Source organism: Vulpes lagopus, chromosome X, assembly GCF_018345385.1.
Source record: "Vulpes lagopus strain Blue_001 chromosome X, ASM1834538v1, whole genome shotgun sequence".
Lineage (NCBI taxonomy): Eukaryota > Metazoa > Chordata > Mammalia > Carnivora > Canidae > Vulpes > Vulpes lagopus.
This window is the reverse complement of record NC_054848.1, coordinates 56,119,020-56,190,545: the sequence shown is the minus strand read 5'-3', so window position 1 is coordinate 56,190,545 and position 71,526 is coordinate 56,119,020. Positions and strand designations below refer to the sequence as shown.

The 71,526-nt window shown below is 44.4% G+C and overlaps 2 protein-coding genes across 8 annotated transcripts in view; both read right to left on the bottom strand.

Annotated features, from left to right (window-relative positions):
* Nucleotides 1-19,874: 19,874 nt before the first annotated feature.
* CITED1 (Cbp/p300 interacting transactivator with Glu/Asp rich carboxy-terminal domain 1) lies at nt 19,875-25,378 on the bottom strand. Of its 6 annotated transcripts, none has more exons than XM_041741278.1 (5): nt 25,005-25,051; nt 24,632-24,650; nt 23,435-23,555; nt 21,069-21,193; nt 19,875-20,480 (listed from the first exon to the last, which is right to left on the bottom strand). In XM_041741278.1, the coding sequence occupies exons 3-5, from the start codon at nt 23,445-23,447 to the stop codon at nt 19,953-19,955; spliced, it is 666 nt and encodes a 221-aa protein (XP_041597212.1). In that variant the 5' UTR covers nt 23,448-23,555; nt 24,632-24,650; nt 25,005-25,051; the 3' UTR covers nt 19,875-19,952. The 6 variants fall into 6 exon arrangements, with proteins under 6 accessions (XP_041597212.1, XP_041597213.1, XP_041597217.1 ...); XM_041741279.1 differs by having other exon boundaries at nt 24,999-25,046; XM_041741283.1 differs by lacking the exon at nt 23,435-23,555 and having other exon boundaries at nt 24,999-25,052.
* Nucleotides 25,379-49,107: 23,729 nt separating this feature from the next.
* The window catches only part of HDAC8 (histone deacetylase 8), a 234,292-nt gene continuing 211,873 nt past the window's right edge, over nt 49,108-71,526 (bottom strand). For both annotated transcript variants that reach the window (XM_041741096.1, XM_041741093.1), the window contains one exon: nt 49,108-49,666. In XM_041741096.1, the coding sequence (XP_041597030.1) occupies nt 49,658-49,666 (9 nt within the window). In that variant the 3' untranslated portion in view covers nt 49,108-49,657. The remainder of the gene's footprint in view (nt 49,667-71,526) is intronic.

The window sequence follows — 71,526 nt, the reverse complement described above, 5'->3', positions numbered from 1 at the left end:
CTGCCCATTTATCTTTAGGGGACGTGTTTTTCTGATTGATTTGCATGAACGCTCTATAAAACATGAAAGTTCATCTTTTGTTGTATTTGAGGCAGATATTTTTACTATTCGGTTATTTTCCTTTTGGTTATATTTTTCGATGTACAGTTTCAAATTTTTTTTAGATTTTTAAAAAGATTTTGTTTATTTATGAAAGACACACACACACAAAGGTAGAGACATAGGCAGAGGGAGAAGCAGGCTCCATGCAGGAAGCCCAACATGGGACTCGATCCCAGAGCCCCAGGATCACGCCTTGAGCCAAAGGCAGACGCTCAACCGCTGAGCCACCCAGGCGTCCCTAGATATATTTTTAAAGACTATTTATTCATGAGAGACAGAGACAGAAAGAGAGAAGCAGAGGGAGAACCAGGCTCCCCAGGGAGCCGAGATCCTGATGTGGGACTCAATCCTGGGACTTGATCCCAGTACTCCAGGATCACAAATTGAGCCAAAGGCAGACACTTAACTGACTGAGCCATACAGGAGGCCCTCAAAATTTTATATAACTAAATCTATCGATCTTTTCTCCTGCAATTTCTTCTCGTCAATTCAAAGCTTAGAAGATTACCATCAGTTCAAAGATCTGCTAAATACTCAATTCTATTTAGTAGCATATATTTAATTCTGTATCAACTTGGGGTTGATAAAGACAAATAGAATAAATAAAAAGAAAAAAATTCTATTTCTCCCCAGGTGGCTAATCAATTTTCTCATTGCAGTGTATTGAATGATCTTTCTCTTCTCTGTTGTATCCTAAGAACAGCTTTAGCATTAAATGAAATAATACAGTACATGGTTCTATTTTCTATAAGGGCTTGGGAGATGAAGTCTATGGTGAGGAAAGAACTGAAACACGAGTCCTCAGTATCCTGTTCTAGATTACCATAGGGAAGGGATGTGTATGAGTGGTTCATGGTCATAAGTGATGCTATGAGTGGAGCAGTCCAAACCCCTCCCTCCCCATCTTAAGAGTAGCCCTTCATGTCTCATATTCCCTGATCCACTAATTGTCAGCAATCAATGAGCCAGGACAGCCTACTCCTCCATTTCTCACATTGCTGGGACACAGTAAGACAGAGTGGAAAGAGCACAATTTGGGTCTGTCTCCGTGTGTGCTTGAGCAAGTGGCTTCACTTCTCTGAACTACAGGTTCCTTATCAGAAAATAAGAATAACAATCCTTCCTCTTCAGGTGGTTGTAAGGATCAGGGATGGTGTATCAAGTGCATTGGACACAGTAGTGAATCAATCAGTGGATGGATCAGTACTCCAGTTCTCCCCTGACCACTTCTGGCTACTCCCTTCTTTTTAAAAATTTTATTTATTTATTTATTCATGATAGACACACACACACACACACACACACACACACACACACACACACAGAGGCAGAGACAGGCAGAGGGAGGAGCAGGCTCCATGCAGGGAGCCCGAGGTGGGACTTGATCCAGGGTCTCCAGGATCATGCCCTGGGCTGAAGGCAGGTGCTGAACCGCTGAGCCCCCTGGGCTTCCCAGGCTACTCCCTTCTTAAACTTATTTTTTAAACAGCTTTGTTGAGGAATAATTGACATAAAATAAATGGCACATATCTAAAGTGTACAGTTTGGGGGCGCCTGGGTAGCACAGTCAGTGATCTCCACACAGGTGGTGATTTCTCAGGGTTGTGAGATGGAGGCCTGCATGGGATTCCTTGCTCAGTATAGAGTCTACTTGGGATTCTCTTTCCTTCTACTTCTGTCCCTTCTGCTAGCGCACTCTATTTATTTCAGAGAGAGTGAGAGAGAGAGAGAGAGAGAGAGAGAGCAAGCGCATAAGTAGAGGGTGCGGGGGGAAGGGCAGAGGCAGAGGGAGAAGCAGGTTTCCCATTGAGCAGAGACCTGGATGCAGGGTTTGATCCCAGGACCTCAGGATCATGACCAGAGCAGAAATCAGACACTTAACGGATTCAACCACCCGGGTGCCCCAATAAATAAGTCTTTAAAACAAAATCAAGTATACAGTTTGACAAATTTTGATGGACATATATACCCTACTCAACAGAACCATCACAACTGAGATAATGAACATGTTCATCATCCCTGAAAGTTTCCTCCCATTACTTTGTAATCCCTCACTCTAGCCCCTCCCCCTGCATTCCTAGGCAGTTCCTGATCTGCTTTCTGTCACTACAGATTAATTTGCATTTTATAGAATTTTAAAGAAGTGGAAATCTTACGGTATGTTCTATTTTTGTCTATCATCTTTCACTCTGTATAATTATTTTTAGATTCATCCATGTTGTTGCATGTATCAATAGTTTATTGTTTTATTGCTGAGTAGTGCTTCATTGTGTGGTATACACCACAATGAGCTCATCCATTCACCTATGGATAGACATTTGGATTGTTTCCAGTTTGGGGCGATTACAAAGAAAGCTGCTATGAACATTTCTTTCTTCTTCTTCTTCTTTTTTTTTAAGATTCTATTTATTCATGAGAGAGAGAGAGAGAGAGGCAGAGACACAGGCAGAGAAGCAGGCTCCATGCAGGGAGCCTGATGCGGGACTCGATCCCAGGTCTCCAGGATCAGACCCTGAGCCGAAGGCGGCGCCAAACCACTGGGCCACCGGGGCTGCCCCTGCTCTGAACATTTCTATACAAGTCTTTTTATGGACAAATATTTTCATTTCTCTTGGCAAATACCTATGAGTGGAATGGCTAAGTCATATGATAAATGCATATCTAACTTTTTAAATAGTCACCAAACTGGGACCCCTGGGTGGCTCTGTGGTTGAGCATCTGCCTTTGGCTCCAGTCCTGATCCCAGGGTCCTGGGGTTGTGTCCTGCATCAGGCTCCCTGAGCCTGTTTCTCCCTCTGCCTATGTCTCTGCCTCTCTCTGTGTCTCTCATGAATGAATAAATAAAATCTTTTTTAAAATCGCCAGTTTTCCAAAGTGGTTGTATTATTTCACATTCCTGTTAGCAGTTATGAGAGTTCCAGTTGCTCCACATGTTAAGATCTGTCTTTTTAATTTAATTTTCTTTTTCATTTTCTTTTTATTTATTTATTTATTTTAATTTTCTTTTTATTGTGGTAAAATACACACACCAAAAAATTTACCATTTTGGCCATTTTTAAGTGCAGAATTAAGTGGCATTAAGTATGTTCACAATGTTGTACAGCCATTACCACTATTCATTTCCAGAATTTTTTCATCTTTCTGAACAGAAACTCTGAGTACATTAAACAGTTGTTCTGGGACGCCCAGGTGGCTCAGTGGTTGAGGGCCTGCCTTCGGCCCACGGCGTGATCCTGGAGACCCAGGATCGAGTCCCACGTCGGGCTCCCTGTATGGGGCCTGCTTCTCCCTCTGCCTGTGTCTCTGCTTTTCTCTCTCTCTCTCTGTGTCTCTCATGAATAAATAAATAAAGTCTTAAAAAAAATAAACAGTTGTTCCCTTTTCCCTTCTGCCCCAAGCCTCTGGTAATCTCTGTTCAACTTTCTGTCTCTACGTGAATTTGCTTATTCTAGGTATCTTATGTAAGTGGAATCATATGCCACTTGTCCAGTTCCATCTGTCTTATTTTACTTAGAGTATTTTCAAGGTTCATCCATGTCGTAGCATGTCTCATATTTTGGCTCTTTTTTATTTTTAATTTTTTTATTTTATTTTTTTCCAGTATTTTGGCTCTTTTTTAAAAAAATATTTTATTTATTTATTCATGAGAGACACACAGAGAGAGGCAGAGACATAGAGAGAGGGAGAAGCAGGTTCCCTGCAGGGAGCCTGTTGTGGGATGATCCCAGGACCTCGGGATCATGACCTGAGCCACCCAGGTGCCCCTTTCCTCTTTTTAAAGTCTGAATAATATTCCATTGCAGGTGTACACCACACTTTATCTATTCATCTGTCGATGGACACTTGACTCTTCCACCTTTTGGCTATTGTGAATTTTGCTACAATGAACATGGGTATATAAGTATCTGTTTAAGTCCTTTCTTTCATTTCTTTTGGGTCTATACCTAGAAGGGAAATTGTTGGATAATATGGTAATTCTCCACTTAACTTTCGAAGAATTGCCAAATTGTTCTCCACAGTGGCTGCACCATTGTACACTCCCAGCAGCAATGGACAAGGATTCCAAATCTCCTCTGTCTTCACCACCACCTATTAGTTTCCATTAAAAAAAATAGCCATCCTAATAGATGAGAAGTGGTATCTCCTGGTGGTTTTGATTTGCATTTCCCTAATGATTAGTGATGTTGAGCATCTTTTCATGTGCTTATTGGCCATTTGTATACCTTCTCTGCGGAAATGTCTATGCAAATCCTTTGTCTAGTTTTGGATTGTGTTGTTTTGTTGCTGTGGAGCTGTAAAAATCCTTTATGTATTTTGAATACTTAGAGGTCTATGATTTGCAAATGTATTGCCCCATTCTGTGGGTCATCTCTTCACAGTCTTGAGTCCTTTGGTACACAAATATTTTTAATTTTGGTGAAGTACAATTTATCTGTTTTTTGTTGCCTGTGAATGTCAGCCTTATTAATTTGGGCCATTCTGGGACCCCTGGGTGGCTCAGTGGTTGAGCGTCTGCCTTCAGCTCAGGGCATCCTGGGATCAGTCCGACATCAGGCTCCCCGCAGGGAGCCTACTTCTCCCTCTACCTATGTCTCTGCCTCTTTCTCTGTGACTCTCATGAATAAATGAATAAAATCTTAAAAAAATAATAATTTGGGCCATTCTAATACATGTGTGGTGGTATATCATTGTGGTCTTATTTTGCATTTCCCTAAGAGCTAAGAATGCTCAACATCTTTCCATGTGCTTTTTTTTTTTGCCCATGTATCTTCTTTGGTGAAATATCTGCTCAAATACTATGCCTATTTCTTCAACTTGAGCTGTTCATTTTCTTATTATTGCATTTAAGAGTTCTTTATATATTCTGGATGAAAATCCTTTATCAGCTATGTGATTTGCAAATATTTTAAATCTGTAGTTTATCTTTTTTTAATAAATTTATTTTTTATTGGTGTTCAATTTACCAACATACAGAATAACATCCAGTGCTCATCCTGTCAAGTGCCCCCCTCAGTGCCAGTCACCCATTCACCCCCCCCTCCTCCCCTTCCACCACCCCTAGTTCGTTTCCCAGAGTTAGGAGTCTTTTTATGTTCTGTCTCCCTTTCTGATATTTCCCACACATTTCTTCTCCCTTCCCTTATATTCCCTTTCACTATTATTCATATTCCCCAAATGAATGAGAAAATACACTGTTTGTCCTTCTCCGATTGACTTACTGCACTCAGCATAATACCCTCCAGTTCTATCCACGTTGAAGCAAATGGTGGGTATTTGTCGTTTCAAATGGCTGAGTAATATTCCATTGTATACATAGACCACATCTTCTTTATCCATTCATCTTTCGATGGACACCGAGGCTCCTCCACAGTTTGGCTATTGTTGTAGTTTATCTTTTATTTTTTTATTTTAAAAAAAATTTTTTTTATTATTTATTTATGATAGGCACACAGTGAGAGAGAGAGAGGCAGAGACACAGGCAGAGGGAGAAGCAGGCTCCACGCACCGGGAGCCCGACGTGGGATTCGATCCCGGGTCTCCAGGATCGCGCCCTGGGCCAAAGGCAGGCGCCAAACCGCTGCACCACCCAGGGATCCCTGTAGTTTATCTTTTAATTTAAAAAAATATCTATTTATTTATTTGGCAGAGAGAGAGCTTGTGTGCGCATGGGGGAGGGGCAAAGGGAGAGGGAGGGAATCCTCAAGCCGACTCCCTCCTGAGCACTGAGCCTGCTTTGAGGACTCAATCCCAGTACTCTATTATTATGACCTGAGCTGAAATCAAGAGCCTGACACTCAACAAACTGAGTCACCCAGGCACCCCTGTCTTTTCCTTTTTTTTTAGACAGTGTCTTTTAAAAAGCAAAATTCCGGGGGCACCTAGGTGGCTCAGTGGATGAACATCTGCCTTTTGCTCAGGGCATGATCCCGGGATCCTGGGATTGAGTCCCACATTTGGCTCCCCATGGGGAGCCTGCCTTCTCCCTCTGTCTCTCTCTGTGTGTCTCTCATGAATAAATAAATAAAATCTTTGGGAAAAAAAGCAAAAGTACTTAATTATGATGAAGTACAATTTATCAATTGTTTTTTCTAGTATGGATTGTACTTTTGGTGTTGTATCTAAGAAATCTTCGTCTAACTTAAAATCATACAGATTTTCTTCTAGGATTTTCTTTTAGAAACTTAATAGTTGGGATCCCTGGGTGGCGCAGTGGTTTAGCGCCTGCCTTTGGCCCAGGGCACGATCCTGGAGACCCGGGATCAAATCCCACGTCGGGCTCCCGGTGCATGGAGCCTGCTCCTCCCTCTGCCTATGTCTCTGCCTCTCTCTCTCTCTGTGTGTGACTATCATAAATAAATAAAAATTGAAAAAGAAAAAAATCCTGTTTAAAAAAGAAACTTAATAGTTTTAGATTTTACATTTTATGATCCATTTTGTGTTAATTATTGCTTATGGATAGCCAGCTGTTTTAGAACTTGTTGAAAAGATAATTCCCTTTGGCCACTTCTGGCTACTTCCTAATCAAAAAATTTCCTATAATCACATAAGTCACAGATGAATATATTTTCCTTGTAAAATATAAAATCATTTTTGACCACTTTTATCTTCCATCTTGCTTCCCCCAACACTCCCCACCAGATAGCAACTCTAACAATATGGATTTGAAATGTATCCTTCCAGGTTTTTTTTACATACGGATACAACATTGTACATTTTGTTTTGTTTGGATAGGCTTGTCATGTATCATTCTGAATCCAGCTTTTTGGTACATAATACCACCTCTCAAAAATCTTTCCATGCTAGAACATAGAGATCTATTTCATTTTCTTTAGCTGCTTCATAGTGTTACATAGTACCACTGTAACTTTGTTTCATCATTGCTTTTATTTTTTAGGGTGGAGGTGGGGCAGTGGGAGAGGGAAAGAGAGAATCCCAAGCAGGCTTCATGCCCAGCACATGACCCTGATTCTGGGCTTGATCTCACATCCCTGAGATTATGACCTGAGCCGAAATCAAGGGCTTAACTGACTGAGACACCCAGGTGCCCCATATCATTGCTTTATTGATAGATATCCAGGTAGTCTTTCTTTAATTTCTTAAAAATTAAATTAAATTAAACTACATTTAAATTTTTATTTTTTAACTTTTAAAAAAATATTTTATTTATTCATAGAGATGCAGAGAGAGAGAGAGAGAGGCAGAGAGAGAAGCAGGCTCCACGCAGAGAGCCCGACGTGGGACTCGATCCAGGATATCCAGATCACGCCCTAGGCTGCAGGCGGCGCTAAACCGCTGTACCACCGGGGCTGCCCATTTTTTTTTTTTAACTTTTAAAAAGATTTTATTTATTTATTCATGAGAGATACAGACAGAGGCAGAGACATAGGCAGAGGGAAAAGCAGGTTCCCTGTGCGGAGCCTGATGTGGGACTCAATCCCAGGACTCCTAAAGGATTTGAACTCAGATTGTTTGGACCCAGAATTCAGTTTGCTAGGTCACAGGGCATGGGTATTTTTAATTTTAAAAGACTTGCCAAAAAAAAATAAAAGAGACTTGCCAATCGGCCTTCAAAGGGATTGTATGATTTGCACTCCTACCAGCAGTATACCACCCATACTAACACTTAAAACTTTAAAAATAGCATTTTTCTCTTTACTAATAACAATATGTAACAACAATTAATATTTTTGAACACTACGTTCTAGTACTGTGCTAAACACTCTATGCTTTTTCTTCTTTGTCCTCACCTTGCTTTACTTTTACATAGGGTACAATCTCTGCTGATATACATTAATTGGTGTGTTTGTTTCCCGCCTTCCTGCCTCCCAGAATGTCAGCTCTACCAGGGCAAAGATTTTGACTGTTTTCCTCACTGTTATCTTCAACACCTGGCACTAAATGTTTGTTGACCGACTGACTGAATACATGAGTGAAAACTGTTTTATGCCAGAGGAAATCAAGGCTTTAGTGAGATTAAGCAATTTACCCAAACTCCCCCTAGCACACGGTAGAGCTGGGTTTATTTTTATTTTTTAAGATTTTATTTATTTATTCATGAGAGACACACAGAGAGAGAGGCAGAGACATAGGCAGAGGGAGAAGCAGGCTTCCTATGGGGAGCCCAATGTGGGACTTGATCCCAGGATCCCAGGATCATGCCCTGAGCCAAAGGCAGATGCTCAACCACTGAGCCGCCCAGGCGCCCTGGAGCTGGGTTTAGATGCCAATCTAATTCCACTGTCAGTGCTCATAACAGTTTAGCATCCTGTGATCTGTTTTCCATTTCTATAATTACGTTATTTCACAGGCATTATAGGCATGGAATCATGCAGTACATATCTTTTATTCATTGGCTGTTTCTCACTCAACAGAATTTCCTTAATGCTCATCCAAGTTGTTCATTTCTTTTTATTGCTGAATAGTATTTCATGGTCAGGATATACCACTGTTTGTTTAACCCATGGAAGCATATCTTAGTGGTTTCCAGTTTCGAGCTTTTAGGAATCAAGCTGCTAGAAATGCTTGTGTACAGGTTTTTTTTTTTTTAAATAAATTAATTCTTATTGGTGTTCAATTTACCAACATACAGAATAACACCCAGTGCTCATCCCGTCAAGTGTCCCCCTCAGTGCCCGTCACCCATTCACCCCCACCCCCCCGCCCTCCTCCCCTTCCACCACCCTTAGTTCATTTCCCAGAGTTAGGAGTCTTTATGTTCTGTCTCCCTTCCTGGTACAGGTTTTTATATGAACATAAGTTTTCGTTTCTCTGTGGCAAATAAACACCTAAGAACACAATTGCTGGCTTGTATGGTAAGTGCATGTTTACTTTGATTTAAACTGCCATATTCTAGGCCACAGTGGCTGTCCTATTTTACATTCTCACCAGCAATATGTGAGTGATCCAGTTTCTCTGCATCCTTGTTGGCATCGAGTGTTGTCACTGTTTTTTATTTTAGATATTCTGATACACACCTGATACAGGTGTGTATTTCCTTATAGTTTTAATTTACCTTTCCCTAAAGCTAAGTGATGTTGACCATCTTTTCTTGTGCTTATATGCCATCTGATTGTCCTCTTTAGTGAAATACCTGTCCTGTCCATGTCTTTTGCCTATTTTCTAATTGGATCAGTTGTCATTTTACTGTTGAGTTTGGAGAATTCTTTACATACATTGGTTTTGACAATGCTTAATGTGTTCTAGGTACCTGACAAAGGACTAGTACCTAGGTATGTGGTTTGGAAGCATTTCCTTCCAGTCTATAATTTGTATTTTCATCCTCTTTACACAGGCTTTCAGAGAGCACAAGGATTTAAATGTCACAAAATTGAATGTATCAATTTTTCCTTTTGTGGGTAATGCCTTTTGTGTTAAGTCTGAGAATTCTGCACCTAGACCCAGGTTTTAAGGATTTTCTTCTAGAAGCTTTGTAGTTTGTTTTACAATTAAATCAGTTATCATATTGAGTTAATTTTTGTATATATGAGGTTTAGAAGGGTTTTTTGTTTTAAAGATTTTATTATTTATTTGAGAGAGAGAGAGAAAATGAGTGGGGGGAGGGGCAGAGGGAGAGGGAGAAGCAGACTCCCCACTGAGCAGAGAGCCCAACTGGGGGCTCAGTCCCAGGACTCTGAGATCATGATCTGAGCCTAAGACGCTTAACAGACTGAGTCACCCAGGTGCCCCAGGGGGTTTTGTTTTGTTTTGTTTTGTCTATGGATGTCCAATTGGTCCAGCAGCATTCTTTGAGAAGGCTATCCCTCCTCCTTTAAATTGCTTTTGAAACTTTGCCAAAAATAATTTGGTCAGATTTGTGTGAGTCCATTTCTGGAGTCTCTTTTCTGTTCCATTGACCTATTCCCCTTCCACCAGTATCATACTATCTTAATTGCCATGGGTATATAGTAAGCTTTAACATAGATTAGAGTGATTCTTCCCACTTTATTCTTTTTAAGCAAAATTGTTTTAGCCACTCCAGCTCCTTTGCCCTTCCACATAAACTTTGGAAGAAGCACAAATATGCCTACAAAAAACTTGCTGAGATTTTGGTAGAAATTGCATTACATTTATAGATTCATTTAAGTGCTCTGTAATTTCTTTCATCAGCATTTTGTAATTTTCAGATCCTGATCAGGTTTTATAGTAAGTGTGTGTATATTGATTTATGTATATTTGTGTATAAATATACATAATATACACCAATATACATATTTATATGCAAATATAAATATATATGCATATATATATTTAGTGATTATTATACAAAAATGTGATTGCTTTTTGTGTGTTGATCTTATTTCCTTTGGACTTCTTGAACTCACTCATTAGTTCTAGGAGTAGCTTTATAGATTCCTTGGGATTTGCTATTGGACAATCATGCCATCTGCAAATAGGAAAATTTTTCTTTTTTGGATAATTTTTCTTTCTTTCTTTCTGATCTGTATTTCTTTTTCTTGCCTTACTGTAGGGAGTAGGACTCTCAGTGCTATATTGAATAAGAATGATGAATGTATATCCTTGTCCTGTTTCCAATCCTAGAGAGAAAGCATTAGTTTTTCTCCAGTAAATCTGATGCTAGCTGTAGAGATTTTTGGAGACGCTTTTTATTTTTTTATTAAAAAAATTTTTTTAAAAAGATTTTATTTATTTATTAATGAGAGACACACAGAAAGAGGCAGAGACATAGGCAGAGGGAGAAGCAGGCTCCCTGTGGGGAGCATGATGAACTAGATCTAGGACCCTGGGATCACCACCTGAGCCAGAGGCAGATGCTCAACCACTGAACCACCCAGGCATCCCTGAAGATGCTTTTTATAAGGTTGAGGAAATTCTGCTCTATTCCTAGTGTACTGAGGTGTTATTGTTGTTTTAACCATGATTTGGTGTTGGATTTTTGTCAAATGCTTTTTCTGCATTAACTGGTATGATCATATATTTTTTCTTCTTTACTCTGTTGACATGGTAAATTATGTTGATTGAGGTTAATTCTTGTTTAGAAAATCAGAGATCCTGGTCTATAATTTTCCTCTTTTGTGTATTGCCTTTGTCTGTTTTTGATATCAGAGCAATACTTGGAAAGTGTTTCCTCCTCTTATTTTCTGGAAAACACTGTGTAAAATTGGTGTTGATTCTTCTTTGGACATGTCATAAAATTATCCAGTGGAAAAAATCATGACTTAAAGATTTCTCTTTAGCTCTTTAATTATACAAATTCAATTTCTTTAATGGCAGTCGGACTATTCAGATGACCTATTTCATCTTGGTAGAGCTTTGTTAGCTTGTGGGTTTTGAGGAATCAGTCCATTTCTTCTACATTGAATTTAAGAGCCTGTAGTTATTTGCACTATTCTCTTCTTACCCTTTTAATAGCTGCAGAACCAGTAGTGCCATCCTCCACTTCATTCCTGATATTGGTAATTTGTGTTTTCTCTTTTTATTTGTGTCAGTCTTGCTAGAGTTTTGTCAATTTTATTGACTTCTTTCCCTGAAGAACCAGCTTTTTGTTTCATTGATTTTTCTCCATTGTTTTTCTGTTTTCAATTCCATTGATTGGTGCTTCCATCTTTATTTCCTTCTGTCTTCTTGGTTCAGGTTTATTTTGCTCTTCTTTGTATTGGTTCTTGGGGTAGGAATTTAGACTATTGGTTTGAGACTTCTCTTTTTCTAATGTAAGCATTTTGATAATGTCATATTCTCATTTTCATTCACTTCTGTACATTTTTTAAAAATGTCCTGTTTTGGGGGCTCCCGGGTGGCTCAGTTGGTTGAGTGTCTGACTCTTGGTTTGGGCTCAGGTTGTGATCTTGGGGTCATGATATTGAGCCCCATATCAGGCCTGCACTCAGCAGGGAGTCTGCTTGAAATTCTGTCTCCCTTTGCCCCTCCCACTCTATTCTTTCTTTCTCTAAAATAAGTCAGTAAATCAGGGAAGCCCCGGTGGTGCAGCGGTTTAGCGCTGCCTGCAGCCTGGGGTGTGATCCTGGAGACCTGGGATCAAGTCCCACATCAGGCTCCCTGCATGGAGCCTGCTTCTCCCTTTGCCTGTGTCTCTGCCTCTCTGCCTGCCTCTCTCTCTCTCTCTGCCTCTGAATAAATATAAAATTAGAAAATTAAAAAAATAAATCAATAAATCTTAAAATAAAATTAAAAAATAAAAATTTCCTTTTGGAGCCAAGGATTGTTTAAAAGTATGCTATTTAGTTTCCAAGTGTTTGGAGATTCTCCTGTTATCTTTAGGTTATTGACTTCTGATTTGATTCCATTATTGCCAGATAACGTCATCTGTATGACTTCAGTTCTTTTACATTTCTTAATGTTTGTTTTATGACTCAGAATATGGCCTGGATTTGTCAATGTTATCTGAGTATTTGAAAATAATATGTATTCTTCTGTCGTTGGGTAAAGTGTTTTATAAATGTCAATTAGATCCTCTCAGTTGATGGTACTGTTGAGTTTTTCTATATCTTTGCTGAATTTGTCTAAATGTTCTATCAATCACAGAGAGATGTTGAATTCTGCAACTATAACTGCAGATCTGTTTTTGCCTTACAGCACTCTCAGTTTTTGCTTCGTACAACACTTACCACAGGTTACTGGTGTTCAAGTGAGTTCAGATTGACTAAATTCTATTGATCTGTCTTCAAGTTCACTGATTCTATCCTGTCACCCCACTCAATTATTAAGTCTATCCAGTGAGGTTTTTTTTTTTTTTAAAGATTTTATTTATTCATGAGAGACACACACACAGAGAGAGAGAGAGAGAGAGAGAGAGAGACAGACAGACAGACAGACAGAGACAGAGACACAGGCAGAGGGAGAAGCAGGCTCAATGCAGGGAGCCCGACGTGGGACTCAATCCCCGGTCCCCAGGATGACACCCTGGGCCGAAGGCGGTGCTAAACCGCTGAGCCACCCAGGCTGCCCTCCAGTGAGGTTTTTACTTCAATTATTTTTCTTTCATTCTATAATTTCCACTTAGCTTCTTTTATAACTTCTATTTCTTTGTTGAGATTAAAAATTTTGTATTTATTGCAAATGAATCTGTAACGGGTTGTTGAAGTATTTTTAATGACGGCTGCTTTAAAACCCTTGTCAGGTAATTCTAATATCTGATTCACCTTGGTATTGGTGTCAGTTGATTGTCTTTTCTCATTCATGTTGTGGTGTTCCTGTCTTTTGTTATGAGTGATTTTATATTGCCTCCTGGACATTTTGGTTATGTTAGGAGACTCTTGTTCCTGTTTCAATCTTCTACTTTAGCTGGCAGTCACCCTTGGGTTTGGGTTTGGGTTTGGGTTTGGGTTTGGGTTTAGCATGTATCTTCTGGTCTACTTCTATGGGTTGCAGTTCCAGTGACAGTTTAGTTTGCCAACCCCTTACAATGCTGTTTTGGTCTGCTTCATTTTTCTGTTGTCCCTGGGGCTCCCGCTCAATCCTTGCTGGGGGTGGGGGGTGGGGAGGGAGTGGGGGGGCTGTCTGCAGGGCAGAAGGTGCTTCCCTGAATTGCCTGTTTTTGCTGGGTGATCTTCTGGGGGAGGGAAAGGTTGTAGAAGCCACTGTGCCTGGGTTTCCTTGTGTCCCTGGGTGGAGGGCAGGGAGATATGGGGCGTTGTTACTGCTATTGCTGCAGGCAAATCAGGCTGCCTGGTTCTGGAGTGGGGACTGAGAGAGCCCAGGGCTTTGTTGCTGCAAGCAGATAGGACCACCCTCTGGGACTTTGGTTGTGGAGTAGGGCTCGATCCTCCCAGTAGGTCTCCAGCCCATGAGTGTGTGTGTGTGTAACTGTTGGTTTGGTGGTTTTGGCTTTGGCTTCTTTGGCGCCCAGTCTAGGAGTATATAGGAGATAAAAGGTAAATGGAGGAGGCAGATGGTAACTCGACTTATCATGGTCAACATTTTATAATGTATATAAATGTCAAATGACTATGTTGTATATCTGAAACTATTATTTTTGCCTGCCAACCATACTTCAATAAAAAAACATTTTCTCACACCGCAAGAGGAAAAAAGAAGAAAGAAAACCAAGGAAATTCACCACTTTCAGAATCCTTTCATCATTGTCTGTTGAACAATTTCTAGGGTATGTTGTTCTATGAGAAGGTGAGGAACAGGGAAAAGTGAGTCAACATCATCTTATTCTGGAACCAGAGTTCCCTAATATAGTTTTGAAATAGATTTCTTTTAGTATGAGTTCACTTAAGCATCTTTTTTTTTTAAGATTTTATTTATTTATTTATTCATGAAAGACACAGAGAGAGAGAGAGAGGCAGAGAGAGAAGCAGGCTCCGTGCAGGGAGCCCGATGTGGGACTTGATCCCGGGTCTCCAGGATCACACCCTGGGCCGAAGGCAGTGCTAAACCGCTGAGCCACCCGGGCTGCCCAGCATCTTTTTTTTTTAAAGATTTTATTTATTTATTCATGAGAGACGCAGAGAGAGAGAGAGGCAGAGACATAGGCAGAGGGAGAAGCAGACTCCCTGCAAGGAGCCCAATGTGGACTCGATCCTGGATCCTGGGATCAAGACCTGAGCTGAAGGCAGACACTCAACCACTGAGCCACCCAGGCATCCCAGCATTTGAGTATTCTGATCAGTTTTGAAGCCATTTTAATTTCTTTCTGTATATTTCATTTTGATATCTTTTGTTTGACATTATTTGCTTATTTTTATATTGGCTGGTGGTGTTTGAGGCATTTATTTGTAAGAGTTGTTTTCATATTCACTGTGAGTGGCAGACGTTTTCCCCAGCTTTTTGTTTATCTTTGGATTTTGCCATTTCAATAGTGGTTTGTGCCACAAAGTTTTTTAAAAATGTGGTTGAATATATCAATTTTTTTCCATAGCTTCTAGGTTTTGTGTCATTCTTGGAAAGGCCTCCTGGTTTCAATATTTTCATTTGAAATCCCCTCATATTTTCTTCTAGTACATTTACAATTTCCTTTTTGAATTTTTATTTATTTATTTATTTATTTATTTATTTTTTAGATTTTACTTATGTATTCATGAGAGACATACATAGAGAGATAGAGGCACAGGCAGAGGGAGGAGAAGGAGGCTCCACACAAGGAGCCCAATGTGGGACCTGATCTGGGGACTCTGGGATCACGCCTGGAGTTGAAGGCAGACACTCAACTGCTGAGCCACCCAGGTATCCCTCCTTTTTGAATTTTTAAATCTTCTGTCCATCTGGAATTCATCTTGGTGTATATTGTGAGGTAGCATATCCAGTTGTCCCTAAGCATTTATTGAATAGTCCAGCACTTCCTGTCTACTTTGAAATGCTATCTTTAAAAAAACTGGCAAAACACACAAGACATAAAATTTACCATTTTAACCATTTTGAAGTATACAGTTCAGTAGTGTTAAGTTATTCACATTGTTGTGCAATGGATTTCTAGAACTTTTTTTTAGAACTTTCTTATCTTGCAAAAGTGAAACTCTCATTGAACAACAACTGCCCATTGAAATGCTACCTTTTCATCATAATTTCCTGTCTTTGTCACTCCTTGCCTCGACCACTGTAACAGCTTTCTAACATTATCATAATTCCAATAGGTCATGCACACTATGCCTGATACATTTTCCTCATGCAAGCTCTGACCACAACACTCTCTTATTCAAAACCTTCAAAAGCCCTTCCCAATCCCTCAGTTGAAATTAAGCCCCCATTCCACTCTTTTTTGGTGCCTATACCTTTTTCTTCCTGTCATGTCTCATGATTTGTGATTTTGATGATCTGTGTGATTTTTTAAAAGATTTTATTGATTTATTAATGAGCAACACAGAGAGAGGCAGAGACATAGGCAGAGGGAGAAGTATGCTCCCTGTGAGGAGCCTGATGTGGGACTCGATCCCAGGGTCTTGGGATTATACTCTGAGCCAAAGGCAGATGCTCAACCACTGAGCCACCCAAGCGTTCCATGATCTGTGTGATTATGTGATTGTTGTCTATCTCCTTGCTAAACTTCAAGTTTCATTAAGAGCTAGGGCAATATGCTCACCACATATTCCTCGTGTTTCACATGCTCCTGGTCCACAGGAGGCAGTCAGTTCGTGTTTGTGGAAGAAAAGCTCCCCCTTTGCTTCTGGAATAAAGTACAAACCTCTGCAAGATTCGATTCTGACTTACCTTCTCTTGGCCCTCTGTCCTTCAAGGAAGTCACACTGCTGGACCTGCTGCTCTTCCTGAAAGAGCTGAAGGGTTTCTAACGCTTGGTTCTGGTTTATACCATGCCTTGATTTTATATTTTTATTCGTGCTTCAAATTCTCCCTGTGCCTGAAGGCCATGCCTTCCCCTTTGATCCCCCACCAGCATTACTGCCTTGCAGAAATCCAATTCATCCTTCAAGATGAGGGCTGTCTCTGTCACTGGACTGTGAGTTCCTTGACAGCAGAGACAGGGTCTCCCTCATTTGTCCTTAGGGAGCAACACAGCTCCTGGTCTCTAGGAGGCACTCAGAGTGCCCACACTTTCATCTGCTCCCAGGTTAGGGGTTCCTTGCCGGGAGGTAGTGTGCATCTGGAAACCTTGCCTCCTGGCCCCCCAGAGCAAGACTTAGAGCTGGCTTCAGGAAAATTCTGGTAGCCTAATGCATGTGTCTAGCTGTGTTGTATGAGAGGCAGGAACATGAAGTGGTGGAACAGGGGCAGAGCATTCCCTGCCTTTCCCCAGCTGTGCCCTTGACATTCCCTCACTCCTGCGCTTTCTCTGGCAATAAACTGCACCCATTCCCTCCTCACCTAAGCAGAGCCCTGGCTCTCCCTAGAGGATGCTCCCTGCCTCTACCTCCCTGCAAGCCCTCTGGAGAGGAGACTGCCCAGTTGGCCACAGTTCTGGCACCCTGGCACTGGGAAACAAGATTGTCACCTCCAAATTCCTGTTCTCCCTCCTCCACTGTGCCCTCTTGAGGGATGCCCAGTCCATTCCCTGCTACTACCTGCTTATCCTAGTGGCACTCCTGTCACCTCCACAATTCCGAGGAAGTCCCTCCCTCTCACAGAGGCACTGGCCCCAAGGGTGGCTGGCTCCTGGGGGCCCCAGAGCTCACAGAATTCAGGGGTAGCAAGCTGGGACCATGTGCTAGATCCAGCTTGCTAATTTATTTTGTTTGGCTGGAATCGTGTTTTGTAAAGGCCCAGCAGGGGCAGGACCTTGAACCCCCCAGACTTTTAGGGGCTAGGTTCTTGCCATCCTGCTGTTCTGCTTTAGATAAAAGTCCATTCCTAAGACCACCTCAGCTGCCCCTAGAACTGTCCAGATTCTGAAAGCCTACTGCTAATTACAGCTTCCTTCCTTCCCCCTTCACTTCATGCCTCCTCCAATCCTGTTCTGTTCCCCACACACAGAGCTGCAGGCCCTCAATGCCGCCCCATTATCCCAGGCTTCTGTTCTTCTCTTTGTTTTCCTACCCTTGCCATACCGATCCTCTGAGTACCCCCACATCTTCCTGTTGGAAGCCTTAGATGAATCTAACCAGCCATCTTCAGTGGGATCATCCTAAAAACAAAAGTGGGTTAATTTTTTGCTCTTCTACAAACTTCAAGGTTATTCCTCAGCCACTGGGCCAGTGGTACTAAGGATAAAGACACACTCCTCACCTGGTGTGGAAGGCCTCGTGTGCTCTGCCTCTTGCAAACTTCCCCTGCATGTCTCCTCACAAACTCCTCTCAGCCCTGTGACACTGCACGTCGAAATTCTTAGCCATCACAGCCCCTTTTGGGAACCTGTACCTGCACAAGAGCTTTTCCCCTCACTCATTCTTTTGCTGGCTGAACTTAGTCTTATTTTTATTTTTATTTATTTTTATTTTTTTAAGGATCTTGTTTATTTATTCATGAGACACACACACACACACACACACACACAGAGAGAGAGAGAGAGAGAGAGAGAGAGAGAGAGAGAGAGAGAGAGAGAGGCACAGACACAGGCAGAGGGAGAAGCAGGCTCCATGCAGGGAACCCGACATGGGACTTGATCCCGGATCTCCAGGATCACACCCTGGGCTGAAGGCGGCACTAAACCGCTGAGCCACCTGGGCTGCCCAGTCTTATTTTTAAAACCCAATTGTTTCTAGGGGTAGATAGCTCTTTGTGTAAAGGCACAGAGTAAGGCCAGTGAAGATATACCACAAACAGATAAACAGCTGCTGCCTCTCCGGAGGGCCAGAGGTGATCAGGATTGAGGGAGAGTTGGTCAAAGCGTACTTTGGCCTTATCTGTCAAGTTTCTACTTTTCACAAGGAGATCATATCATGTATTTATTACTTGTGAGATATAAAAACAAACAAATGAAGTAGTTCAAGAACAGGAAGCCTTCCCCAGATTTCCCAGGCAGATGGAGCTGTTTCCTTTTCTGGGATCAAACAGCACGTTCCCTGTGTTATGGGAAATGCTGTGTTTTATGGTAATTTGTTGGTGCCTTTTTCTTTCTAGAGGGGGAGCATCCTCAAAGGTAGAAACTTTATCTATGGGGATCCCTGGGTGGCTCAGCGGTTTGGTACCTGCCTTCGGCCCAGGGCGTGATCCTGGAGTTCTGGGATTGAGTCCCATATCGGGCTCCCTACATGGAGCCTGCTTCTCCCTCTGCCTGTGTCTCTGCCTCTCTCTGTGTATCTCTCATGAATAAATAAATAAAATCTTTAAAAAAGAGTCTTTTATAGTTAAAAAAAGAAACTTTATCTAATTCATGCTCCCAGTGCCTAGCAGAGTGCCTGGTCCAGAGCAGGTGTTCAGGGAGTGTGGAACCCAATGTATTGCCTCCGCCAGTGGGAAACATTTTGAAAACACTTGCTATGGGACAGGCATGACACTAGTCCTGAGAAATTGTTTAGTTTTACCATAGCCAAGTGAGAATGTCTCTAGGAGTCTGAAATATAGGTAGAGGGGCCTCCTGGCTCTTGGGGTGTGTCAACATGGGGATGGGGCCGGCACCCCCAAGGTCGGGATCCAATTCAATGCTACTGTCTTGTCACATGGCGTGCTTCTGAAGCCACTGCCTCCTCTGCAGTTAATCTAAGAGCAAAGGCTATATTCATAAATGCTGAAATCATCTCTAAGATGAAGAGGCCAGCCTAAAGGAACAGGTTGTCCCCATACAGCGTGGGCCAGGAGGCCCAGAGTTAGGAGGACACTCACACCAGCTGAGTGTCCCATGCTTGGAGGGAAGGGTTGAACAACTGTTGGAGGGAACTGAAGAAGGCACCCAGGATCCTACAGTGTCATCATGAGAGTCTGCTATGTTTGAATTTTCCAGCGAGATTGGAGCTCCTATGGAGTGGGATGTTTAGTAGGTCCCATCTATTGCCAATAGGCAACAGGGCAAAGGAGTGGCCTTAAGGGGTCAATTAGATTGGGGCCTAGAGAGTGGGTAGGGTGACCTTTAGAGTTGTAAAGTGGGTATCATGTGGTCAGGGCAACACTTTAGGCTTGCATGTGTAAGTGGCAAAGAGGCTGAAGAGGGTCTAAATGAGTCTCTCATCTGAGCCTTCCTCTGACTGGCCCCTGTATTCAACCTTGAAGAGGACAGTGTACATTCCTGAGGTCTCAGGGCAGTGAGGCTGGGTACTCAGGCTTCTGGAGAGATAAGGGCAGTGGCAGTGGCAGGAGGAATTCGGTGAGCAGCCCCCTCTGTGCCTCCCCCCTTCCTCCCACACTGTCCAGCTTACTCCCAACTATCTACCCAGCCCTACCATGGGCCTCAGAATTGCTCAAAGTAATGCCAGACCATGCTACATACCTTTAGACCTCAAGGAAGAACACCTCCAGCTGGCCCATTACTTTGTCAGTAACTTTTATTTTTATTTACAACAGAATTGGTGGCTTTCTTCCTCCATCTTTAGTGGCAGTTAGCATCAGCAGCCAGATGGAAAGTCCGCAGTGAAGTCAAACTCATTCTGTCCCAGCCACAGCTCCGGAAGCTCATTGGCTCGGTCCAGTCCCAGTTCCACTACCAGGGACATCAGCACCTCTTCATCCACTGGGTCGGAGTCAATGATAGCAGGGCTCTGGGCACCAGTAGAAGGAGAGAGTGATCCCGCCCCTCCCACCTGAGCCCCAAAGCCCCAGTTTTGTAGGGGCCCTGCCTCCCCAGCTTGTCCCGGAGTGGCGGCAGCCATCCCATGATACTGGCTATTAAGTTTCTGCAGCTGCATACTGGCCAGCAGATGAGGGGCAGGGTGCAGGTTGAAGGGTGGGGGTTTAGTGGGAGGGGTGACAGTAGGAGAGCTTATTGGAGATGGAGATCCCGAGGAACTAGTGGGAGCCCCACTGGCCTTGGTTCCGTTTGTGGCTACCCCGGGGTAGTGAAGGATGGCCACTGCTTTGCGATCTTTCATACCCATATTAGAGTAGGCCAAAGAGCTCATCTCTTGGTTGGCATCCTACAAGAAAGAGAAAAGGCATAGCTTCATACCCCTGGCCCTGGTTTGTCCATCACCAGCCTCATCGGGTTCAGTGAGCCACTACACGCACTTCATTAGGGGGCTAGTGGTGAGGACAGAGCATGAAGGCCCCCCTGGAAAGTTAGGCTCCCAGCTTGAGTATCCTCTTGCTACCATGGTTCCGAGCACTGAGCTCAGACCCAAGTGCTCTGTGCTGGGCACTCGCCATCCTAAGTGGGTTGGTTGCTTTCATCTCTCTCTCCCTGACCCTTCCTTCATGTCACCATTCAGAAAAGGGCATCTCATGGACTTTCTTCTCAGCCTTCATAGCCATCTCATTAAAGGAGTGGCCCTGTGCCACCTTGGGTTCTCTGTTCCCTTCTGTGCCATCTTTCAACACCCCGGTGCATTTGACTTGACCACATTTAGGCAGAATCTATTCTCATTCTTCCCAGAGAGAGTCCTTCTGTCTCCTTTCTGCTAAAGGATGCTAGATACTAGATAGGTACAGGAGGGCCTATCACAAGGCCCAGACCAGGCCACCTTTCCATGCCTAGGTATCTCCATCTGCAAGATGGCAGAAGTTACCTCCTTCGCAGGCGAGGTGCCACCCTTGACATCAAGTGCAGGCCTTGACATAGTTGGCATTTCAGAGCGTTGGCAGAGGTTGGATAAATTGGTGGGAGATGGTGCTGTCAGCTGGAGCTTTTGTGCTGTATGTGAGGGAAACGAGGTAATAAGGACAACGGCTTTGTTGACTGAGAAAGCACTAGCAAAGCCCTGAGCAAGGCAACTCCACACAGCTCCAAGGCAAGGAAGGTAACAGGTTTAAACCCAAGACCAGACACCACCTGAGCAGAGGGAGGAGATCAAGCTAGAACATTTGCCAGAGGCAGCAAAGGTGCTTGATTTTGCCAGGGGCCACGCCCCCCCCCAGCAGCAAGTTTCTCATATCACACCAAGGGGGGACACACGTGACTGTTTCCTCATGCGAGTGACTTCAGAGACCTCAAGTGTGTGTGAGAGATGTGCTGTTTCTGATTCTGAGGGCAGGGATGTCCCCGAGCAAGTAGCACACTTTCTCAATGGGCCACCAGCAGGCCCCCAGGCCTCCCCTGGGATTGGGAGAAAGTAGGAAGGACCAATGGCAAGGAAGACCTGGGAAGCTCTGGACGCTTCTACTCAGGGAAGGAATGAGTCCCCAGAGCTAATGCTGTGGGGCTCCAGAGCCCTGCTTCAGGCATGGATGTGAGAGAAGTCTGGCCGATCAGGGTAGTCTGGAGGCACTAAGACAGCCAGAGAGCAGCTAGCAGTGTCTCAATCTCCTCCACGCCTCCCAGACAACCCGGGCAGCATTGGACTTTCCCACAATATCGGCTCTGAGCCCAGCCACACCATCTGTAGTGACAGGTGGGCATGATTCTTCCTGGGGGGAAACCAAGGCACGGAGCTCCAATGGCTTTCCCATCAGGTTGCTGTGGTTCTGGGAGCAGGATCTAGTACTCCTCTAGCCATAAGTGTCACCTGGCCACTGGCCAAGTCATCACACCTGGAATGATTCAAACGGTTCCTGAAGAAATGATTCCTTAGCCCAAGTGCCAGAGAATAAGGGGATGAGGAGGAAAAGGAATGCCCCCAAGCTGGAAAACTAAAAATCTCTGAAAAAGCTCAACTTATTTTCCTAGAAGCTTGTTTTTTTCTTTTAAGCCCCCTATATTCTAGCCTTCATGATGAGTTGGAGATGTAGCATTGCATATTTAGAAATACCTCTTAGCCCAAAGATTCTTCAGGACCTTAAAAAGGATCTCTAATCTGTCCAGCAAGGTTTGAATTCTCCATGCCTCCCTCTTCCTAGTGGTCATTAGAAATCTGTTCAGACCCTTCTAGAAAGTCATTGCTTACTAACTCTATTATCGCCATTTATAGGGGAAGGAGGCAAGAAAAACAGAAAGGAAGAAGGTGGTGGGGAGAAAACAGAAGAAAATCAGTTTCTGTGTTTGCCACTGCTGCTTGATTGGAGAGCCCTTGTCTTCTCTGAGGTAACCGGAGACTATTTCAAGCCAGTGATCATTAGACAAGGAGTCTAATCCATGTCATCTTTAGGAGCTCAGCACCTTTGGTATCAAGGATTCTCATGTTCAAAGAAAAATATCTGGGGTGGGGAGAGCTTGACCATCTCCCCCCTCTTCCTATTCAGCCTCCCTTGCTTCTGCCCTAGGACCCGAATGTACAAAAGAAAAAACACCAGCATGAACAACAATAACAAAAAGAAACAGAGGAGAGGAAAAAGAGGTACAAAAAAAAAGGGGGGGAGAACAAGAAAAAAAGTATCTCTGTTCTGATATCAGTTCCTGGGGAAGACCATTTTAACCTGTCTCCCCTTTCAGGCTGGGAGCTCCCCATAGGCGGGACCCTGTTTGCATTCCAATCTGAGGCCTCCCATCATCCCCACCTCTTCACCCGCCCTGAGCCCTGACCCCTGGCCTAGGTCTGGGCTCTGTGGGCGCTCAGTAAGTGTTAGTAAATCCGTCTGAAGAGGCAATAGCATTTCGATCGGAATCCCCTGCACCCTCCGCCCCCCCACCCCCGTCCCTGCTTCCCCGAGTCTCTGTCCCCACTCTGCCGCCCATCCCATTCGAAGGCAAAGCTTAGGAGCGCGGAAACGGCCCGGCCGGCTATCCAAGATTTGAGTTGACCACTGTGCAACCGCTGTGAGAGGCGGCTGAACAACCCGGAGCAACAAGTGCCTCCGCGCCCGCTGGTGCCTCGTGGGCCCCAGCCACCAGTTCCCGGTCCCGCAGCCCTCCCTTCTCTACAGATCTTCACCTGGGCTGGCAGCCCCCTCCCGCCAAGATGGGGGTGGGGAGGGAAGAGGAAGAAGAGAGAGGGGAGAGGCAGGTAGGGGGGCCGCGTCTTTGACCTGTTGGGGGACCAAAAGTTAAAATGGCACCAACCGGATGGCTCCATCTCGATTGCTATTTTCTCACTCAGAAGGAGAAATTTAAAAATCCAAACAGTACTGCGGCTTGGCTTGGACGCGCTCTAACCAGATCAGTCAGTTTCGCCACCTGAAAACTAAAGGCCCATTGTTTGTGGACAGCTCGGCTGCCCTCCTTGCCGCATCCGAGGTGGATCTGCGGGAGTTGGGGGCAGCTGGGAGCATCCCTGCACGGTGGGCGAGAGCATCCAGGCCACCGGGGCCCTGAGCGTTCGCTCCCGCAAGTGCTGTTATCAGGAACCGATCGTAGAGATTGGATGCGCAGGCGGAGAGGGACACTGGGTTTCGGCCTCTGCAGCGAGTTTGGGGCCCCGTGGTCTTTCCGCGCGCGGGGGTGCACTCAGCGCCGGCGGCGGCCACTCCCTCACCTCACCAACACTTACTGAGCCTCCGCTGAGTTATTCGTTGTGGCCGCAGGCTGAGCCTATCCCCTAGCCAAAGTGCCTGTAGTCAGTGCTAGAAGCCCGCTACGAGAAGAGTGAGACAGGCTCGGAGAGGTTCGGTAACTTGCCCAACGTCACAGCGCTAGAAAGTGTCGGAGTCGGGATTCGCAGCCAGGTCTGTCTGACTCCAAGTCCAGCGAGGCAGAGACAGTGCGCGGCCCGGCCCCGCGGCCCTCATTTATAGGGAGATGGGTGTTTGCGTGAGTGTGCGTGGGTGTGCGGGAGTGCGTGGGGGGGGAGTAAAGGTCGGCTGGGCAGAAGAGGCAAGTTGCCCAAATTCGCTAACTTCCATCCCGAAATTCGCTGAACTCGGCCCCCAAGGCCCCTCTCATCTCCAGTCCTCGAAGGAAACCTGAGCTTCGTGCAGCCCCGGAGCCCAAGCGTCCAGATGCGGTCCGGGCGATTAGCAAAGTCGGTAGAAGCCAAGCTGGAGAAAGCGCGGGCGCGGGGAGAAAAGGTGCTGCGGTCTCCCCGGGAGAAGCGGGTGCCTGGTCCCGCTGCCCGGCAGGCAGGCGCGCTGGCGAGCGAACTGGCTAGCTGGCGGGCGGGCTGCGGCCCCTCTGCCCCCAGCAGAACAGCTTTCAAACAGAAAACAAGTCCCCCAGAAATCCCCCCGGCCCGCCCGGCCGCCGCCCGCTCCCCACACCCGCTCGGCTGGAGTCCCTGGCCCCGCCGACCAACCCAGCGCCCTGCCCGATGGCCTGGCTTACCTCTGCGAAGCCGCCTGCCCTGGAGAGAGGGAAGCGCGGAGCCGGGTGAGCCGCGGGCGAAGCAGCGGAGCCCCCAGCCCCTGGCACGCACGCCGCCACCACCGCCGCGAGCCGGTCGCGCTCAGTGCCACCCGACCCCAGGGCGCCTGGGTAAAGCCCGCACCGCCGCGCCGCGCCGCCGCCGCACCGCACAGTGCCGCACCAAGCAGCCCCGGCCCGCGCCCGTGCCCGCCCGCCCGCCCGCCCGCAGCTTCGGCGCCTGACTCCGGGGCGGTGGCGGTGGCGGTGGCTGCCGCCGCGCTCCCTTCCCGGCGCCAGGGTACCCGGTTCTCAAGCCCCCATTGCCGCCCGGAGAGCCTTGACGCACACGCACACGGCAGCAGGCTGGACTCGGCTAGGAATCCCAGGAAGGACAGACCCTTCCCCCCCTCCCCTTTTTCCCCTCTCCCCCCAATTTCCACGTCTTTATAACCGGCTTAGGGCATTATTAGCACATGTCCTGGCTCGTGGGCGAGTTGGTGGCAAAATCTGAACTGGATACTCACCGAGGGCCAGAGCGGGTGCTATGCCTTCCTCAGCCCTCTTCCTCCTCTCTGGGAACGACTCCTCGCAGGCGGGCTGCGGGCGGGCAGCCGGGCGGAGCGAGCCTCCTCTCCGCAGCTCAGCGGTGCCCCTTCTGCAGCTGTGCCGCTGGGAACATTTTATAGCGGTGCTGGCGTGTGTGGCCCTTTAAAGGCGCTCAAGCTGGTGCAGTCACCGCGGATCGTGTGAAAGCGAAGGGCCGGCTGGGGAACGGAGTCCCAGCGGCCCCGCGGGTCCGGCAGCGCCGGAGACCATCCGTGGTTCCCGGGGTGGAGCTGGCGGGCCCAGGCCGTGGGCACCCTGCGCCTTGAGCCCCAAGCCGACGCCTGCGCTCCTAAAGCTATGGGGGGCCGTTGCCCGGGACCTGGTCTCTCCCCACCGCCCTGCATGGACTTGCCCAATAAATTTCACTTAGCAATTTCGCTGAGGCGAGGGAGAGCTGTTAGTGTCTATTTTCTGACCTAAATCTAGTGAGGTGGCCCGAGCGGGCTTCAGGGGGTTGCGGGGTGGGGGGTGGGGGTAGAGCTCTGGGCTCAGGGAATGGCCCGGGGAAGGGGGCGCACTCGGGACGGGGCGGGTGCCGGCGGGGCATGATTGGAGTTTTCTGCGGGGCTTTCTTGGAGCCCGTTTGCCCCCTTTGGGCCGCACCATCTTGTGAAAGGGCTGAGGCTGGGAGTCCCTTTCCCCTTGAAGTCCCCAGATTCCGGGCAGAGCCTCATGGAGGGCCTATCCAGCAGCGGCGGCTTCCCTCGAAGGCTTCAGCAGGGGTTGGGGTCGAGGGATTCTCTCCTGTGGTCATCCCAGGCGGAAGGAGGCTGGCGGGATGCGACGCGGTGATATGCTGCCCACCCAGACCGTGGGGCCAGGTGCGGCTTAGGAGGCACGCGGAAAAGCCAAGAACTAGCAGCCGGGTCCGAAGAGCTTGCTCTGGAGTTCAAGGGGATTCCTTCTGAATTTCCATGATGCCAGGTTATGTTATTACGATTATATACCCATTCCCATCTAGCAGGTATAATAACATTTTGCATCTGGAGCATATATTTCTCAGGTTGGGATACTGTCTTACAGGGTTTCCTCTCCTTCATCTCAGTTCCTGTTCCTTGAGGTCAACAAGCTCCCATCTCACCTCCTACAGGAAGGACAACAGGATTATTTCTGTACCAAGCTCCATTTTTGGCCCCTTTAAGCAACTACTCATTTTACATGGTTTATAAAACATGCTCTTTTCAAAAAGTCCTGATGTTAAGAAAAAAACAGAGGTGAGGGAATGTCCTGAAGTCATTTTCACTATGTATGCCTTTTGTCTTCTTAATTGGATTTGAAGACCTAAAGGTCTTTTCTTTTTTCTTCTTTCATTTTTTTCTTTCTTCCTTACTTCCTCGCTCCCCCCACCCCCTTTTCCCTAAGCGCCCTGCATTTGCTCTTTGAACAAAGTTCTGTTTGCTGACGGACTAACCGGTTTACTGACATAAAGATGGGGAGCCAAGGGGGGGCGGACAGATGGAGGCCTTTCCTTAACACCTGGAGGACGCTCAGGACGTGCTCCAGTCGCCAGATAAACCCCTTCCCCAGCCCCAGAAGCTGCTTTGCGCGCGGCTCCATTCCTTCCCCTCACCTCGCCTCAACACAAACCCCAGTAACAACCCCTCCCCCCACAACACACCCCATTTCTCACTTTGCCCAGAGATCGTGGGCAGTGCCCAGTTTGCCTCTGATAAAAGGCGGGATCAGTCGGGACCCTAAAACCCTACAGAGTTTGCTTGTGAAATACACCCTCAAGCCATCTTGGTGTTTGTGTGAAGTGAGCGAACCTGGGCTTTCTGATTGTGTGTTGCTAATTTGGACCTCCGACCTGCCCTCCCCTTCCGCCCCCTCTCGGCAGCGGGTCTGGAAACAGCGGCAGAGGCTTGGCTGCAGGCTCCGGATCCGGGAGGTGTCGGATCCGCCCTCCATCTATTGGATGGCTCCCAGACCAATTGTTAGAAAGAGGCATATGTTCATCTCGGCTTCTGGAGTGTCTCCGGAGCAGTTGCTCAACAGCCAGCCCCCTCCCCCATCCGGACCATTGAAGGGCAGAAAAAGGAGCGCCCTCCGCCACAATTCTCTGTGCCCACGTGCGGAGAGGGTCTCCCCGCTGGTGACTTCCTGTCATCTCCGCTGTCCATCTCCCGGGGGGGGGGGGCAGGAAAGGGGGGGGGCTTCAAGCACTCAGTTGTGGAGCACAAAAGCCACCCCTCTCCTTTTAGGGGAGATGGGAGAGGAGTTGCTGATGCAGGGAGAGAGCAAAGGAGACATTTGAATCTAGCTGCACATTTGCTCCGGATCACAACTTCCCAGTCGGCTCCAGCCTAGCTCAGAGCTCTCTGCTGAACTCTTATCTCCAACTTGGCAACAAGATTGGGAGCTCAGGAAGCAAGGAGAGGACAAGGATGGTTACCCCGCAAGAATCTTCTGTGTGCCAGCATTGGGCCTAGCATGTTCCCATCTATCATCTAATTTAATTCCCACGACAGTCCTTCGAGGTAGGGTTTACCAAAGGTGAAACGGCCTGGGAGGAGAAGGTGGCTGTCTAGACTGGTGGTCAAGAGTACACGTTCAGAGGGGTCAGTCTGCTTGGGTTTTTATTCCTACACTGCCATTTACTAGCTGTGTGATATCAGGCCAAGTGGCTTCATTCTTTGGGCCTTGGCTTTCTGGTCTGTTTAATGGGGATGATAATGGTAGCAACTCTGTGGGTTTGTTGCAAGGATCCAGGGAAAAGCTTAGCCCGGTTGGTGCCTGCTGTGTAGTGAGCAGTCAACAAATACTGTTATTGTGCCTTGTGATTCTTTTCTTTTTTTAAATTATTTTTTTAATTGGAGTTCAATTTGCCAACATATAGCATAACACCCAGTTCTCATCCCGCCAAGTGATTCTTTTCCTTTCGCCTCAAAGCCCTGTCTCAGCTCCTACACTTCAAGTTCAATAATACTGACTGATTAATTTAAAAAACCAGGGTGAGAGGGGATGAAGGAGATCTAGAAACTCAGGAAGGGGAGGGAGAGGAAAATGCAGATTTGTTCTCAAAGTCCCACCCTCCAGAACCAAGGGCTGTCCCTTGGTTGACCATATGACAAGAGTAAATTAGGGACCAATAAAAGATGACCACTTTTTATAGGACAGCCAGTAAACAGCTAGAGTGGTCTCCAGAAACATATACTCAGTATGTGTATAGATGATTTAAAAAGCACGTCTTTGTTCAAGAATGTTTGGAGCAGGGAAGCCCCAGTGGCTTAGTGGTTTAGCGCCTGCCTTCATCAGCCCTGGGAGTGATCCTGGAGTCCCATGTTGGGTTCCCTGCATAGAGACTGCTTCTCCCCCTCCCTCTGCCTCTCTCTCTCTCTCTGTCTGTCTGTCTCTCATGAATAAATAAATAAATAATCTTAAAAAAAGAATGTTTGGATCAGAATTGTTTTATAACAATGAAAAATAAAAAGCAATCAAATGTCTATGGGAAGGACATACCTTGTTACCTTGACACACCCACACCCCCCCATCCTGATTTCTAAAACTCTTTTATTCATGGGAAAATGTTCACAACAAAAAAATTTAAAAATACTGGGTACAAAGTTGCATAAATATGATGCCACTGTTGCAAGGAGCACAAAGAGTAGAAAATTAAATACTATGTTTCCAACCATGTATGAATATGGGTGATGAAGCAATGGTCAGGAAAACACCAAACCAACAACAGGGTCAGTAGGGTGGTAGGATTATGAGTGATTTTTTTCTCTTTTTTCCATGTTATGCAATATGATTTTTTTCTTATAATTAAATATAAATTTATGGTTAATGAACTGCATATATGGTATGCTCCCACTTTTGTTAAAGTTATATGTGCATAAAAATTTGGAAGTAAATACACCAAAATGTTAATAGTAATTATAATTGAGTGATGGAATTATGGGTGATAGTTTTCTTTTTTCCTTTTTAAAATTTTTCTGCCATGCGATTATGTTATTTTCTTGCAAATAAAACAGATTTATAATTTGAAAAGTGCATGATTAGGATGATCCCACTTGTGTTAAAAGTATATATGTTAGTTGAAAAAGATGGGGAGGAGGGATGCCTGGGTGGCTCAGTGGTTGAGCATCTGCCTTTGGCTCAGATCGTGATCCTGGGGTCCTGGGATTGAGATTCTGGGGTCCTGGGATCTAGTCCCTGCAGAGGGCCTGCTTCTCCTTCTGCCTATGTCTCTGCCTCTCTCTCTCTCTCTCTCTCTCTCTCATGAATAAATAAATGAAATCTTAAAAAAAAGATGGGAAGGAAAAATATTAAAGTATTAACAGGTTTTATATTGGTGGTAAAGGATTATGGATAATTTCCATCTTTTCTTGACTTTTCTATAGTATGGTTTTATTACATCTATAATTTAAATGAAGCGATATCTACAAGTGGTATATACAGTAGGGTCCCACATTTGTTAAAAATGTACATATTTAGGGGTGCCTGGGTGGCTCAGTGGGTTAAGTGTCTGCCTTCGGCTCAGGTCATGATCTCGGGGTCCTGGGATCTAGTCCCCCAATGGGCTCGCTGCTTGGCAGTGAGTCTGCTTCTCCCTCTCCATCTTTGATCTCTCTGGTTCTCACTCTCTCATAAATAAATAAATAAATAAATAAATAAATAAATAAATAAAATATTTAAAAATGTATATATGTAATGTGTATATATATATATATATATATATATATATATATGTGCATGGAATAAATAACAGACCACTCTAAAACGTTACCTCTGGGTGGCACAGTTATGGGTTTTTTGTTTTCTCCTTTGTATATTATTTCTTCATTTTCTAAGTTTTCTACAGTCATCATGTATTGTAATTAAGAAGAATGTAAAAAGAAGTTTAATACTGAATTCTTTATGGAAACAAAGGGCATGTCTGGGATTTATTTTGGAATATTCCAGTGGCGATGGGGGTGAGGTGGGTGGGGATATAAATAAAATAAAATGATAATTGTTGAAGATGGTACACAGGCCTTCATTGCAATGTTTACTTGTATATGTTTGAAAATATTTACTTGTTTATGTTTCCATTACACAGAAGACAGAGATTCCAAGAGGTGAAATCACTTGCCCTAGGTCACACAACTGAGAAGTGAGAGTGGGCTTGACCTGGGGCCCCTTATTCCAAGCCCAGGGCTCATCACCACATCCCGGTTGCTTCTTCTTTTTAATAATTAAAAATAATTAACATTTTGTCTGGTTCTAAATGTCATAATTGTTCCCTGCTCAGAATTTGGAAATAACAGAAAAGCACCAGGAGGAAAACATAATAACCTAACCACATCATAGTTAACCCTTTTGCTCTCTGCCCATGCAGACTTTATCTGTGTGGCCTCTCACTTCAGAGGTGATGAGTGGGGCAAACTCTCAGTAAGAGTGGTGAGTCATTCCTAATGGGCTAGTGAGTGAAGTGGTGGAGGCAGGGGGCTTAGGAGATGGTGGGTCCTAGTACTCCCCTCCCATTCTTCTCTCATGCCCCCTTCAGACACTGCAGTCTGGACCACAGTTCCCCCCTATATCCTTCCTCCATCTCTGCCCCCTCCACCCAATCTCAAGGAGCAGAAGTCCATCTGGGGAAGTCTGGGTGGCCCTTCGCCCCTTCTTCCATCTGGAGACCCAGAAGCTCCCGTGGGGCCCTGTGAGTCTGCAACCACAGGGCATGTAGTCGTGCCTCCATTTCCCCATCTGGAAGATGCTAGTGAGAATAGCAGACTGGTCGGCCTCTGCCAGGGAGTGATGAGCTAACGTCTGTTGCACTTTCCAGCCCCTCAGAGCAAGGTGCTGGGAGCCTCCCCAGCTCCACGCCTGCCCGCCTGCGCTGCCAGCCTGAGTGAGTGCTTGGGCCTGGCTGCCCCTGGGAGGGAGTGGCCACATTCCTTTGCCCCAGGCCAGCAGGCTTGGACTGGCACTAGCTTCTGCTCCAGTATTACAAAAAAAGGAGGAAGAGGAGGAGGAGCAGAACTGAAAAGAAGAGGAGATGAAGAAGAGGGGGCGTGGGATTAGTAGTGGGGAAAGGGCCTTGGGAAAGGAAAATTGAAACAAGCAGAGATAACATGGCATCCTTGGGCACTCTAATCAGCTTCCTAGATTGTAGCCTTGGCTTCCTGTTTACACAAGGGGCAGTGGGGGGGGGGGTGGGGGAGCAGGGTTGGAACCAAAAATCAGGTCCAGTTAAATTGATTCCCTACTTGATTTCCTATTATTTATACATAATGGGGAAAACTGCAAATATACAAACAAGTATGGTCCCCCCCAGCTGCTCGCATCCTCGGGGACTGTCTTTCCAATTCTGTGCCCACTCCAGCAGACTGGGATGTTATTCAGGTACGCAGCCCCTCGAGTATTCGGCTTCACAGGAAATCTAGGAAATGGACACTATCATCCCCGCTTTACAGAGAACAGCATGAGACCCAGAGAAGTGAAATAAGCAGACCAAGATCACAGAGCCGGGATGCCCCGCCAGCTCTGACTCACTCCTAAGGCCGAGCTCTTCCCGTTAGGCTACTTGCTCCACTGTTACTCTGTGTCTATGCTTTCCTTTCTTCTGGAAGGAATCCATTTTTTTAAAGATTTTATTTATTTGAGAGGCAGGGAAAGAGTGAGTGAGAGAGGGAGCATGAGCAGGGGGGAGGAGCAGAGGGAGAAGCAGGCTCCCCACTAAGCAGGGAGCCCTATGCCAGATACAGGCTGGATCCCAGGATTCCAGGATCATGACCTGAGCTGAAGGCAGACGCTTAACTGGCTGAGCCACTCGGGCACCCTAGAATGGATCCTCTACCACAACCATTGCAGCAAATGATCACTGTTTGTAGCCAGGAGGCATGTGTGGCTCAGCCTGAGGGAAAGACCCAGAGTATGGAGCCCAGCTAGGTGCCCTGGCAGGAATCTCCAGGACTGAGGGGCAGGGCAGTAAAGGGCTGCAGCCTCGGGATGGCAAAGACAACTCTGAGGAGTGTTACCCCTGGAGAAGAGCACCCGGTTCAAAGGCAGGCAGGCAGGGAAGAAGGGAAAGAGAGGCGCTAGTGCAGGGGTGGAGGAGAAGCAGCTGGGGCTGCCAGGCCTTGGGCTATTCGGGTATCAACAGTGAAGCTAGAGGCCTTGGGAAGGTGTGAGGCTTTGTGGGGGGAAAAGAAACTCTGCTTTAAGCATGTTTAGTTTAAGCTTGCTGGCAGAACATCGAAGTGGAAATAATTTGCACACAGCCAGGAATATAGGACTGGAAAGAAAGTGTGAGGTGTGTCAAAAAGAGCAATCGGCAGAATGACTCTCAGCCAAACCGTGGGGAACTTTTCCCTGCCTTCCTCCATTGGCACAGAGAGGGGCTTTCTGCTTGGGGGCCCAGGACACTGGGTTTTCAGCAGTTTCCCTTTCTCTTCCCTCTGTGGTCCTTTCAGCCCAGCACAATTGTGGACACATGCTTCATTTCAAGTCCTTAATGGGCAGTGTGAGGGTTCTCAGTCCATGAACTCCCCAACACCAGAGAGTGATAGGGGCCTCAGTTCACTTTGCTAAGTATGTTTTGGTAAGGGCTGAAGCATGCCAGGCCTTCCCTAGTTTCACTTCAGCTTCTAGAACATAAGCCTTTTGGGGTGTTGTTCACTCTGCCTTTTCTGTGACCTGCCACTCAGGTTAGTGGTGTCTCTTGGCTTACTTCATCCTTAGAAGGGTGAGACCATGTTAGCCTGGTCCTGCTCCCTGCACCATCAGGTTGAAACTGCTCCCCTTACCTGAACTCTGAGGTGATGGAGCAGCCCCTTGGCCCCCAGTCTTGTCTCAGTGCCAGGAGCACGTCCCCATGCTCACTTCTCTTGGGCTGCATCAGAGATGTTCTCATCCATTCATGGACCCCAGTTTTCCTCCAATCAGAGCCCCCACTGGCATGGGGAAGTCTCTCAGCTTGAACTGCTAGCCCTATGGCCTCTTCTGGCCCTTAACCCTGGATCTGGGGTTGGCTCAGATAAGTGTGGCCGAGTGAACGTGGTGAGGATTCATCCTGCGTGTATAACCCGGGGGCCTGGAAATAAGTATTTCCTCAGGTCCCCACAGCCACAGACACTTGTCCCCTTGGGGATTATCAATCAGAACTGGGGATGGATGGAGGATCAGAGTACCTCGGGGCGGGGGTGGGTCAGGGTGCAAATTTTGCTGCCAGCCATGAAGAGAGGCCCATGAGCCCAGCTATCCAAGATGTCTCCCCTGCCTCGACACCCGGAGACAGTGCCCCTCAGCTAGCACATAGTCTCCTCCTGCTAATCACAGATAGGCACCGCCTCTGGGAGGACTAATTAGAAACAGGTGCTGCTCCCTCTGGGATTTACACAACCCTCACCCCAGGGCACATGGCTTGGCAAGAGAAATGCAGGCGAGCTGAACGTCAGATGTTCCTGTCGGGGTACAGCCCGCACAAGCACACTTGGAGGTCCTACAGAGAAATGAGTCTACATCACCACAGGGTCTGTGGTCTGCATTCGGGGAGTGGCTCAGATCCTTAGGACACTACCTCAGGGGAGGTTTAGCTCTGTTCCCACTAGCTCTGACTAAAAACATTGATGGTGGAGGGAGTGTGGGTGGCTCAGTGGGTTAAACGTCTGCCTTTGGCTCAAGTCATTATCCCAGGGTCCTGGGATGGAGCCCTACATCAAGGTCCCTGCTCAGTGGGGTGTGTTTGTCTGCTTCTCCCTCTCCCCCTCTACTCCCTGCTTGTGCTCTCTGCACTCTCTCTCTTTCTCTCTCTCAAATAAATAAGTAAAATATTTAAGAATAATAAAAAATAAATCAACGGTTACAAGTCCTGAACACTTAGTAGGTGACAGACTCTCACTGTCCTTCACGTTCCGCGCTTCCCTCACCTAATCCCCACAGCAACCTGAGGTGGTAGGTGAGTCTGATTCTTACCTCCCTCCTGTTTTGCTCTTAAGGAAATTGAGGCACAGAGCTATTGGGCAGCTTGCTGACATTCAACGCCCTGTATGTTTTGGGCCGAGGATTCAAACCAGGCCAACTGGCCTCAGTCTGCGACTGACCATTGGGCCTCACCACCTCCTAGGAAGCTAACGCTTGCTGGAACCTGCCCCTTATCTTTCAGAAAAACCTTTCCTGTCCCTGGGCAAGGTTGATTCTCCTGCCTCACCACCCCTCCCCCCAAGATGGTTGCTATTTTCAACTTCATTTGAGAGACATAAGAAGGAGGTTCAGAGAGGTGAGGCAAGCCTGCTGAGCTCATGGTATTACCTGTTTCTGTTTCCCTTTCCTGTTCCCTAGTCAGCCACACCCCACACCCCCATTCCAACTCCCAAATTTCTTGTCTTTCCTCCAAACTGAATGTCAGAGCTGGTGGGGAACTGGAGAGATGCCCACATCCGAACCTCTCACGGTTGCTGGTTGCTTAGGTGGGAGCTGGCACTGTGTCTTTACCTGGATAGAGGGGTGGTGGGGGTGAGGAAGGGGGTGGGGGAGGGGGAGATAGGCTGAGAAGCAAGAAATGTATTCAATGGAGGGAGAAAGAAAGAATGAATGAGCAAAGAGCAGGAGTGTGAGAGTGAGGGCCTGGGAAGAAAACAAGGCAAGGAAAAGAAATCAAATGAGAAAGGCCCAAAGTAGGGTGACGGCATAAGCGACCGGCCATCTGGAAGCAGCACAGAGCTTGGCGGGGGCCTATTTGTGAAGCAGGGGAGCTAGACCGACAGGTGCGAGGGCCCAGCTGCTGCCAGCCAAGAACCTTCTGGGCCCAGCGCCCAACCAGAAAAAAAGGCATGGACCCTGCAAGAGACTTCTCCAGGAGGCTTTTGGCTGAGGGAATAGAAGGGAGCTGCCCTTTCCTAGAGGCAGGGCAGACCTTCCGGGGCCCTGGTGGGGCTTGCCTCTGAAGAGCTTTTGTGGGGGCCGGTGGGGAGGAGATAGATTCCCACAGCTTCTCTTTGCATTTTTCATGCATTTTCTTCCAACGTCTCCCAAGTTACCTTCAGAGTCTCAAATACGGATGATTCCCTGCCATATTTGAATCCCAGGTGGCCTGGCCCCCATCCTTGCCTGGTCTGAGGGGATGAATAAATGCTAACTCATGCTGTCAGCAGCTGCAACACAGTAGGGATAGGTAGGGAGGAGGAAATGGCTGCCCAGACCTGGAGCCCTCCCATCATCCTCACATCCAACTTAAGGTAGAGCCTACTCTGCTGTCAACTATGTGTGGCTCTGCCATCAGACTGACCTTGGTTCGTGTCCCAAGGCTGCCACTTCTGAGCTGTGTGACCTTGGGCATGCAACTTTAGCTCATCGGGCCTCAGTTTCCTCAGATGTGAAGTGGGGAAAATAAGAATACCTACCTCATGAGGCTGTGCCAGGGCTGAATGAGATAATGTCTGTGGCTATAAACTCTCAAGTGCTGTACACATGTGAGTAATTACTCTTCCCTGACCTCTGTTCCCTGCTGCTTGGGGGATGGAGTCAGCCTTCCAATCTGAGTCCAGTTCCAAGCCTGACTTCACCTCCTTGGCCCTGTTTTCCTCATTGTCACATAGGACTGTATGGAAAGTCAGGTCTCCCGACCCACCAGGGTAGGCTCAGGGCTGGCTGTTATTCCTAGGCAGTTGCTCTTTCAGGCTACAAATGTGAGCTGAGCACTTGCTTGGCTCTGCTTTGGTCAGGAAGGCCTCAGATGGAATGAAGGTGCCCCTTTGGCCCTTAGGAAGTTCCCAGTACAGTGGTGTGGCAGTTGGGGGTGGGGAGAGGAGATAGAAAGGCAGATGTTGATAAGATCAAGTGGGAGATAGGAGGAGGTGACCTCTGAGCTGAGGGCCAGCAGTCACCAGGTGTTGGGGACAGTACATGCAGAAGATGGATGGGTACCAGGAGAACAGCACGGGATGGGGTTGGTGAGGTCACAGGAGCCACACTTGGATCCACAGAGAAATTATGCCCTGATATTGTGCTCATGGAGAGGACTTGGGAAGATGTACATGGTACCGTTTGTTACTCATTTGAGGCCCATTGCCTTGACCTTCCCCATCCACCCTCCACCCCTACCAGCAAGCAATCAAGCTGAGCCCTAAGCTTCCAGGAGAGATACCAGTCCTCTACCCTGAACTCAGCCCAATAAGGCACTTGATTCCCATGTCCTCTGCCACCTGAACCCCTGTTTCCCAAGCTCAGTAATGGCAGCTCTGTTCACCCAGTTACTCAGGCCCCAAACCTTGCCTTCATCTTTCCTTTCTCTCTCACCTCTCGTCCTACCAATCAGCAATATCTGTGAGCTCTCTCTTTAAAATACATCTGTGGTCCAGAACACTTCTCATGACTTCCACCGCCACCACTCTGCTGCAAGCTGTCATCTTTTCCCTGGGTCACTGCCATGGCCTCCTGACTGGTCTGTTTGCTCCTCTATACACTCCCCAACACGGCACCCAAGGAACACTGTCCTTCTCTCCTCAGGAGACTCCAATGGCTCTCTATCCCACCCAGGGGAACATCAAAGTCCTTACTTTGTGGCCTATGTGACCTCTGACCTATGGTCTGTCTTCTCCACATTCTTTTCTTCCCCCTCCCATCCTTTCCCTCAACTTTAGGCACAGTGGCCTCCCTGTCTCTAGAATTCAACAAGGTGGTTCTTGTGCCAGATCTTCGCATTTACTTTTCTTTGCCTGGAACTTTCTCCCCTAGATAGCCATATGACTTATCACCTCCCTGCATTCTCGGTGTTACCTCCTCAAACGGGCTTTCCCTGGGCACCCTGTCTAAAATAGCAACCCCAGGGGCTCAGATGGGAAGCTCAGATGGTTAAGTGTCTGCCTTCAGCTCAGGTCACGATCCCAGGGCCCTGCGATCTAGTCCTACATCCATCAGGGCTCCCTGCTCAGTGGGGAGTCTGCTTCTCCCTCTCTCTCTGCCCTTCCCCTTGTTCATGCTTTTTTTTTTCTTTCTCAAATAAATAAATAAAATCTTAAAAAATAAACATAAATAAAATAAAAAATAAAAAATAAAATAGCAATCCCGTCACTTTCGACATCTACCTTGCCTTATTTTTCTCCATAGCACCAAATACCACTTGTCGTATTATATTTATTATCGGTCTTTCTGGCTGGAGTGCCCAGTCTGTGAGGATAGGGATTTTTGTGTTTTGTTCACATCTGTATCCCCAGTGACTAGCGCACTGCCTGGCGTATAGCAGGCTGTCAATAAATATCTGCTGGAGGAAGGATAGGCTGGACCCATCAGCCCAGCTTCTGAATGTGGGAGAGAGATGTTGCACAAGAGACAGAGGAGAGATGGCACAGAGATGTACCAAACGGGCTCAGGAGCCAACCATGAAACAGATTCTGTGGAATATTTCTTGAAGGAGAAAAACATAGGAGTGAAGGCCAGATGGGGGGTGGTAGAAGAGAGCTTAGTAACTCGCCCTGAAAGAGGGGTTAGGATGGAGGTTTTCCCCTCCCTCTAGCCTTCTAGGATCATGCATGGAGCTGATTGGCACCTTCAGAGAGGCAGCCCAGCTTGGCAGTAAAGCTGTGGGGGCAGTGAGTGGTGCCACCATTCTAGCAAAGGAGCAAGCCAGAGAGGACTGGTATAGGCCTTGAGAAGTGAGAGCTGTCCCCTCAGTATACAGCTATAATTTTGGCAGTTTCCTTTCTGCTGTGTCGATTCACACATGCACATGTAAACATCATTCTCAGGCTCTACCCCAACCCTCATTCTCACTCTTATTCTGCCTTTATTTCCATTTCCAACTAGTGTAAACCCATGCCTTCCATGACACCACCAGCCTGATTCCTAGCAGCACATTTATTTCCTTTTTTTTTTTTTTTTTAAGATTTCATTTTTAGGGGCACCTGGGTGGCTCAGTGGTTGAGCATCTTCTGTTGGCTCAGGTCATGATCCTGGGGTCCTGGGATCGAGTTCCTCACTGGGCTCCCCGCAGGGAGTCACTTCTCCCTCTGCCTATGTCTCTCTCATGAATAAGTAAAAATAAAATCTTGGGCAGCCCTGGTGGCTCAGCGGTTTAGCACCGCCTTCAGCCCGGGGCATGATGCTGGAGACCGCATTGGGCTTCCTGCATGGAGCCTGCTTCTCCCTCTACCTGTGTCTCTGCCTTTCTCTCTCTGTGTCTTTCATGAATAAATACATAAAATCTTAAAAAAAAATCTTTTAGGGGATCCCTGGGTGGTGCAGCGGTTTAGCGCCCGCCTTTGGCCCAGAGCACAATCCTGGAGACCAGGGATCGAGTCCCACGTCAGGCTCTCTGCATGGAGCCTGCTTCTCTCTCTCTCTCTCTCTCTGTGTGTGTGTCTATCATGAATAAATAAATAAAATCTTTAAAAAAATCTTTTAAAAAGAGAGATTTTATTTTTAAGTGATCTCTACACACAACGTAGGGCTCCAACTCAACCACCTCAAGATGGAGAGTCGCATGCTCTACCAACTAAGCCAGCCAGGTGTTCCTGCCTTTTTAAAAAGATTTTATTCATTTATTCATGAGAGACATACAGAAAGAGAGAGGAAGAGACATAAGAAGAGAAAGTGTGAGTGGGGACTGTGAATTGGGACAACCCTTCTGGGGATCAAAATCTATCATCTGGGATCCCTGGGTGGCTCAGCAGTTTAGCACCTGCCTTCAGTCCAGGGTGTGATCCTGGAGACCCAGGATCAAGTCCTACGTCAGGCTCCCCGCATGGATCCTGCTTCTCCTTCTGCCTGTATCCCTGCCTCTCTCTCTGGGTGTCTCTCATGGATAAATAAATAAAATCTTAAAGAAAAACAAAAAAACCAAAATCTGTCATCTGTTTTGTTTGTTTTTAATTGTACATGCCCTTTGATCCAGCAATTCGCCTTCAACAAATTCTTTTATTTTTTATTTTTTATTTTTTTTCCGCCTTCAGCAAATTCATCGTGAGGAGACAATGCAATGAATGTGCAAGGTATGAGAGCATCTTCATTACAATGATTTTTTTTGAGGCAAAATTCCTATGACATAAAATTAACCTTTTTTTTTTAAAAAAAAAAGATTATTTATTTATTTATTCATGAGAGAGGCAGAGACATAGGCAGAAGGAGAAGCAGGCTCCCTTCAGGGAGTCTAATGCGGGACTCCAACCTAGGACCCTGGGATCATGACCTGATCATGGCAGATGCTGAGCCACCCAGGTACCCCCAAATTAACCATTTTATAGTTAGTAATTCAGTGGCTTTTGGTATGTTCCTAGTGTTGTTCAACCACCCACTTCTACCTGGTTTCAAAACATTCTCATTATCTTAAAATAAAATAAAATCCAGCCTTACTAAACACTAAACAGTTACTCGTCATTTCCCCCTCTGACCAGGCCCTGGTGACAACCAATCTGCTTTCTGTCCTTACTGTTTTGCTTATTCTGGATGTCATATAAATGGAATCATACAGGGGCACCTGGATGGCTCAGTGATCGAGAGTCTGCCTTTGGCTTAAGTCATGATCCCGGGGTCCTGAGTTGGAGTCCCACATCAGGCTCCCTGCAGGGAGCCTGCTTCTCCCTCTGCCTATGTCTTTGCCTCTCTCTCTGTGTGTCTCTCATGAATAGATGAATAAAATCTTTTAAAAATAAAAGGAATCATACACTATGTGAGGTCTGGTGTTTGGCTTCTTTCACTTAGCATGGTGTTTTCAAGTACAGAAACATGTATCAGTACTACATTCCTTTTGATGGCTGAATAATATTCTCTTGTATGTATATACCACAATGTGTTTACCCATTCATCCACTGATGGACATTTGAGTCATTTCCACCTTTTGGCTATTGTGAATAGGGCTGTTATGACCATTCACGTATAAATATTTGAACATCTGTTTTCAACTCTTTTGGAGTATATACCTCAGACTGGGATTGGTGAGTCATATGGCAATTATTTTTTCTTTAAGATTTTATTTATTTATTTATTTATTTATTTATTTATTTATTTATTTATTTAAGAGAGAGAGAGAGAACACACATGAAGCAGGGGAGGGGCAGAGGGAGAGGAAGAAACAGGTTCTGGATGTGGGGCTCTATCCTAGGACTCCAGGATCAGGACCTGAGCTGAAGGTAGACACTTGACTGAGCCACTTAGGCGCCCCTCATCTGGTAATTCCATGTTTGACTTGTTGAGAACTGCCAGACTGGTTTTCACAGAGGCTACACCAGTTTACCTCCCCACAGCAATGTACAGGGTTCCATTTTCTCCATATCCTTATGGACTTTTGTTATTTTCTGTTGTTTTAAAGACCTGTTGTAGCTATCCAAATAGCAATACACAGGATGCGTGGGTGGCTCAGGTGTTTAGCGCCTGCCTTTGACCCAGGACTTGATCCTGGGGTTCTGGGATCGCGATCCATGTCTGGCTCCCTGTGTGGAGCCTGCTTCTCCCTCTGCCCGTGTCTCTGCCTCTCTCTGTGTGTCTCTCATGAATAAATAAATAAAATACTAAAAAAAAAACCCAAATAGCAATACACTGGCAAGTCGTTGTGGCTTTGATTTGAATTTCCCTAATGACTAATGATGTTGAGCAGTGATCATTTGTATATGAATGGCCCTTGCTCATTTGTATATCTTCTTTTTTAAATTCTTTTTTTTAAGATTTATTTATTTATTCATGAGAGACACACACAGAGAGAGGCAGAGACACAGGCAGAGGGAGAAGCAGGCTCCATGCAGGGAGCCTGACGTGGGACTCAATCCCAGGACTCCAGGATCACGCCCCGGGCTGAAGGCAGGCGCCCAACTGCTGAGCTACCCAGGCATCCTTTTACATTCTTTTTAAAAGATTTTTAATTTATTTATTTGAGAGAAAGAGAGAGAGAGCGAGCAAGTGAGAGCACAAACAATGGGGGAGGGTCAGAGGCAGAGGGAGAAGCAGACTCCCCATTGAACAGGGAGCCACCAGAGCTAAGGGCTGGCACTTAACTGACTGAGCCACCCAGAAGCCCTGGTTTGTATATCTTCTTTGGAGAAATGTTTAAGCAAGTTCTTTGCCCATTTTTAAAGTGGGTTATATGGGCAGCCCCAATGGCCCAGCGGTTGGCGCTGCCTTCAGCCCAGGGTATGATCCTGGAGTCCCGGGATCAAGTCCCACATCAGGCTCCCTGCATGGAGCCTGCTTCTCCCTCCATCTGTGTCTCTGCCTCTCTCTCTCTCTCTCTCTCTCTCTCTCTCTCTCACTCGCTGTCATGAATAAATAAATAAAAAATATTAAAAAAATAAAGTGGGTTATGGGGTTTTGTTGTCAAGTTTTTCATGTATTCTGGATACTAGATCCTTATCAGATATATGATTTGCAAATATTTCACCTATTCTGTGGGTTGTCATTTCACTTTCTTGATAATGTCCTGTGAAGCACAAAAGTTTTTAATTTCGATGAAGTCCAATGTATTTATTTTTCCTTCTGTTTCTTCTGCGTTTGGTGTCAGACCTAAGAATCCATTGCCAAACCCAAGGTTATGAAGATTTACCCCTGTATTTTCTTCTCAGAGTTTTATGGTGTTGGCTCTTACATTTAGGTCTGTGATGCATTTTGAGTTGATTTTTGTATCTGGGATGACATAGGTGTCCCACTTTATTCTTTTGTGCTGGAAATCCAGTTGTCCCAGTACTCTTTGTTGAAGAGACTGTTGTTTTCCTCATGGAAATGGAGTTGGCACCTTTGTCCAAAATAATCTGGCCATATATACATGGGTTTATTTCTCTAGTCTCAGTTCTGTTGCACTGATCTTTATGTCTATATTTAACGCAAGCAACAAATCGTTTGGATGACGGTAGCTTTGTAGTAAGCTTTGAAATGAGAACATTGAAAACTTCAACTTAGTTCTTTTTCAGAATTGCACTGAATCTGTGGATTACTCTGGGCAGTATCAACACTGTAGCAAAATCAAGTCTTCCAATCCATGAACACAAGTGTCTTTCCATTTAGTTGTGTTTTCTTTAATGTCTTTTTAGCAACATTTTTCAGGTTTTGGTATAGAAGTCTTTCACCTCCACGGTTGAGTGTTTATTCCTAAGTATTTAATTCTTCTGGATGCTACTGTGGATGAATCGTTTCTTTCATTTCCTTTTTGGATTGTTCACTGATACAGAAACACAGCTGATTTTTGTCTGTTCACCTTGTACTCTGTACTTTTGCTGATTTTGTCTATTAGCTCTAGTAGTTTGTTTTGCAGGTTTTATACTTGTGAAGAAAAATGAGACAATTCTGAGTGTTCAGCATTAGGGGACAGATTAAATGAATTTTGGAGGCATCCATGTAATATGACCACTTTAAGGGATCAGGTGTGTCATACTTTTTGGTCTGTCTGTGAAATATGTCATAGGGATACCTGGGTGGCTCAGCAGTTGAGCGCCTGCCTTTGGCCCAGGGCATGATCCTGAGGTCCCAGGATCAAGTCCCACGTCAGGATCCCTGCATGGAGTCTGCTTCTCCCTCTACCTGTCTCTGCCTCTCTCTGTGTGTGTGTCTCTCATGAATAAATAAATAAAATCTTTAAAAAATGAAATATGTCATAATAAACAAGGTAGCTCATTGTGGACTGATATGGACTGATATGGAAAGTTGTTCATAGAATATAATGAAGTGAGAAAAATCAGGTACCAGTGTGTTTTCATACACAGAAAAGTCAAATGATTGCATATGTATAATACCCAGTTCCACGGAGACAGGGATTGTTGCCTGTTTTGTCCACAGATATGGTACATGGTGGGTGCTTAATAAATATTTATGGAATAAATGAAAAAAAGTCTGGAAAGATAAACACTGTACTCTAATAGTGAGATTATGAAGAAGCCAGTATCTATATAGTTTGAATGTTTTTACCTCAAAAATATATTGCAAAAAAATTTCCATTACACACACACACACACACACACTCCCATTGTCTCACCAAGTAAATGGGAAGAAGAAAGGCATCGTGGGCTAAGGGAGGAAGCTTTAGGACTTCATCTGAGGTAAACAGAGGCTTCTCATAGCCACTTTGGAGTAGGTCCTCAGCTGGCTCCTTTCTCTTGTCCCAGCAGCTAGTGGGATCTTTTTAAAATGCGAATCTGATCAGGCCACTCTAGCTTAAAACTCTCTGATGGCCCCCTTACCTGCAGGATTTAGTCCCGCTTTCTCTGCCTCACATAGGAGGCCCTTTATGATCTGGCTCCTGCTACTTTACTTCCTTTCACTCACTAATGCAGATCTCACCTTTTTATTATAGAAATTTAAAAATGCACAAAAGCAAAGAGAATAGTATATTCAACCTCTGTGAGTCCATTAAATCAACTTTGACAATTATCAACAGTTTTCAAATTTGGTTTTTGCATCTCCACCCACCACTCACTGCCATACATGCATACATTTCCCTCTTTTGGAGTATTTTAAAATAAGCTGCAGATATATTCTTCCACCTGTAGATATTCCACTGTGTATCTCTAATGGATGAGGACTTAAATAAATATATAACTACCATGCTGTTACCATACTTAATGAGATAATAAATAATTGGCGTTTTGACTGCTCATCATGGTTTCGACTTATGAATAATTTCTTGACATCACCTAGTCCATGTCCAAATGTCTCCTATTGTCTAAAGATACTGTTTTTACAATTGGTTTGCTCGAATACTACCTAATCGTCTGTGTTCCAACACTAAAGTGCTTGTCACTTACCTAAATTTTATGTGCCTTTGCCTGGTCCTAGATCAGCCTGTCATTACCTCTTTGTGGTCTTAGTGATTGCCACAGCCTAGATCACCTTTCTCTCCTCTATGTCCCACAATACCCAGGATATAAGGCACTGCTTCTGTCTTAGTACATGGTTCCACCATTCTATAGGTATGTATTGAGAATTACCATGGTACCATGCCAGGCACTGGGGATTCAGCAATGAAACTGCCAGAGTTCCTACCCTCCTAGTATGTGTGTGTATGAATAAAATAAAAAATGAGTAAGATAATGATAAATGGTATAAAATAAATGTTTTTTTTAAATACAGAGGGCAAGGTGGCTACAATAGATGCAGCAGCCAGTGTATTTTCCTGAGGTAGTGACATGTGGCTGAGAACTGAATGAGAGGGAGCCAGTCTGGGGAAGATCTAGGCATTCCAGGCAGAAGGACTAGTGTGTGCAGAGACCCTGAGGTGAAAGGCTCTATTTATGTCTGTCTTTACCTCTGCATCTGTAGATCTCATCCCTTTGAGGAATCATAAAAACCCCCTTGAGTGGGGCACCTGGGTGGCTCAGTCAGTTAGGTGCCCAACTCTCCATACCAGCTCAGCTTGTGGTCTCTGGGTCGTGGTCTTGGGGTCATAGGATGGAGCGCCATGTTTCTCTTTCTCTTTCTCCCCCTGCCCCTCCCCCTGCTCACACACATTTTCTCTCTCAAAATAAATAAACAAAACCTTTTTTTTTTAAAAAAAACAAAAGCAACCCTTGAGTGTTGAGAAAATGAAAATTAGCTATGGCTCCTTGCCCCAGAAGAATGTGCAAATGCACAGCCACACAAATTTGCATCCTATTTCCCTACAATTCCCTTTTTTTCTTTTTTCTTTTTTCTTTTTAATAAAGATTTTATTTATTTATTCATGAAAGACAGAGAGAGGCACAGACACAAGCAGAGGGAGAAGCAGGCTCCATGCAGGGAGCCCGATGTGGGACTCCATCCTGGGACTCCAGGATCATGCCCTGGGGCAAAGGCAGGTGCTAAACCACTGAGCCACCCAGGGATCCCTTCCCTATAATCCCTAAAGCCAGGGAACTTCAGGAAGATTTCCTGCCTGGACTGGGTTCACATCAAGGTCAGTAACAGTGTCTAATACTGATATCTAATATGTGCTCTACAATGTACTTTCCTTCATTATCTCTTTGATCCCTTGAAACCTCCCCCTGAGGTAGGCACAGGTATTATGCCCATTTGATAGATGAGGAGATAAGGCTCAGAGGTAGTGAGTTACTTGGCCAATGTTGTGTAGCTAGTGAGTGACAGGGAAGGCACTTAAACCTAGGCACTCTGAAGGTGAAGTGCATCTGCTGCATGCTTGCCAAGGCACTGTCAGTTAGCTTGGGGCCCAGCATTGAGCAGGAGGTTTGGAGGCTTGTTCTGAGCAAAGGCTAGGGAGGAGGAGCTGCTGGAGCTTTCTGCCACAGGGGCTTAGAGATGTCAAAACCTCCTGTGTCTAGGAAAGCTCTTTGCTTTCCTTCTTTCCCTTCCTTCTCCTTGTCCTCCTCTTCTTCCTCCTTCTTTTTTTGCTGAATGACAATATTTGATTTTCTTTTTTTTTTTTTTTTTTAATATTTGATTTTCTTATAAAGAAGTCTTTCTGCCTTAGAAAGTGTCTTTTAAATATAGAATTGGAAATATACTGCCCTCTCTGTGACAACTCACAATGAATACAGCAGAGGCAGATCCATGCCCCCCAAAGGGAAACTGGCTTGGGATTTTTCCGTTGGCTTAAAAAAAGTATTTTTTTTACTTTTTTTGGACCAGGTAATGCATTCACATGGTTCAAAAATCAAAAGGTACAAAAAAGGAACACAGTGCAAGTCTCTCTCATTCCTCTGCCACCTTCCACCTGGTTTCCCTGCCTGGAGGCAACTGAAGTGTCCCAGTTTCTTGTGTATCTTTCCAAAGATGCTTTATGCAAATTCAAGCATATCCAATACATACATATACATATAAATATATATCTATATAAAATGTCTTTCTTTAAATGGTTAACCCTTGAGTTGCAGACATGGACTATACCCTTCTGTCTCTGACTCTCTGGCCCCTGCACAGGCCTTGGAGATAGTGGAGGGCTGCGGGGATCCCAGGAGCAGTGGGTTTTCCTGTTTCCAGGCCCATTTTCATGGCAGACCCCCTGCATACAACGCTTCTGACTCTTTTGACTCTTTTCAAAATCCTTCCATCTGTGCTAACTCGCCAAGCACTCACAGTAGCCCATACAGTGTCGAAATTCTTTGTCCCACTTCACGTAAGGAAACAGACCCAGAAAGGTCAAGTAACTTGCTGACAAGCACACAACTGATGTCCTTGTGTGGCGAGAGCCCGGGAGCAGTGCGTGTCTTGGTCCAGCTTGGACTTTGGAGGCAATAAGAAAGTTGTTTACTCCAAAGTCACAGCTTAAAAATATTTCAGCGGTGCTAGGTGTGAGGCAGTGGAAAAAGGGGAAGGGAATTTGTAATTTCAGCCAGGTCTGCTTTCTGGCTCTGCCACTCACAACTGGGCAAGTTCCTTTGCAGTTTCTAGCCTCAGTTTGCTAATCTATAAAGTGGGAATGATAATACCCACCCAACGGGGTGGAGAGTGACCTGATACAAAAGAAAGCACTTTGTAAAATGGGGTATATTCCAATGCTTGCTTTGCATTATAATTATGGTTATTATGGCCAGTCCTTTCAGGGTGGTTCCTGAAGGGAAGAAGGCAGGTTCATCCTGGGTACAAAGCCGCCCCACCTTCAAGCCACCAAATATAAAAAATACACTTGTAAATCAGGATCCCTCCAGCCTGACCAATTTTCCTTGCCAGCTCAGAACCTCCTGGGTGGTTAGAACAACCCCAGGGCCTGAGCACAAGCTATTCTTCAGTGGGTGTCTTGAATTTACTTTGATCTGTAACTTTCCCTGCAGAACAATTTTTTTTTTATTTTTCCAATTATAAAACTAGAATGTGCTCACTAGAGAAAATGTGGAAAATACTGAAAAGTAGAAGGAATAAAAATTTAAACCAATCCTTTCACCTTCCTCCTCCACAGAAGCCCACTTCGGTAAATATTTGGGTGTATTGCCTTCAAGTCTTTTTTTACCTTTATGCACTTATGATAATTTTTAGCAGAGCAATAGTTTCTTTTTATTTTCTTTCTTTCTTTCCTTTTTTTAGGGTGTTACTGAGGTATAATTGTTTTACCAAAAGCAGCACATAGTTAATGTGCACAATTGGATGACTTCAGCCTGTGTACAGCAACACTTGCTGGTTTAGTGAATGCTCTGCCCACCTCTGGGTATTTTGATTTTAATTTAAAAAATTTAAAGGTCTTTGCAGTTCTATATATAGGATCATTTTTAGCCTACTTTTTTTAAAGGTCTTATTTATAAGTAATCTCTACACTCAACATGAGGCTCGAATTCTCGACCTCAGGATTAAGAGTCATTCGTGATCTACCAACTGAGCTAGCCAGGGACCCCTAGCCTAAGATTTTCAGCAAGAATCAAGTGAAGAGGGATCTTGAAGGCCATCGAGGTGGGAGCACTTCTCAGGAACAGGCCAGCAGGGGGTCAGTGCTACATCTGGCTCTGGTGCACCGGGTTCAGAGCTGGGGTTTAGACGCAGTGTCAGTTATGGTAAGGAGAAGTTGGTTGTGGCTGTCCAGTGGGAAAAAGTTTCTTTTCATTCAGCTCTGTGCTCCTTGAAAGCAAAGTGGAGCTCCAGCATTTACCCCTTTACCAGGTGTCTGTCTCTTGGGACTGAGGCCTTCACAGGACTTTGGGTGATGGCCTTGTTGGTGGATCCACTAGGAAGGATTGGGACAGAGGGAGCCTGCAACTGGACCAAGCAAGCTTTTGGGACAACAAACCTTGCTGGGTGGTCTCTTGTAGGTGAGAAATTCAGAATTCCCATTTTGCCTTCCTTGGCTTCCTCCCACCCCCAACTGCCCCATTCAGTGCCTCCCTGACTCTTCTAGAGAGAGAGAGAGAGAGAGAGAGAGAGAGAGAGAGAGAGAGGCAGAGACACAGGCAGAGGGAGAAGCAGGCTCCATGCAGGGAGCCCGATGTGGGACTGGATCCCCAGACTCCAGGATCACGCCCTGGACCGAAGGTGGCGCTAAACTGCTGAGCCCCCCGGGCTGTCGTCTTCTTCTTCTTCTTCTTCTTTTTTTTTTTTTTAAAGTCCCCCTTCTTTTTGGTATAAGTAAAACTGCCCTTAAGCTGAGAATGTGTAATTAGAATAGTGGGCATTTGGAGTGACTGGTATTCCTAGCCAATCAGGCGCCGCAATGCTGTTTAATAAAAGCTTGGCTATTCCCATTTGGGTTACAGTCAAGGCCTTTTCCACTCCCTTCTGCAGAATGCCCATCCCCCTCTCCGAAGCCCGGAGAAATCACCCTCCGAGGCCTGGCTCAAATATCACTTCCTTTGACATGCTCAGGGATGCTGTCCTGGCAGGGCGCATTGCTCTTTCCTCAATGCTCCCACAGCTCTGGATTTATGTTGGTAACAGAGTACGAAATATGTTGGGATCTGGTTCTTTCCTTCCTTTGTCCTGTCTGGGAGTTCCTAGCCAGTACCCCTAGCCCCAGTAGTTGACGAGCTTCATAAATATTCGGTGAATCAAATGATAAAATCATGAAGTTTTGCTGTCGCTCTGCTTCCTCATCTCGCTCGTTATTCCCCATCCCCATTTTGCCACCTTCTCTTCTTCCCGCCCCCAGATTACAGTAACAACTGAATCCCATTTTCATTAAATGGGCTATCTACACTTGATTGGAGAAATCTCCTTGCTATCCATCAAAATGCCTCTCCTTAGATCTGCATCCTGCGTACCTTTCCTGTCCACGAATAGTTCCCCAGGAAGGGATAGCTCCTCCCCAGGGTGCTGGCGGGCCCCCTCCTGGGATGCAGAGCCAGTATTTCCCGGAGTCCTGGTTGGGCCCCAGCACTGGACAGAGCTTGGACTTTTGTCACCAGGACGTAGAGGGGGACGCACTAGTTCCTCAGTGAGGGAGGGGGTGGAGGGTAGGATCCAGCACTCAGTCAGCCTCCCAGGCTGGGCAGAACAAAACATGGAAGCAGCAGTGTTACTCTTGATACTTGGGTGAGAGAAAATATTTAGAACTCTGTGTTGTCAGTGGCACTCTAAATGAGGACAATAGGACAAAGAGGTAGGTTTTCAAAGATTTTATTAAAAAACAAAATAGATTCATAATCCTAAAAACAACACAGATTTCTCCCCACCTCCCAGTCTGCTGATCAGTCCCTTCTCCCTTGAGATTCCATCTGGATAGTCCTGAGGCCCAAACCCTGTCTCTTGACTCCCCCCACCCAGCAAACCAGTGACCAAAGCTCTACACTTTTCTCCAGCTTCTGATGTCTCCTTTAAGAAAATAAAAATACCCCCTCCCCAACTCGCTTAAAAATAATTTTCAAAGATTAAAAATGGCATTTGTGTGTTTTTAAAAAATAAACACTTTAAATGCTGGAAATCTCTCTTCCCCTAGGCCTAGTTGAGGCCTCTGGGGTGCCTGCCTGCCTCACCCCAGGAGGCCAGTTGCTACTTGGTGCCCCTTGGAAAGTTTCAGGAAGTAATTTCTTCCAAATTTCCCCTGCAGTCACAAATTCCACACACTGCTCGCATAAACACACTGTCTTCATTACAGGCACTGCTCTTCGGCTCTGGAAACCTGATCTCTTTTTGTCAACTAGACCACATGCTTCAGATTCCCTGAAAACAGGAGAGAAAGCAAAATTCAAATTCAGGTAACATATGTGAATTACACCTTAATAAAGCTGTTTTGTTTTGTTTTTAAGAAAAAAGTACTCACATTTTGGGGCTTGTTCTCTTACTGCTCTTGGGAACCCAGAGACCCCAAGCTATGAACAAGCCCAGGCTAGCTTGCTGGATGGAGCCATATGGCTCAGTTGTCCTAGAAACCACCAGTTACCCACAGGACGAGTGAGCGAGTGAGCAAGGCCTTTGGCAGCCAGCTGATGGCAGTGCTGGGTGAACCCAGCCCAAACCAGCAGAAGAACCACCCAGCTGAGCCCAGCTCAAATGCCAATCCACAGAGTCATGAGATAAACAACAACGGTTTTAAGCCCCTCCCATGTGCACACACACATTCAGGCAACTTTAGAGTTTGCTCTTCACTAACCATCAAATCTTCCACCACCGTCAACTGTCTTCCTATGTTAGCTAGGCACAACCCTCCTAGCATTTTCTCTTGTGACCACTTGTGAAATATGAACTAGGGGCTTTCCCCTGCCTTCAGGCCTAAGAGTCTTTTAGGAAACAGTGAGCACTTGAAATCCTACAGGACTAAGCTTTAGGAATGAAAAATTTGCTTACTTGGTCTCTCCACAGCCTTCTCCTTGCCTTCCCCAGGCAAACACTGGGCTCCAGACCCTCTTGACAATTTCTCCTTTAAACAGGAAGAATGCTCCATGGGGGCAGGGACCTGGGCTGTCTTACTTTTGGTTGATCACCAAAGTCTAGCAAAATGCCTCACACATAGCAGGTGCTCAATAAATGGAGGAAGGAAAGGAAAAAACATATCAGCACCCACTTGCCTATCTAGTCTCATTTATGTATTTAAGGTTTTATTTATTTTTTTTAGTCATTCCTATACCCAAAATGGGGCTTGAACTCATAACCCTGAGATCAAGAGCTGCATACTTTTCTGACTGAGCCAGCCAGGTGGCCCTCTAGTTTTATTTTTAATTCTTTTTTTTTTTTTTTTTTTTTTTTTTTTTTTTTTTTTAAGATTTTATTTATTTATTCATGATAGTCACAGAGAGAGAGAGAGAGAGGCAGAGACAGGCAGAGGAAGAAACAGGCTCCATGCACCGGGAGCCCGACGTGGGACTCGATCCCGGGTCTCCAGGACCGCGCCCTGGGCCAAAGGCAGGCGCCAAACCGCTGCGCCACCCAGGGATCCCTTTTTAATTCTTTTTAAATATTTTATTTATTTATTCATGAGAGACACACACACACACAGAGGCAGAGACACAGGTAGAGGGAGAAGCAGGCTCCGTGCAGGAAGCCCGATGTGGGACTCAATCTCGGGACCCCGGGACCATGCCCTGAGTCAAAGGCAGATGCTCAACTACTGAGCCACCCAGGTGTCCCATATTTTTTATTTTAAATTAACGTGTAGGAAAATTGACTTGATTTGTATGTGTAGGTCTATGATTCTTAACACACATATTCATGACACAGAACAGTCCCATTACACTCCAAAATTCCCTGTGCTATCCCTTGGCAGTCACATCCTCTTCTTTGCCTCTTACCACCTGGCAATCACTGACCTATTCTCCATCACTATAAGTGTTCCCTTTCATTTTCATTTTTATTTTTTAAAAGATTTTATTTATTATTCATGAGAGACACAGAGAGAAAGAGGCAGAGACATAGGCAGAGGGAGAAGCAGGCTCCTCACAGGGAGCCTGATGTGGGACTCAATCCTTGGACCTCGGAATCATGTCCTAAATCGAAGGCAGATGCTCAACCACTGAGCCATCAAGGGGTCCCAAGTGTTGCCTTTTTTTAAAAAAAGATTTTATTTATTTATTTATTTATTTATTTATTTATTTATTTATTTATGATTTTTAAAAGATTTTTTATTTATTTGAGTGAGAGAGAGAGCACAAGCAGGGAGGAGGTGGGTGGGGCAGAGGGAGAGGGAGAAGCAGACTCCCCATTGAGCAGAGAGCCCCATGTGCGGCTCAATCCCAGGACCCTGGGATCATGACCTGAGTGGAAGGCAGATGCTTAACCAACCGAGCCACCCAGTCATCCCTCTGTTGTTTTTTTGAGAATGTCATGTGAATGGAATTTTTAAAAAGTGTATAACCTTTTAGGACTGGCTTCTTTTGTGCAGTATAATGCCCGTGCCTGTCATGAAATCTTTTAGGAGTATGAGCAGTTTATTCCTTTTTTGAGGGGTACTTAACCTTTTAATTATTAAATTATTATAGATTTATAGGAAGTTGCAAAAGATATCAGGAGGTACCCTTCATCAAGTTTCTCCAAGTGGCAACATCTTTCATGATGATTATTGGATATTAAACCCAGGAAATGGACATTGGCACAACATCACAGACCACATTCAGATTTCATCAGTTTTACACACACACACTTGTGCGTGTGTATGTGTCTGTAAGTGTATAGTTCACTGCAGTTTTATCACATATACATTTGTGTAATCTCCTCCACAAGAAGATACAGAACTTCAATCCATCATCATAAAGATTTCCCTCATGCTACCTGGTTACAGTAACTTCTCTTTAATCCCTAACCTTTGACAACCATTAATCTGGTCTTCAGTTCTATAATTTTGTATATAACCTTTTGAGATTGGCTTTCTTCATGCAGTATACTGCCCTTGAGATCCATTTAAGTTGTTGTTCCTTTTTACTACAGAGTAGGATTCCATGGTCTGGATGCACCAGAGTCTGTTTAACCATTCGTGTGCTGAAGGGCATCTGGATTGTTTCTAGATTGGGGCTATTACACATAGAGCTGCTACGACCATCTATGTATGAGTTTTTGTGTGAATGTAGTTTTCATTTCTCTGGGATAAATGCCCAAGAGTGCAGTTGCTGATTTATACGGTAGCTGTATGTTTGGTTTGAAAACTGTCAAACTGTTCTCTGGAGTGGTCATACCATTAGTTTTCTGGAGTGGTCATACCATTTTGCACTTCCATCAGCAATATATGGGCTATCTAGTTTCCCAGCATTTTTTTTTAAAAAAATTATTTATTTATTTGAGAGAGAGAGAGAGCACAGGGGGAGGGGCAGAAGCAGAGAGAGAGAGAGTATGCACAAGCAGATTCCTCAGTGAACACAGAGCCAGACTTGGGGCTCAATCCCAGGACCCTGAGATCATGACCTGAGCTGAAAGCAAGGCTCGGCAAGACTCGGCTGCTTAACCAACTGAGCTACCCAGGCTCTCCATTTCCCAGCACTTTTGTCAGCATTTGGTGGTGTCACTAGTTTTTATTTTGGCCATTCCAATAGGTGTGTAGAGATCTCTCATTGTGGTCTCCATTTGCATTTTCCAAATGGCTAATGATACTGAATATCTTCATGTGCTTATTTGCCATCTGTGTATGTCCTCTTTATGTCTTTTGCTAATTGGATTTTTTTTTACTGTTGAGTTTGGAGAGTTCTTTATATATTATAGATACAAAGCTGTTGTTAGACATATGATTTGCAAATATTTCATCTCAGTATGTAACTTGTCTTTTCATTCTCTTAACTCTTGCAAAACAAAAGTTAATTTTTCAGATCATGTTTTTGGTGTTTTAAAGCCTGAAGCTCATCATCTCTGTACAATCTTTGATTCTTCATCTCTTAGTTCAAGCCTCCTTCACAGCTAATGAGTTGCCAACCCTAACCTCAAGATGCCTCTCAACTCTGTCTTCTCCTTTCCATTCCACTGTCTCCAACTTAGTCACATCTCTCATCACTTAGGGAACTGTTATTGCCTCTTCACTGGTGCCCCTGCCTCTGGAGCTGTCCCCCATACAATTGCTAGTTGTGATCACATGCCTCCCCTGCTCCAAAAATCCTTCAGCAACTCCTCACTATCTATGAATAGAGTCCAACACCTTAGCTTAAGTGTGCCCCATCCATACTTTCCTACCTCCATGTGGGCCTTTGCAATGATATGTTACATTTACTGAGGAAAACCTAGAGGGAATCCCGATACTGAAGCTAGGAGTCCTTCTAAGTGTAGCCAGAGCTTGATGAATGAGTGAATGCATGGATAAACAAAATTCCATGTCCAAGAATTCCAACAACACATGTACACAGAAAGGAAAGGTGGGTGCTGTACTCTGCTGCTTTGTCTAACTCTCCAGTTACATTTGGAGGCAATTAAGAAAAACAACAGAAATAATTTCTGCCAAAAGTTGATGATGAGCAATACTGAGTTTGGGTAACAATAAAAATGTATGCTTAAATAATGCCCATTGTTTCCTCCTCATGTCTAGCTTTTCCAACAGTGGGTGGCAGCCTGAGAAAATTCTAAAGGCCAGCATGGTCTGGGGCTTGGGGAGACACAGAGTACAGACCAGAGGAGGCAAACACAAATGCTTATAGAGGCCAAGAATGCACTGTATGTGAGTCAAACAGATTGGGGGCAAGATGTATGGAGCCTTCTTGATCTTTTGTTTTTCTTATTTTGAATCATGACATTAATATAAGAAATAGTTCCCTTTCTTCTTAATTCTATTACAAATGAAAATAAAACCAAAGCATTGTAAGTGAAATGATAAATGGAAATTCACACTTGGCCTAGGGTAGGAGATACAACAGGGAATGGTGGGGTTTGCGGCAAAGAGAAGAACAGCTGTGACTCAATCCCAGACATTTATTGCTGTACAGGAAAGTAGGCCCAGTGTGACCAGATCTTTCCATTTTCCAAGAAAAGGCAGAAATTCCCATTTTTATGCAAAGTTTCCACAGTGTTAAATATGGACAGTTGCTTTACACTTTAAGATATCAGTAGGTGAGTCCAAATAAAACAATTTTGGAGGCAAGATGTGGCTCATGGGCTCCGGGTTTGTGATCTCTGAGTTATCTCTGGGACAGTTCTGACTTATACTCACAACACCCCATTTCATCTTCAAATATCTTGGTTTGGATAATATATTGTATCATCATCCTACCTCTGATATAGAAGAAGGAATACTGAATTGAAGGCCTGGGTTCCATTGATTCACCAACTGATTGATTCATTTGTTCATGTATTTATTCCATCAACATTTATGGAGTATCTATTCTTTACCAAGCACTAGGTGCTGGTGAGTACTCTCTTGAGTTTTTTTTTTTTTATTATTAGACTTTATTTTTTATTATTTATTATTTTTTAAAGATTTTATTTATTCATGAGAAACACACACACAGAGAATGGCAGAGACACAGGCAGAGAGAGAGGCAGGCTCCATGCAGGGAGCCAGACGTGGGACTTGATCCTGGGACTCTAGGGATCATGTCCTGGGCCGAAGGCAGGTGCCCAACCCCTGAACCACCCAGGGATCCCCTAGACTTTATTTTTTAAAGCAGCTTTAGGTTTACAGAAAAATTGAGCAGAAAGTACTAAGAGTTTTCACATCCTCCTGCCTCTTGTCTCCCCTGACAGGCAGTGTTCCCTATTATCAACATTTTGCATTAGCATGGTACATTTGTTATAGGTGATAAATGAATATGGATACACTATTTTTTATTTTTATTTTTTTTTACAAGATTTTATTTATTCATGAGACACACACACACACACACACACACAGAGGCAGAGACACAGGCAGAGGGACAAGCAGGCTCCATGCAGGGAGCCCGATGTGGTACTCGATCCCGGGACTCCAGGATCAGGCCCTGGGCTGAAGGCGGCACTAAACTGCTGAGCCACCCGGGCTGCCCTGGATACACTATTATGAGGTAAAATCCGTAGTTTATATGAGGGTTCACTTTTGGTGTTGTACAATCCTATGAACTTTGACAAGTGTATAATGATATGTATTCACCATTCCAGTATCATACAGAGTAGTTTCACTGCCCTGAAAATCCTGTGCAGCATATAGTTGGAATCATATGGTATGCAGCCTTTACAGACTGTCTTCCTTCACTCAGCAGTACGCACTGAAGTTTCTTCCACGTCTTTTTGGCTTGAGAGTTCATTTGTATTTCGCGTGGAAAAATATTCCATTGTCTGGATGTACCATAGTTTGTTTATTCACTTATCTACTGAAGGACATCTTGGTTGCTTCCAAGTGTTGGCAATTATGAATGAAGTGGCCACAAATATTAAAATGCAGGTTTTTGGATGGACATGGGTTTTTTAATTTATTAGAGTAAACAGCAAGGAGTGCAATTGCTGGATCATATGTGTGATACCTTTGGAAGAAACTGCCACTTGTCTTCCAAAGTGGTTGTACCATTTTGCATTCCCACCAGCAACAAATGAGAGTTCCTGTTGTTTCACATCTTTGCCAGCATTTGGTGTTGTCAGTGTTTTGGTTTTTAAGTATTCTAATAGGCATATAGTGGTAGCTCATTGTTTTAATTTGCAATTCCTTAGTGACAGGATAGTGAACATATTTTCACACATTTACTTGCCATTTGTCTATCTTCTCTGGTGAGGTGTCTATTAAGGTCTTTGGCCCATTTGTTAATTGGGTTGTTGTTTTCTTTATTGAGTTTTAAGAGTTCTTTGTATATTTTGATACCAGTCCTTTGTTTTTTTTTAAATATTTTATTTATTCATTCATGAGAGACACACAGAGAGGGGCAGAGACATAGGCAGAGGGAGAAGCAGGCTCCCCATAGCGAGCCCGATGTGGGACTCGACCCCCGAAATAGGATCACGCCCTGAGCCAAAGGCAGATGCTTAACCGCCGAGCCACCCAGGCATCCCTAAAAATTTTTTTGACACCTATTTGGGTCTCATCTAACCTAAGTAGTAGTAGGTAGTCATCATTATCATCATCAACAGACTTGATCTGCTTAGTATATCTTATTTTATTTATTTATTTATATTTATTTAGTCATGAAAGACACAGAGAGAGGGGCAGAGACATAGGCAGAGGGAGAAGCAGGCTCCTCACAGGGAGGCTGATGCAAGACTCAATTCCCAGATCCCAGGCTGATGCAGGACTCAATTCCCAGACCCCAGACTCAATTCCCTGCCCCATGCCCTGAGCATGGGCAGACACTCCACTGCTGAGCCACCCAGCCGTTCTTATTTTTAATTTTTAAAAAAGATTTTATTTATTTATTTGAGAGAGAGTGTGTGCATGTGAGACAGAGAGCATGGGCCAGAGAAGGGGCAGATGGAGAGGGAGAAGCAGACTCCCCGCTGAAGCAAGGATCCAGACATGGGGCTCAATCCCAGGACTCTGGGGTCATGACCTGAACCAAAGGTAGACACTTAACTGACTGAGCCACCCAGGCACCTCTGCTTAGTATATTTTAAAACCTACACTAAAATGAATACAACTATTAAAGTGAAAAATATCTTTGTGTCATCTCAAATTGTCTCTCACACAGAGGCACATGAGGCACATTGTGGGAAAAATCACTGTAGGGATTGCTCTTAGACAGCAGGTACCCAGGCTTCTCTGCTGCTTCTAGTATCTGAGAACCTTGAATGGTGCCCCCCGCCCCTGACCCCCTGCCATCCAGCTCCCTCAACCCAACCTGGTCCCCATCTGTGTCCATTTATTTCACAAGCCTTTATTGAAGTCTACATTGGGCTGGCCCTGTGCTAGGTGCTCAGGTCACAAGGGAGAACAAAACACAGTTCTTGCCCTCAAGTTCTCAGTCTAGTGGGGAAGGCATATATGGAGACAAACACATCATGTTCCCTAACAAGGTGATAAAATATCAGTGTGTATAGAGTGCCAAGGACATACAGAGAGGGTATGGAGGGCTTCACAGAAGAGGCAGCATCTTCAAGGGCAAAGCTAGAGAGAATGATCCAGGCACAACTGGATAGGTAAAGGCAACAGCAAAGTTTTTGTGGCCAGACCACAGGATGATGGTCAGGGAAGGGGGCAATGAGGTTGGAGAGATGGCCAGAGGCCAGATCATCAAGGGCCTAGAAGGCTGTGGCCTTATCCTAGAGGCCATGGGGAGCCTCTGAATAATTTTAAGATGGGGAGGAGGTCCATCTAGCTTGATCTAGGGCTAAAGGAAGTTTTCTAGCTGCTGCCCCATCACAACCATGTTTGAGGGGGTTCTCACGCTCTACCTGGGAACAATGGCAGAACAAAGGATTTCTATGAAGCCGTGGGCATGTGCTGATATGGAACGCTGATTTAATTTTAGCTCTTAATTGTCAACTGTATTGCTTGCCTTAGAATGTAGATCCCTCTTGTCACCAGAAAGCCTTTCAGTGACAATTAAATATAATCACCAATTACCATTTGTCTGCCTCTGACCTGAATTAGAACCTGAGGCTGTGGATTAATCCCACCAAGCTTCTGGCATTTGTAGGATATCGGCACTTAAAAGATATTACTCTGATGGCTAGGGTGCTCTGGTCTTAGCTTGCAAGGGACTACTGCAACTTCAAACAGAATCAAAGCAATTTCTAAAATAGCTTATGATTCATTTTTTCTCCCCTCCTGTGCCTAAATCTGCTGGCTCCATGTGGAGGGATAGGCACAAGTAACTGTAGAGGTGACATCACAGGAGTGGGCTGCTTGTCTGGCAGCCAGCCTGTGGAGCTTGGCCTGGAGTGGTTTATCTCCTGGGCTGGGCAATGCCTCCCAGGCATTTTGGAGTCACAACTCCAGGTTCCTTTGTCCATGTGCTTTCTCCATATTTCTTTTTCAGACAAAAATTCTGGGCTGGGAAATCCAAGATAATGGGAATAGCAGTGGCAGGAAGAAGAATACAGCCTTACATCTGTATAATGCTTTAAGAGTTGTGAAATCCATTTGCTCCAGTTTGCTCCACCCAAACACCAGTGGGAAATGGAAGCTGGGATTTTAGGCCCGAACTGGAGATAAACTCTCCTTCTCTTGCACCAAGGGGCTAAATGCTAACATTCCCTGTTTACCTCAAGGCACATCATGATTAGGCCTTGGATACCACCAGAAGGTCAGAGTGCTTTCAGTATCTAGGTGCTTCCTGTAAAATAAATTTTTCATCACAAATTGCCTGGCAGGCACAATCTATTAACCATGCCATCCTGATTGTGCCAACAAGTAGTGCCAGTCTTGGCACCACCAACTACTTCTGTACACCCTGGTTTACAGTCCCAATGGTCCCAAAGACCTTTACTGGAGACAAAGTCATGGCTGCTAACTGTGAAGCCCTGAAGGTAGGGTGTATCATGAACATCTGGAAGTGCCAACAGCTTCCAGAGCAGCTCAAGGGTCTGTGAAAGGAAAAACTGCAATCCGAGTCACACTAGCCACCACCGCGGATCCTGAGGTGAAGGGCCATTGAGCTCAGTCATGAACAGCTGAGGAGTAGGGTGGATGGATTCTTTCCTTAGAGGAGCTATAAAAATAGTTCTGCATTGATCTCATGTTTGCTGTCTGATGTTCCAACACGGGTCCCAGCACAGCTTGCTGTCCCCAGTGCTCTACTGCTACAGTCAGCATGAGAAGTCTCCCAGCCTAGCTTCCCTCCCCTGATGTCCCCAGCATCATGGCTGCCAAGCTGGAAACCAAAGGGGTGGCATACTCTCGCTGGGTCTTCTTGGTTTTAGATTAGATTTCAGCATTGTGCGTGTGTGCATGTGTGATGCCTGTGGTAGCAGTGAGCCACAGATGCTCATCAGTCTTGTAAGAGTGGTGGGTAACCCTGCTGTTGCTACTGTAGCTGCCATTGCCACCACCACACAAATTCAGAATGACCCAGTGAAAGACCATAAATGCTGGTCAGTGCCATGAAAACGTCATCTTTGTAAACCAAGATGCTGTACTCAGGCCATTCTGTCGGAAATCTTGGCGGGGTATAAAAGTGGGCCTTTTGAAAGTTGAATCTGTAAACTTGTATGTAGAAAGTGACTGGCAGAACAGAACAGATCATCACCTCCAAAGCAGAGAGGCCTTCCAGAACTTATTTTCCAGCTAACGGGGGATATGTGCACCTATGAAAATTGATTAAGGATCACTGCTTCAGCCTCTTTTAGGAGATGTGAATAAAAATCTTGGCTTGGGACTGCCTCCTCTCTGGTTGACTGATTTTTCAATTGATTTGTATTTATTAGCTAATGAAATTAAAGCTGTAAAAATGATAACAGAAACACAATAAATCTCCCCCACAACTGGCTGTTTCTCTGTCACTATGGTACATTCCTCACTTTGATTACTTCAAAGTCTATTATTTTGTTCTCAATTATTCTGTTTTTCTGGCACTGGAGAAAATCAATTTGTTTTATTTTCTCTTATTCATGCACTCGATTATGCTCTTCGGGCACATTTAATCACTTTGATGTTTTCATTTTACGGCCCGTCTCTAGGCACTTCGGTTGCATTGCTGCCAACGGGCAAGCAGGACTAATTTGCATGTCACAATAGACTTGAAATCCTAACTCAATTTTGAAATCTTTATGAAATCTCCTTCCAAAATATGCTTGGAGCTGCAAAGAGGCAGAACGATGTGGGTAAACCAGAAGCCTATAAAGACGTTTCTCTTTCTCAAAACACTGAGAGCTCTTAGGTGGCCTGACTGTAGCTTGGGAATGTCACTATCCAGGTAAAGCAGAGGAGTCCACAGGATGGGATGTCTGCAGAGCTTCCCCTGGAAGTCTGAGGAGAGAATCCTGCAAAGACTGTCCCTCAGCGTCAAGGCCAGGGAGGCTGGGTCTGCTTACTCTGGCATAAAATGCCTATCAGCACTGCTGGATTTGGCAGCTATACTAAAGACAGCACCTGAATCTCAGTTGGTTAAAGGGCCTCCGGGTAGACTGAGGGAATTGTCAACACTACGGCATTCCAGAACTGTGAGTGTTTTACCTTATTTTCTCTAATAAATTCTTTTGAAAAATAGAAAAATGCAGTTTATTTTTTTTTAACATTTCAAGTTTTTATTTACATTCTAGTTAGTTAACATATAGTATAATATTAGCTTCAGGAGTAGAATTTAGTGGTTCATCACTATAAGTGTCCTCCTTAATGCCCATCACCCATTTAGCCCATCCCCTACCTCCATCTCTCCCTCCCTCCATCAATTCTCAGTTTGTTCTCTGTAGTTAAGTCTATCTTCTCTAATAAGTTCTAATCTCTCTCTTGCACCTTGATTATTTTAGAGCTAAAAGCTGGAGGGTAGTAAGGGATATAATTGCTTTAAGCATGTACTTTGAGCAAACAGAAAAAAAGCTTAATTAAACACATTAGAGTTCTCGAAGTTTTCTTCAAAAAAAAATTTTTTTTTTCGTATACAACTACCAGCAACTCCACCAGGAAGAAGAAAAATTCCATATTTCTTCTTCTAAACTTTGGGCATGACCTTCAGTTTCTCATGTGGAATCCCAGCTCCCTCACTTGCTCTGTGACCTACAAAATAATCGAACTCCCTAAGCCTTAGTTCTCTCATCTGTTGAATGGAGCTAATAACATTATCTATCTCAGACAGATTTGCTTCCCAAACTTCAATACTGTCAAAAAATTTGTCATATTTCATACCACTTATGCGGAGACCTCTCTTATACCAACTGCGCTTTAAAGAAACCTAACCTTAAGAAAAAAACGAAAAAGAAAACATTTAACTCTATCCTAAGCAATGATATCTGTGAAATCATCAGTTTGATGTGACAGTTATATTTCTCTCTAATACACACTAAAACATACAGTTGACCCTTGAACAACATGGTTTGAACAGCATGGGTCCACTTACACATGGATTTTTTTGCAGTATAGTACTGTAAATGTATTTCCTCTTTCTTATGATTTTTGTGATATCATTTCTTAAAATATTTTATTATTTATTCATGATAGACATAGAGAGAGAGAGAGAGGCAGAGACACAGGTAGAGGGAGAAGCCGGCTCCCGTGGGGAGCCCGATGGGGGACTCGATCTGGGGGACCTCGGGATTATGCCCTGAGCCAAGACAGATGCTCAACCACTGAGCCATCCAGGTGTCCCTGATATCATTTTCTTTTCTCTACCTTACTTTATTGTAAGAATACAAAAACACAAACTCAAAGTGATACAAGCAACCCTATGTTTACAGCAACTTTATTTACTTATTTTTAAAGATTTTATTTATTTATTCATCAGAGAGAGAGAGAGAGAGAGGCAGAGACAGAAGCAGGCTCCATGCAGGGAGCCCGACGCGGGACTCAATTCCGGGTCTCCAGGATCACGCCCTGGGCCGAAGGTGGTGCTAAGCCGCTGAGCCACCTGGGCTGTTCAGCAGCATTATTTATAATAGCCAAGATATGGAAACAGCCTAGTGTCCATCGATTGAAGAATGGATAAAGATGTGGATATATATGGTACATATATTATATATATAATATAATTAATATAATATAATATAATATAATAATGTGATATATATAATATTCCATTATATATATATCACATCTTATATTATATATACAATATATATCACATCTTATATATATATATGGCATATATATGGCATATATATGGCATATATATATATTGGCATATATATGGCATATATATATTGCCAATATATATTGGCATATATATATATTTGCAATATATATATATATATATAGCTGAATAATATTCCATTATATATATATATAATGGAATATTATTCAGCCATAAAAAGAATGAAATCTTGGCATTTGTGACAACATGGATAAAGCTAGAGAGTATAATGCTAAGCGAAATAAGTTAGCCACAGAAAGACAAATACCATATGGCTTCACTCATATGTGGAGTTTAAGAGAGAAAACAAATGAGTAAAGGAAAAAAGAGACAGAGAGAGAAATCAAGAAATAGACTCTTAATTATAGAGAACAAACTGATGGTTACCAGAGGGGAGGAGGTCGGGGATAGGTTAAATAAGTGATGAGGATTAAGGAGTACACCTGTGATGAGCACCAGGTGATGTATGGAATTGTTAAATCACTGTGTTGTATACTTGAAACTAATATAACATTGTATGTTCATTAATGGGAATTAAAATACTTAAAAAAGAATACAGTACACAATATATATACAAAATATGTGTTGACTGTTTATGTTTCAGTAAATTTTCTGGTCAACAGTAGGTTATTAGTAGTTAAGTTTTTGGGGATTCAAAAATGATATGCATTTGTGTCTATCCAGGGACGCCAAAAAACAAAGACAAAAAAAAAAAAACCAAAAGAAAACCAAAAGTTATATGTAGATTTTTCAAGTGTGTAGGGTGTTGGTGCCCCTAACAGTCACATTGTTCAAGGGTCAACTCTACATTAAACATACCAAATCCATTCCTACCTTAGGGTTTTTTATCTTACTCTTCTTTTTATCTAGAATGTTTTTCATCCCAATTTTTGCAAAGCTCCTTCCCTTACTTCATTAAGTTCTATTCCCAAATGTCATTTCCTCAGGGAGGGCTTTACTGACCACCTATCTAAAATAGCACCCCCATCAGAATTTATCAGTAACCAATATCAAATATTTATTTATTTGCTTATTGTCTATCTTCCTCACTAGAATGTAAGCTCCATGATGGACAAGGCCTTTACGTGTCCTATTTACATCTCTATTACCAGTGCCTACAGTAGTGTCTGGCACATATCTACACCAAATATGTATTTGTTAAATGTATGAAACATTAAAATAAAAAATTAGCCTAGCAGCAACCAGGATCCCCTTCCACCAGAGAAGGCAGAGTGGAAAGCCAGAATTTTTATCCCTGTTCAATGGCAAGGAGGCTCACCCACTGCCATCAGTAGAGACCACATGGGGAGCAGCAATAAGGTGCCACTTTCATTCTCAGCCAGGTGGTATCAGTGGAGTTCTAATAGGGAACCTGAATTTCTACTCTGCTCAGTGGTAATGAAGTGTCCCACTTTCCCCACAGGCAGTCAATGGCAGCTAAGTGGGGAACCTAGACTTTTATCACCAACTGGAAGTAATGAGGTGGTGCTCCCTTCTCTGCCATCATAATGTCAGAGGAAGCCTGCTAAAATAGAAGATTTAAAGAAGATACAGACTTCATAAAAATATCTAAAATATTCAGGATACAATAGAAAATCACCCATACCAAGAAACAGGAAACTATCAATTTGAATAGGAAAAAGACAATCAACAGATGTCAGCATAGAGATAACATAGAAGTTGGAAATACCTGACAAGGAGTTTAAAGAGGCCATCATAAAAGTACTTCACTGAGCAATTATGAACATGCTTGAAAAAATAGAAAATAAGTCTCAGCAAAGTGATAGAAGAAATAAAAAAAACTAAATGGAAATTTTAGAACTAAAAGATACAAGTGAAATAAAAAACTCAATAGATAGGCTCCATAGCAGAGTGGAGGGAGGTAGGAGAGGAAAACTCAGTAAACTGGAATATAGAACAATAGAAATTACCCAATTTGAGGGGATCCCTGGGTGGCTCAGTGGATTAGCACCTGCCTTCGGCCCAGGGCATGGCCCTGGAGTCCTGGGATCAAATCCCACATCGGGCTCCCTGTGTGGAGCCTGCTTCTCTCTCTCTCTCTCTCTCTCTCTCTCTCTCTCTCTCTCTCATAAATAAATAAAATCCTTAGGGAATCCCTGAGTGGCTCAGCCTGCCTTTGGCCCAGGGCGTGATCCTGGAGTTCTGGGATGGAGTCTCACATCGGGCTCCTTGCATGGAGCCTGCTTCTTCCTCTGCCTGTCTCTCTCTCTCTCTCTCTCTCTCTCTCTCTCTGTGTGTGTGTGTCTCATGAATAAATGAATAAAATCTTTAAAAAAATCTTAAAAAAATAAATTTCCCAATTTGAAGAAAAGGCAAAAAATGGTCTGAGAAAATGGGAAAAACCTCAAGGACCATGTGGAACTATGATAATAGATCTAACCTTCATGGGGCATCTGGGTGGCTCAGTCAGTTGAGCGACTGACTCATGGTTCCAGCTCAGGTCATGACCTCAGGGTTGTGAGACTGAGCCCCACATCAGGCTCTGTGCTCAGTGAGGAGTCTGCTTGAGATTCTCTCTCTGCCCCTCCCCTTGCTCTCTGTCTCTCTCTCAAATAAATCTTTTTAAAAAAGGATCTAACACATTCATGTCACCAAAGTCCCAGAGGGCAAGGAGAAAGGGGATAGGACTAAAAAAGAATTTCAAGTAATCACTAGGGGCACCTGGGTGGCTCTGTGGTTGAGTGTCAGCCTTTGGCTCAGGTCATGATCCCGGGGTCATGGGATCGAGTCCCGCATCAGGCTCCCTCCAGGGAGCCTGCTTCTCCCTCTGCTTATGTATCTGCTTTTCTGTATCTCTCATGAATAACTAAAAAAATTAATACCCCCCCAAATGGCTAAAGATCCCCCAAATTTGGCAAAAGATATAAGCCTACAGATTCAAGAATCTGACTGAACTCCAAACTGGATAAATCCAAAGAAATCCATGTCAAGACTCATCATAATCAGATTCCTGGAAAAAAAGAAAGGGAAAAAAAACCCACCAAATCTGGAAAGCAGCAAAACAGAAGCAAACCCTTATCCTATAAGGGAAAGATAATTCAAATGACAGTGGTTTTCTCATTAAAAACCATGGAGGCCAGGGATCCCTGGGTGGCGCAGCGGTTTGGCGCCTGCCTTTGGCCCAGGGCACAATCCTGGAGACCCGGGATCGAATCCCACGTCGGGCTCCCGGTGCATGGAGCCTGCTTCTCTCTCTCTCTCTCTCCCTCTCTCTCTCTCTCTGTGCGACTATCATAAAAAAAAAAAAAATTTAAAAAAAAAAAAAAAACCATGGAGGCCAGAGGAGGTGGTAAAATATTTTTCAGGTGATACAAGAAAATAACTGTCAACCCAGAATTCTAGGTCTCTGAAAATATTTTTCTGGAATGAAGGGGAAATAAAAATATCTCAATGGAAGGAAAACTAAGAGAATTTGTTGCCACCAGACCTACCCTAACAGTATAGCTAAAGGAAGTTTTTGTAATGGAAAGGTAATGATAACAGAAGGAATCTTGGAACATCAGGAAGGAAGAAAGAACAATGGAATGAGTAAAATATGAATAAACATAAATATACCAGGTTTTTTCCTCCTCTTCAGTTTTCCAGATTGTTTGATGATTGAAACAAAATTAAAACACTGATGTAGTTTTAAATGTATGTAGAGGAAATACTTAAGGCAATTATATTATAAATGGGAGATAGGAAAGAACTTAAAGGTAGGTAAGATTTCTACACTTCATACAAACTGGTAAAATGTTGATACTAGTAGACTGTAGTAAGTTAGGTATGTATAATATGTACCCAGAGTGGCCACTAAAAAGCCTACATAGAGAGATACAATCAAAACCACTAGAGATGATGGGGATCCCTGGGTGGCTCAGTGGTTTAGTGCCTGCCTTCCGTCCAGGGCCTGATCCTGGAGTCCCAGGATTGAGTCCCACATCAGGCTCCCTGCAAGGAGCCTGCTTCTCCCTCTGCCTGTGTCTCTGCCTCTCTCTCTCTGTGTCTCTCATGAAAAAATAAATAAAAAATAAAAAAAACCCACTAGAGATGAATCAAAATGAAATTTGAACAGAGGTATAAGTCACCAACAGTAAAGGATGAAAAAGAAAACAGAGAAAGAACAGAGGGAATAAAGAGAAAACAAAAAATCAAATGGCGGATTTAATCCCTAATATATCAGAGTTACACTGAATGTAAATTATCTAAATACATTAGTTAAAGACAAAGATTGGTAGAGTGGCTAAAAAAAATCATCCAACTATATGCTGTCCATAAGAAGCTCACTTCAAGGGCAGCCCCGGTGGCGCAGCGGTTTAGCGCCGCCTGCAGCCCAGGGCCTGATGCTGGAGACCCGGGATCGAGTTCCACGTTGGGCTCCCTGCATGGAGCCTGCTTCTCCCTCTGCCTCTCTCTTGCTTGCTCTGTATCTCTCATGAGTAAATAAAATAAAATCTTAAAAAAAAAAGCTCACTTCAAATATGATGTTGGCAGGTTGAAAGTAAAAGCAAAATATATGCCACGCAAACAATCAGTAGTGGCTATACTCACATCAGATAAAGTAGACTCCAGAGCAAAGAAAATTACCATGGACAGAAAGGGACATTACATAATGGTGAAAGGGTCCAAGAAGAGATATAGCAATCTGAAATGTATATGCACCAAACAACAGAGCTTCAGGATACATGAAGCAGAAGCTGATAGAACTAGAAAGAGATTCGCAATTAGAATTGGAGACTTCAACATTCCTCTCTTTGCAATTGATAATAGAACAAGACGGAAAATGACAAAGAATATAGAAGAACTCAACAATGCTATCAGCCAATAGGATCTAATCGACACTGATAGAACATTCCATCAAACAGAATACACATTCTTTTCTAGCACTTACAGAACATATGCCAAAGTAGATCATATACTGGGCCATAAAACAAATCCCAACAGTTGAAAAGAATTGAAATTAGGGATCCCTGGGTGGCGCAGCGGTTTGGCGCCTGCCTTTGGCCCAGGGCGCGATCCTGGAGACCCAGGATCGAATCCCACGTCAGGCTCCCGGTGCATGGAGCCTGCTTCCCCCTCTGCCTATGTCTCTGCCTCTCTCTCTCTCTCTCTCTCTCTCTCTCTCTCTCTGTGACTATCATAAATAAATAAAAATTAATTAAAAAAAAAAGAAAAGAATTGAAATTATACAGCACATGTTTTCTGACCACAATGGTATCAAGGTAGAAATGAAAAACTTCCTGAAAGAGAAAGCTCCAGGCCCAGATGGTCTCTTTGCAGAATTCTACTAAAAAGGAGAATAAAGCCAATTCTACCCTATCTCTTGCAGAAAATAGAAGAGGAGGGAACACTCCCAAACTCACTTTATAAGGCAGTATTGGCCTGATACTGAAAGCAGATGTTGACAGCACAAAAAAGAAAAGGACAAGCTAATATCCCTCATGAATATAAGATGCAAAATCCTCAAGAAAGTATTAGCGAATAGAATTCAGCAATATATGTAAAAATCATACCAATGACCAAGCGGAGTTTATTCCAGATATACAAGGCTGGTTCAAAATTTGAAGGTCGGGAACCCTGGGTGGCGCAGCGGTTTGGCGCCTGCCTTTGGCCCAGGGCGCGATCCTGGAGACCCGGGATCGAATCCCACGTCAGGCTCCCAGTGCATGGAGCCTGCTTCTCCCTCTGCCTGTGTCTCTGCCTCTCTCTCTCTCTCTGTGTGACTATCATAAATAAATAAAAATTAAAAAAATATTTAAAAAAATTGAAGGTCAATCAAGGTAACCTACTATATTAAAAGGCTAAAGAATAAAAATTATATATAAAAAAGAAAAATTACATATATATCAGTATTAGTGTGAAATGATGCAGAAGCAGCATTTAACAAAATTTAACACTCATTCATAACAAAAGCTCATAAAACTAGGAATATAAAGGGGGTACTGCTTCAACTTGACAAGGAAGATCTACAAAAACCTATAGCTAACATCATTCATAGTGGTGAAAGACTGAGTGTTTTTCCTTTGAGTTCTGGAACAAGGCAAGGATGTCTGCTCTCACCATTCTTATTTAACATACTATTGGAAGTATAAGGCAGTGCAATACAGCAAGAAAAGGAAACAAAAAGCATACAGATCATAAAGGAAGAAATAAAACTGTCTCTATTTGTAGATAAGTGTTGATCTATGTAGAACATTCTAAGGAATCTATAAGAAAACAGAACTAATAAGTAAGTTCAGCAAGGTCACAGGATCTAAGTGCAATATACAAAAATTGTATTTTTTATACAGTAACAATAAACACATGGAAACCAAAGTGAAATATACAATAACTCAAAGAAAAACTTAGGTACAAAAACGTGTTTAGGATCTGTATGCTGAAAATTACAAAATGCTGAAGAAGGAAATAAAAAAGTTCTAAGTAAATGGAGAAACAAACCATGTTCATGGATTGGAAGACTCAATAAAATAAAGATGTCGATTCTGCCCAAATTGATATCCAGGTTTAACACAATTCCTAACAAAATCACATTAAGGTGTTTAGTCATTATAGACCAAATTATTCTAAAGCTTATATGGAAAGCAAAGGAACTAGTATAAACTAAAAATTTTGAAAAAGAAAAAAAGGAATCACACCTGATTTAAGGTTTATCATATAGCTACAGTGATCAAGACTGTGAGGAGGAATAAACACATAGCTCAACAGAGCAGAAGAGAAAACTCAGAGACTGCTGCCTTGGAGTGAATGAGAATTTTGGGAAGGAATGTCGCCCTGGGGAGCTATCTGGATTTTATAGCCTTCTACTAGACAAAAGAGACTTTACATAATGAGTCAAGGGAAAATCTGCTCCCTCGAGCAGATAGATGAAAGCACCTTAGAATTACTAGAGGTACCTAAGAAAGGAAACAGCACCTGAGAGATATAAAATGCCTACTTTCCAGTCCCTATCTTTTCAGCTGTGTGTAGGTGCAGTTACCAGGTTTTGTAAACCAAAAGTTGGGACATAGGTCTGATAAAATAATAATAATAATTGGGATGCCTGAGTGGCTCAGTGGTTGAGCATGTGCCTTTGGCTCAGGTCCTGATCCCAGGGTCCCGGGATCGAGTCCCGCATAGGGCTTCCTGTGAAGAGCCTGCTTCTCCCTTTGTCTGTGTCTCTGCCTCTCTCTGTGTGTCTCTCATGAATAAATAAATAAAACCTTAAAAAATAATGATAATAATAAATTCAAACACATAGGGACGGCTGGGTGGTGCAGTCAGTTGAGCACCTGACTCTGGGTTTTGACTCAGGTCATGATCTCAGGGTTGTGGGATTTAACATATCAAAACAGAACACATCAAGTATTTGTTTCTGTAAAACTATCCCCCTTCTTCCAACAGCTTCCCATCCCAGTTGGTATCCAGGCTGGGAAGCTCAGAATCATCTTTACTTCTTCCTTTCTTTTTGATCCCCTATACATGACCTACTTCCAAGTGTTGATATTCTTTTTTTTTTTTTTTTAAGATTTTATTTATTTATTCATGATAGTCACAGAGAGAGAGAAAGAGAGAGGCAGAGACACAGGCAGAGGGAGAAGCAGGCTCCATGCAGGGAGCCCGACGTGGGATCCGATCCCAGGTCTCCAGGATCACGCCCCGGGCCAAAGGCAGGTGCTAAACCGCTGCGCCACCCAGGGATCCCTAAGTGTTGATATTCTTTTCAAACATTTCTTAACCATCTGGGAGGAACAGCATAGGAGGTATCCTACTACCACTGTTCTGGTCCAGGCTCTTGCAGGCTCACTCTTGGAATACCACCACGATTCATTCAATAACACTGCATCATGTTATGTCCTAATTCCAGAACCTAGAATGGCTCCCACTTTATTGTATCCAATATGGACTACTCAGCCTGAAATTCAAGGGAACTTGCAATCTGCCTCTGGCACCCACCTATCTGAGTTTCCCTTGTTTATGAGCACTTCCTCATTCTTATCAATTTAAATCCTCCAAGCCTTTTGAAAGCAGTCTCCCTAAAATCTTACTCCCTCACTTCTACATAGCAACAGCCTTATTATTTCCTGATCTGTTTAAGGGGTTAATTTTGTCTCCTTCTCTAGAATTCTCAGCTGTTTATTAGAAGCAGAGACTATGTTTTAAACTTCTCTTATACCTCTCATGGTACTAAGAACATGGGAGGCTCCAAAAAATATTCATTGATTGATTTAGTTGGGCTCTGAAGTAGACACATATTCATACTTCTTAAAATTAACCTGGTTCACAACCTTACTTTGGGAGACATTGCAGGGTGGAAAGGGTTTACTAGGGGCAATGGAAAAAAAGCAGATAGGGGATGATGAGTAGACTTGACTGAGCAATACTGCTAAGGAATGGAGGGCACTAGGTCTGGATTCAAATCCTGAGGTCGCCACTTACTTATTACATGCTTATGGGCATGTTACACCGTGTCTTTCGACACCAGTTTCCTAGGTTATGAGGCAATTATGAGGATTAAATGAGATCATATATATAAAGAATCTAGCATATGGCTTTCAATAATGGTAGTTCCCACCTCCTAGATTTATATAGGTATCTGGAGTCTTCATAAGTAATCGCCAAGGGTTTTCATGGTTTGTTAAAATCTGTTGTCTAAGTTACTGTGACTTTGGGGAGCAGTCTCCATTTTTATTTTAGAATTAATAAAGTTTTCTGCATGACACTTTTATAATTTCTCTTTCTGTTTAACAACAGCAACAACAAACCTTTCCAAATTTTTTTACTCTTTAGTGAAATAAGACAGGAACCTGGTCAGTAGGGAAAGCCAGGCTGGTGGTAGGCTCTTGGAAATAACCATAGTGGGCTGGAGAAGAATAAAGGGACAGGGGATGGCAAGGGGAGATAGGGAATGGACATCACAGAGATCTTCTCCTGAAGTAATGCAAATTGGCTCAGGGTATCCTTCACAATCCTGCTCCAAATCCTTCTAAGAAGCCCTAAAGCAGATGGTCAGTCTGTCTTGGGACCAACCCTGCCTTTCTACTTATCCTCATGGCTTCCTAGGAAACAAGAGAAGGTGTAGACATAAGCTGGGTTTCCATGTGTAGAGTTCCACCAGGCAGGAGAACTGGTTCAAACTTGGAGCTTCAACAGGCCTTGGACATGTCCAGACCTGATGTCCTAATTGCTAATCCTTAGAAGAACGTCAATCCCAGACTTCAATTGCCAGAGATGTGGGGTATGCTCAGCACAATAGTTTCCTGAGAATATTACCAAGAGATGTGCAAAGGGTCTCATCTTGGGGCCATGGTACCGTAAATAGCAGAATGGGGCTGACACAACACACTTCAGATAGTAGGAGCTAGATGGGTTGGCTTTTTCCACCTTTTGTCCTCTTTTACTTCTCTACTCAGCTCAAAATGGAGTAGAAAGGTTTAGTAACAGTATGGTAGGGTGATGGGAGCATGGCAGGGCAGGGGGTTAGAAAAGTCTAAAAGGCCTGGATCAGAGGACAGAATTTCA

Excerpts from the sequence above, each read along its gene's own strand:
- CITED1 (XM_041741278.1), bottom strand. Across the intron at positions 20,481-21,068 it reads GCACCTCGCCTGCGAAGGAG|GATGCCAACCAAGAGATGAG; the intron begins GTAACTTCTGCC and ends TCTTTCTTGTAG.